Consider the following 71,032-nt stretch of genomic DNA (forward strand, 5'->3'; position numbering starts at 1 on the left):
TTAATGATGGGTCATCATGCTCCTCTGACTCTGCAGGACCTGGAATACCAGTGCCTGGCTTTATAACCTTGGTGGTAACTGCTCTCTGGTATCCATTCAACTCTGAGAGCCTGCAAGCCTGGAAAAAAGTCCATCGGCATAGAAAAAGTGTGTGAATCCTTTGTTTTTCTGCCAACAAAGAGGCATCTTCAGAGGAAAACAAAAATAAATTGGCTGATTTGGTCAAGTAGATCTGAGCTGAAAAGTTGAGAGACCCATATCCTGCCTGTGAATTTATATTTATGCATAGCACGCATTCAGATCCCTTCTCTAAGCAGCAGGCTCAAGGGGCTATGGAGCTGCGGTACTGCACCACCAGGAAGGTGTTTTGCAGCCCGAGGAGTCTTGTTCTTGAAATTTCTTGAGTCCCAGGAGGGACTGCAGCGTCCATAGGGTATGGCCATGTTTTATAGCACATCCACCCGACTGCTGTTAAACTGTGGCACCGTGAAACCCTTGGGTACATGTTATACCCTCTATTGGTGGTGGCATTTCAGCAAAACCTCTCTTCCCCCGCGCTGCAAGGGTTATGTATAATTCTCTTGGAAAAGAAAATCCTCTTTCTGCACCCTGGCAGGGTGTGAGCTGCATGCAGGTTGGAGGGTAGTCGCTGAAAGTATTCACTTCTTTTTTTTTATGCTGTGCCACCTTTCCAGTGTAATTACCACCTCTGTGTCAGTTTTGATCTCTAAATGGTTAAAGCTCATGAATCACCTTTTGTTTCCCTTTTCCATAGCTTGATAACCAATGTTTTTCCCTTAAAGTGTTTCCTGTACTGCAAACGTCTGACCATGACTGATCAACTCCAGTCATCACCATCGTGAACGATTGCAAATTGTGCAACATTGTCCCTTGATGAAGACGAGTGAGCTCATCGTTGGGACCGGAATGTGACTCTTCTCCCAGGCATTTTTTTCATTAGCAGGGGAATAAAGTCAAAGAGGAGCAGGAAGGCTCCCGTAATGGGATAGATCAAACCAAAAGATTAGGGAATGGCTCACTGAAACCGCCTGAGATTATCACAGCCCTTTTCACTCAGCTAACTAGCACGTAAATTGGGGAAGTTAGGTCACCAAATTTTTATGGTGCTTCTCGCGGTGCGGGAGTATCCCAGAAAAATTAGGAGGCAGTGAATGTGTGAGGAGTAATAACACTGTTTTACACAAGGCATAATTAACACGTGGAAATTCCTTTCAGAGAGAGTCTCGAGGTCAAGAGGCAAGTGGGATTAAGAGAGTGAATGAAACACTTACAGGGCTAATGAGGATGCTCCTAACAACTCTGTTAGAAGGAATCAAAAGCACTAACGAGTCTCGACTTTAGGAGCATTTGCCAAGGCTTGGATATTGTAGCTGTTCCTTGGTTGTCCACTGAGGGGTTCATTCAATCTTTTCCTGAATCTCTTTGCTCTCAGAGGCTCAGTATCAGAGTAGGTGGGTCACTGGGATTGCCTGCAATGCCAATTTGTTTCTATAGCATGGAGGGAATCACCAAAAGCATTTTCTGTGTGTAAATATACCTATGCACGCTATGTAAATTGAAACTATTTAATATGCATAGTTGTTCCGACCTCACTAAGTTTTATGGCTGCAAAGTCTGAAGGCATGACATTATCAAGGAGAAAAGTTGCGTTTATCTCCTTTTTGCTTGCAGACTCCATTTTATATACCAACCTCAGCAAATGTAGCAATGAAGACAGCAATATCAAGTAAAAAAATCAAAACAAAGCCTCCCAGCTGCTTACCCATGCATGTTCCCAAATCCTACACTGAGCTAGGTTTGAATTTTGCAAAACCTTTTCTTTATAATGGGCTGAACAAGCAATCAGGTTAAAACAACCTCCTTTTCCCTTCCTCTCCCCGCTCTCTCCCCAAATCTGCACTGTGTAAGATCCTCACACCAAAGTTTGCAGTTTAAACTAAAATTTCTGAGCTCTTCCTGATATCCGTGTTTCTTTGGAATACCTTAGTGGAACGTGCATGTCCCAGTCCTCTGAGCAGTGGCTTGAGGTCCCTGCTGTTCCCCGGTGGGCCAGGCTGCAGGACATCGATCCAGCCAGGATGACAGAATGCTTGGAAGCCCCCACCACTCTCCTGAGCCCAAGCTGAAGTTTTATTTACGCAAAGTTTGCCAGAAAAATGTTAGTCATGAATGAAATATCCATAAGATCACACAACCGTCCTCCTAAGCTTTTATTTCATCTGTTTTGAAAGGATGTATAATTTTATAATACAATGCAGTCTTTTAAGAAATGCTGTGGATGAGAGATGACATATTTGCAGTGACGAATGGAACAGATGAAGAGACCTGTTGGTTATTGTCCACCAGTTGCATACATCCTTTGCCTGATGAAGCAATTCCTTATTTGTGTAGTGAGCGCTAATTGTTTATGTTTGCTCTGTGTTTAACACAGAGGACATTGCTCACTCCCATGGCATTTACAATTAGTGCTAATCACAGGCAGTGTAGTCAGATGTAGGTGGTACCTAAATCAAAAGCCAAAGGGGTGCTGATTTTGTTAAACCTCTAGGTGGGAACATCACTATTTCCTTCACCAGGAGCAGAGTTTATCCCTGCCACGGGCGCCCTGCATTATCTCAGCCCCTCCTGGGAATGAAGGTGTGATCCAAGAGTCAGGAGGGGGCCAGTCAGTGGACAGGACAAAAAACGGGATGCCTGGGAACTGCAGGACCCCTCTTCTCTTCTGGTCTTGATGCCCTGACGAGAGAGCGGTGGGAGGATGAGGGCAGAGGAAAAGCAGTGCTCAGGCTGTGCTTGGGATTAGAAATGTGTTCCCTGGCAGGGAAAGCTTTGGTGATTCATTATCAGAGCCTCCATGGGTCTGAAACAATTTTGCTGCACATTTCTCAATCCCTGTTCTGCTCGTCCTGCAGATAACTAGGCGACAGGCAAAGACTCTTTTGAGAAAAAAAAAAATGTTAGAAGTGAGAAACAGCATCACAGCAGCAGCTGGCAGAGCTGCTGCAGATAAGGGCTTGTGACGATTTCCATTACCCTGTTGTTTAAGTGCTTACGGTTCAGCCATTAAAATTAGTTTGGAGCTAAAAACTGACTTTGAGTTGCTCATCTCTAACACTGAACACACACAAGGTATGGTTTTTATAGCGTAGGTTCCCCATTCTTGGCAAAATTTATAGTAAATGGATTTGCCCCCATCTGTTAGCTGCAGGCACAGACTTACGCATGCAGTTTGCAGGTATGGGGCACAGAGCTACAAGGGAAATTATCCAGGTGTGGACCCAGAGCTTGTTCTCTGTCCTCAAAATCAGCAGGCTGCCGTATCAATGAGCGTATAACACACCCCAGAGCTTCTCCGTGTATGCCAGTGAGAACAGCACACAACCACACTGGCGTACTCAGCTGTGCCTACTGCTGCTTGTGGACACGCGGCTGGGCTGAGTTGTGACATTTGCTGGCCCCTGTTTGGCCATGATGCCAGAAAGAATTTTTTTTTTTTTTTTTTAAAGAGAATGCAAACCAGTTTCAATCCTTTACATTTTTATTTTTGGAACCTGTTTAGTCGATGATCTGTGCCCTTAAAAGGGTAATGAAACTCCAGTTCCCATCCCTTTCTGTCCTCCAACAGCCCCTGGGCAGTGCTGCTACTGCTAATAGTTGCTGAATTGTGATGTAAGGCTGCCCATGTGGGCAGGGAAGTACATCTTCAGTAATACAACGGGAAAAGTCCCTTTGGAGTGCTTATTTCTGAAGAGGTCATTCTGCACTGTAGGAAGTAAAGAAATAGAGAAGATAAATCTTCCTGAACATGTGTCGCGCCTGTACAGACACACGGGGATCTGGTAGCCGCTGTTGTCAACGCGTATGTCTACTGCAATGCCTCTGGAAATACCTCTTGGAAAAATTGTTCTTCCTTAGTGATTTTCTGTGGTGTTTCCAAAACACCACACGTGCCTGACCACTGCTTATTGGGTGGATTTTCCCTGGCCAAGCAGCAAAGCGGAATGGGGCCAGGATGTGGAGGGAAACTGGGATATCTTACACCAGATGAAGTGTGTAATCCCCTCTTTGGGAAGGGGAAGAGCCAAAAGGGATCAGGGAGATGGTGAGAGAGAGTTTTCTCTCGCAGGATGAGTGCAGAGATGGTAACTGCCCCTTGCTGAACGTTAATCCCATAACGGCCATAGGCTCAGCAGACCCATGTCTGTTGCCCCACCTGAAGACCATAATCTACTTACAGCTCCCACAGGGGCTGCGTGACCATGACTTAATTAACGCTCATCAAGAAAGAATCTTTCACTTCATTGTATCATCACTTTTTATTTTTACACTCCTTCGATTAAAACCATGAGTAATTACTCGCACTGTTGACTTTGGCATCTCCTCTTAGATCTCGTGCGATAAGCAGTGGACAGGCGGGTGACTCAGAGCACTGGAGTGATCTGGGGGCGGTGTCTAATTTAGGCAGCGATGGTCGGGTGCCTCATCCAGGTGGTTTGGGTGCCTCAGCTGGGTGGCATGGCTGCCTAGAAAGGAAGAGGACTAAAATCCTGAATGAAAGTCCCTTGACAGGATTCAGAGCAGACCCACGTAATAACTGGAGTGTTTACCATAGTATCACTGCATCTGACTTTCTTGCTGGCCGGATGGGATTACTCATATTTGAAAACTACTTTCATCAGACTAATAGTAAATGCACTCGCTCGGCTAGGAAAAATCCTTTACATTTTTGAGGAAATCCGCTTCATTTGCCTGATGCAGCACGAATGATTGGCACAGCACAGAAATAGTTGCACAATGCTGTGTCCTGGTGTACAGGTGATTGTTTTACTTGCCTTTGCTATTGAAACCTTTCTCTTCTGCTAGGTTACAGCCACTTACACTGGCTTCCGCAGCATTTTAAGGCTGAGTCACTACCTCATAAATAACATAAAGTCCTGCAATTTTACTGTATCTTTATTATTAGATCTCTGTAATTAATGGCCTTATTTTGGAGAAGAGGGAGGGAAAGCAGTGTTCTTTGAGTGTGTTTGTAAAAGCAAAACTGAGCAGGGCTTTAGGAAGAAGAGCAGAATTTGGAAACAATGGTGAAAAACACCCAGGCATTGTTTATGCCATTAGCCCGTCTTAGTGTGTTGCTGCTGATGCAGGATTCACGTAGAACTCAAATTCTTATGCGTGTCCTGGCATGTTCTTACTGGTTCGATCTTGGGGCTGAGAGACATCTGCCCTGGATTCTTCCTTCTGGGTCTGCTCCTCACCCTTTTATGTCCTAATCAGTCTGTTTTTAAGTCACTTGGAATCTCTAAGTCACCAATGACCCCCCTTTGGACGGGATCTTATCCCTTAGATGGTCACTCTTGGAGTCTGTAGGGCCACTTCTGGAGTATGACACCATCTGACTGGCTTGCAAAGTGCCAGATCCTCTTTTCCTCGTCTCATGCAGGTGGCATGGAGAACTGGTCAATGTGCTGACAATGCTCTGAGGACATACAAGGTCCATTACTATGAGCTCACTGTAAACTGTCCTCCAGCAGTGAGGAAGGAGGCCAGTGTTGGGGTTGGTGTGGTTGTTGCCATGTAGCTGGCGTGGGCAACACTGACTCAGCTGTGAAGGACTGGCACTACCGCTGTTTTCATCTGTAGTGACTCTTTCCAGCCCAAGCTCAAAGGATGATGACCCATGAGTTACAGAGATCACCTGCAAAAGGCCACCATTGTGAAGTGACGGAGCAATACAGTGTTGCATGTTAATGACCCTTATAGTAGTGACAGCCTGTCCCACACCTTCCTGAATAACACATTCACCCGTTCAAGTTCTGCTTTGAGAAAGCAAAGGGGGCTGTAATTAAAGCTTGCCCATCCAGTTCCCAGTATCTGCAGTTTGCTGCTGAACAGAGAAACAAGGGCTGAGCTGACCAAAACCACCAGCAGACACTGAAGTGAAGCTACAGCTGTGCTCCTGGAGAGACTACCATAGGCAGAGCAGAGCCACGTAACCCAAAACTGTGGCATGAACGTCTCACTAAGAGATGTCTTTCCAATACATTGCACCTGCTGCAGGGCAAAGTGCTTCTGGGATCTGAAGCTACGACCACTGCTTGCTGGTAGAGATTTTATAGCCAGCTCAGGAGCAGCCATGTGGCTGCCTAGTGAGAAAGGGATACTTATAAAGGCTGAAGGAACTCATTAGAGGTCAGGAGAACTACAGGAATTGGACTGGAGTAAGAAAAAGGACTGGTCAGCTGTTGGTTGCATGCCAAATTCCTTTCAGCGGGTAGCAGGAGGAAAAATGATTATTGGTCCAACCAACAAATTAATCTCTCAAGGAGGTATCTAAGTAGATGGTAGGTGTGGCGATAATCACACGGGCTGGGGAAGCAAGCCCGTAGTGTGTCATCTCCACTGCTGACATCTCTTGTGTGAGTCCCTGCACTGTGGTTTCACAATCCATCAGCTGCAGGATCATCAGCGTGGGAAAACAGAAGTTGTAAGAATTGCCTGGGACATTAATATTAACCCTAAATAAACTTGGTTTTATTTTTTGTACCTTGCTATATAAGAGAAGGGCACTGCAATTTCCTGTTAGGAGCAGTCAGCCTAACCCGAGCGTGGGTAATCTACCTTCTAAGCTAGAATAAGCATTTTGCACAAGATCTATATTTACGGGCAAATATTGCTTGCTGTACTCTCACAAGTGGGCATGAGGGAGCCAGCTTCCTCTTCTCCCTCGAATACATCACGTTGTTTTCCTTCTATCAAGAGTGGTAGAAGTCCCTTAGGAAGTCTCTCAATCCCATGAGTCAATTGAGCAGGATTTGCCTTAAAATATTTTATCAGTTGCAAGCATTGATTATACTGATTAGCTGATTGTACTGTCCCACTGCCCTGTTACTGATTTATGTGGTAAGAGTGTAGTCTGCCTGCTTGAAGTTTGGTGACAGGCATGACCCACAGAGACAGGCTCACCCAGTAAGAGCCAAATTGATCTGTAGTTTTCTCCTACCATCTTTAACCCTCAATGTCCTTCCCTCATCTCCTGCTGGCTTTAATATATTTACGTCTCAAAGGAAGAGGGGACACCTGAACCATGGTGAGAGAACGTGCTGTTCCCCTTGGAACAACATCCTTTTCAGAGGCTTGGCAAGGCCAACGCATCACACTAAGCTGAAAGTGACCTCCCGAGGAAAGAACTTAGCACCATAACCTGCGAGCTGGTGTCCCCCATCGCCTCGCCTCACCTGCAGGGATTAGCAGGGGCTTGGCCTCCTGCACCCACTCTGGGAAGTCCTGGCAGCCCCCAGCGTCATGGTCGATGAGCCACCATTAAGGGGGTTCCCAGGCGTGTTGTGGGACCCAGCTGGCAGCTGTGAGCTGAGCGCAGAAGGAAGTGAGGAGTGGTTTTCTGGTGGGAGGGAGGCTCTGGGGAGGCAGGAGATGGTTTTGATTAAACTGTCATCCCTTTCAAAGCGAAAATCTCTTCAATGAAAGCTGCATAAACCTGTGTGGGGCTCATTGGCCTTTCATACAATAGACTGGCAAGGGAAGCACCCTCTGTAGTTAAACTGGTTTGTCGTATCAGCGTAAGGAAGATGGTGAGCATAATTATTGCTCACCGCCTCGGGGAGGTGGAGGAGGAGGGAGACAAGCTCGTCCTGTGACCCAGAGCACTTTGCTCGTTTACTAATGAGATGAAAATTTGGAGCCCATTAATACAAATTCCACTTTCCCTGTTGCCTGACTTTGGCTGCACAGGGGTGACGGCTGGTTGCTCGACCATGGCGGGAAGCATGGGATTTGTGGAACAGGCGGAGGGTGCCAAGGAGCCTCTGCTGTACCTGCTCGCCCTGCGCTGGTGATAAAGCAAGCTGTGGCTCGCACTGTGGTAGTCATAAGTAGAACAAGGTCAACTGCCTATTTCAGTCAACATGACAGAAATAGAGTTGATCTCAATAAGATCCCAACTCTTTCTTCCTGTTAACTTCTCAGTTCCAATTTTAGGATTGCTGTAATCAAGCTGAGGAAGAGGCCATTTATCCCATGGAGGGGAAGTTGCTTGAAGCTCAGGCAGGAGGAGAGGAGTCGCTTGAAAATGTACTTTGAGAAATGAGTCTCTGGCCCACAGGGAGGGTCTGTGTGATTCAGGAGTTGTTCCCATCCAGTCATCGGTGTGGTCACACAGAAGGTACCTGGTCAGAAGAGGACCTGTTCTCCTTCCCTTCTCGTGGCAGCCGCACCGAAGGAGGGAGGTGGTTGGGCTGTACGATCTAGACCGGCCGAGCGAAAGTTTCCAGGTTCGCAAGTCTGCACATCCATTAAACTGTTAAAATTCTGGCTTTGCGCAGAGCCTCCCTTGCCTGCTGCCAAGGAATACTGATGCTCTTTTCGTTGGAGGCAAGATGCTGACAGCTCTGTCTAATACAGGCGGAAATGGGGTGGGGTGGAAACTGGCCCTGAATGCTAATCTAAATGAGCAGCAACTTACAATACGAAGCCTCCGCCATAAACAAATTAGTTAGGATGTTCTCTTAGGACAAACATTCGGAGTGGTTTTATGATAGTTCAATTAGTTTCCTCTGAAACACTTGTGAATGCCACAGCGCTGCGCTGCTGACGGCCGAGTGATGCGCTTTACCTTGCAGCCTGCCTGTGCTCGTCCTCCATCCCCTGGTCTCCCCTGGGCTGGAGGGAGGGCTGGGAGCCTGAGGTCCTTCTCCAGGCCTGGTGCAGGCTCAGGCGGTCTTCGAGCAAAGGAGCGGAGCTGGCGGTTTCCCCACATGGGTGGTGCTTTGCCGGTGAAGCTCTTCTGCTCTGTGCCCCTGGGCAGGGGCAGAGGTGCCCACACCGGTGGCTGCTCGCTGCTGCCCCTCTGCTGTTTTGGCACGAGTGCTGGTGCAAATTCAAGAACTGACCTGGTGTGAGGAGAGGTAGGGGAAGGGGGATATGTGCCTCTTCTGCTGGTTCCTGTCTCGGTGGGATGAGCTCCCCATGCCACATGTCTGCACACATGCGCAGGCCAGCGCAGAGCAGGCAGCAAGGCAGGAGCAGCAGCTGGAGGTGACGCACGCACAAAATGCTGGGTTAAAAAGTTGCTTGCAAACCAGGACTGCTAGTGCGGGTTATCTGGGCTGCGATTTGACCCCCAGTAGTCACGTCGCTCATGGTAGTGAGTGGGGCTGGTAAGAGCTCAGCTCTGCTATAGACAGACACACATCTGCTGTCTAGCAGGGCTTCATCTGGCTGTGCAGCATTGCACTTTTTCACACCCCTGACCTTCAGAGCCTTGCTGGTGTTTGCAGCTGAGCAGGACCAAAACTGCGGTCTGAGTGGAAGGTCTGATGTGGAAGCTTGCTCCGGAAGATGAGAACCTTCTCACGTAAGACAGGAGCTGCCCTTCCCAAAGGGGAGCTGTACGGGGGCTGCTGCTGAAGCAGCTACAGCGGCAGTTGAAACAAGTGTCTCTGAAGATCTGTTCTGGTACACTTCCAAGCACGGGTAAGCCATAAAGGTCATATTCCCGTCCTGCTTCCCATTTTGTTTATGGGGGTGGAGGCAGAAATATGCAAGACAGAGTATTCTCATTCTTGTGGTTCAGGAGGGAGGAGCCGCATCAACCCATGAAAGAAAAACCAGGAAGGAAAGCACCCAAAAGGTAAGAGCTGTCACTTCTGGCAGGCAGGCAGCCGTCCTTCCCGGCACGAGGAGGAAAGGGCTTGGCCTTACCTGGCTTTGCAAAGGGGCACCAGGGCTCAGGTTTACCTGGGAGCACACCTGCAGCATCTCTCAGCCAGGGGCCTGGAAGGACACTCAAAAGCCCCCTGTGCCACAGTGTCAGCTGTGGCGTGCCCTCGGCTACCCTGTGCACGTCCGTCTGCAGTTCCCAGGCTGCCGGGACAGGACAATCAGATATTTGCCTCTGGGAAGGAGTCCTTGTGCCAGCGCACCAAAAGGCAGCGTTTGCTCTCACTGAATCGATAGGGTGGTTTGGGTGTAATGGAGAGCGGTATTTGGCCCAGCTGGCTGTCAATAGCGCTGCAGCTTTCTCAGCTCACAGTTATTGTCAGGGCAGCAACTATTCATGCACTTATTTTCCAATAGAGCTGATTTGAATAATTCACCTTCCCTGATCTCTTTTTGAAGCCAGGAGGGACTAGCCTTTATGACCCCAAACTGCTGAACAGAGCTGTAGGAGTGACTCCAGCTGGACTTTCTCCAGTCCTCTTGCTCTGCTCCCCATCACCAGTGTCTTCCCCTTTGGCTCTCCTAAGGAGAGACAGAGCAAGGGATCTCACCCAATCTCTAAGAAAAGGAAGTAAGAATGTGTCTGGCCTGAATGCAATTTATAAATAAAGACCTTCAGAAAGCAGTTCCCTTTTTCTTTTCACACTCTCTTGCTCCTTCCCTCCCTGGCCCTCATGTCCCCTCCTGCACGGCACAGATGTGCCGCCTGTCCCTTCCTGTTGACGTGCTCCTGGTGTTGCTTTGTCCTGGTGGTGTGGGGGGCTCCAAGAGAACATCCGAAGACTTCGTGGGACCGGAGTCTGTTCTGCTGCCTATGGTACAGGTACCGTGGGGAGGTCAGTAACTGCGTGCTCACCCAAACAGCTGCTACTTAAACAGAGAAATCATAATGATAAAAGGACTGTAAAAAAAAAAATCTGTGTCTGTCCTGCTGAGGTTCCTGGCCAGGCTGCAGAGATGGTTGGAGAAGCTTAAATACAAGTGAGCAAGTTGGACCCAGGCAGGTTTGAAAAACTAGCTGACTTTACTGAAGTAAACTCCTATTTAATCATTCCTCTGTTGCTTTAAAGGTGGCATATACTGCCAGGTAAGTGGAAATATGTTTGTTTTGAAGCCGTGGGTAAATGTCCTGTAGGGAATTAAAATGTCAATCTGTAGCTGCATTTGTTTAATTAAATTGTATACACAAGGCTGTGAGCGCAGATGATCTTCTCACTTGAGCGCCACGTCTTAAAGGTGTTGAACCCCTTCCCACTCCTCCCAGCGCACAGCTGTCCCCACGCTCTGCTGGCAGAAGGGTCATGGGGGTGCTTATGGGGCTGCTGGAGGCAAATTCCTCCGGATTAGCTTGTCCCCTACTTCAGCTGCTGTTCAACCTAACCCATCCCACCTGCAGCAGCTCAAGGTGCTTGCAGGGTGGTCTAGAGCCGAGATCTGCCACCAAGCACCATGAAGGCAAGGATGTCTGCAAGGGCTGCTGGATGAGCATCCGACCACAGTCCCACGGCAGTGGCCAAGAGCTAAACTGGAGCAGGCAGTGGAGGTCAGCAGATATGGGTTGACTTCACCTGTCTGACCGTCTGCATTATTGCTTTAAGTGATGCTGCTCACTGCTGTGACCTCCTTGCCCGAATGGTCCCGTGGCGTGCCCCAGGGAAGGGACACCTGGCATCGCCCATGGCTTACCAAACCCACGCAGGCTGCTTACTGTGCAGCAAAAGCATCCATGTGGAGTTACAGTGCCATAGCTATTGCATTTTAATTTCTCACCTAGGTCATTTTATAGCAGCTTCCCCATTGGGGATATAAGCCATAAAAAGCAAGCAGGAGTACAAGGATACATCTTTATGTTTACTACTGGATCTCATTTTCCTTATAAACTCATTTTGTGCCCAGTTTTAAACCCACCCCCTTCCTTAGAAGATGTGCTGTTTGTCTAAAAGGGGTTATGTTTCCTCTTGTACTAGAGGATCAGTTAAGAGGGAAGTTCATATTTTACTGGGAAAGGTGCCTTGAAAACAGGCTTCAAAAAAAAAAAAAAAAAAGAAAAAGGGGGTATCCTTTTCTTGCCAAACGCTAACAGAAACTAAATCAAGTGGTTTCTCAGCTTTGCCTGTGTAGTGAACTGACATTCCTAATGAGGACAAAAACGAAGGCACGATGCGATGCATTAAAACCTATCAAAAATAAAAGGGTGCTTAAAAAAACCAAATGGGCAAACTTACATAGTTGTCGTGGTTTAACCCCAGCCAGCAACTAAGCACCACGCAGCCGCTCACTCCTCCCCGCTCCCAGTGGGATGGGGAGGAGGATCAGGAAGAAAAGTAAAACTCATGGGTTGAGATAAGAACAGTTTAATAACTGAAGTAAAATAAAATATAATGCTAACTAATAATAATAAAAATATTATAATAATAATAATTGTAACGAAAAGGAATATAACAAAAAAAAAAGAGAAATAAAACCCAAGAAAAGACAAGTGATGCACAATGCAACTGCTCACCACCCGCTGACCGATGCCCGAGCAGCGATCCGCCCCTCCCGGCCAACTCCCCCCAGTTTATATACTGGGCATGACATTCCATGGTATGGAATATCCCTTTGGCTAGTTCAGGTCAGCTGCCCTGGCCATGCTCCCTCCCGGCTTCTTGCACACCTGCTTGCTGGCAGAGCATGGGAAACTGAAAAATCCTTAACTTAGGATAAGCGCTACTTAGCAACAACTAAAACATCAGAGTGTTATCAACATTATTCTCACACTAAATCCAAAACACAGCACTGTACCAGCTACTAAGAAGAGAATTAACTCTATCCCAGCCAAAACCAGGACAGTAGTGAACACACAGAAGTTCAGTCTGGCCCCAGGGAGATCTGCTTTTAGCCAGTTCATGCGATACCTGCTGAAGTGCAAGATACTGGTTTGCAATTTAAATACTGTGCTGGTGAGCACCTTTGCTTTCCCCAGGTTTCCCAACTTTCTGCTCCACAGTGTAAGCTGTTGTGTAGCTTTGGGCGAATCATTCAACCTCTTGCTTCCCTTTTCTGCCGGTAAAATTGGGAACTTTCTTTGCTCTGTTTAAATCCCAGTCTCAGGAGGGACAGGTGACTGTCCTTTACTGTCTTTATACAGCCTGTTACGGCGAACGCCTAAATTTGGTTGTTACTCTGCTCCTAAAACCAAAATAATGCTACCACTGAGAGGGCAGCGCTGACAGCAGCGGACACAGGAGTGCCCGGTCCTGCAGTCATACGGACCACAAAGCATGCGGTGCTCGCGGCGGAGGGATGTACCGTCTCGTACATCAGGTCAAATCCTTTCTTCACACATCCCTTCAGAGGAGATTTGAATGTTCGGGGGGACAGGACAGCAGACCTTCCTCTCTGCTTAGACGCAGGGTGGGTGCTGTACATGGCTCTGTTGGTGAAGGTAATTATATATTTTTTTTTAATCCTAAACAAGAGAAAAGGTCCCTGATTGTACAGCGGAAGATAAGAATGGTTGATGTGGAAGAAATCTTTCAGTAACAAGGGACTCTTTAGTTTGAGAGCACTTAAGGGATGTCTGTGTTATTGGCGAGAATTTTGATGGCTTCTTTTTCACATCTGTTAAATATTCAGCGTGTGGTTTTAGCAATCTTTACGCTCTTTGTGAGGTTGAACGGGTTTGATTGGATTTTATGCAATTAGTATATTGTGAGAGTTTGTAAGGATTTGCTTCAATTCTGAGATGATTTCTCTTTGTCTGCTTGTGGTTTTCTACAAATATGTGAGCAAGTGCACCATGATGGCAAAAGCATTTGAGGAAAATGAATGTCAAAATCCCGTGTGCTGCTACTGCTGGAAGTGGGAATGTAACTAAGATCTGCCAGCTTTCGTAGTAAGAATTCTTGTATGCTTTTCAGAAAATAGAAGTTTAGTTGTTAGGGGATAGATAAGTCGTGTCTCTTATGGGTGTTAAATTACAGAAAGAAAAGCATTTAGAAAGCTGTTCATTGAATATGCTCAGAAAAAAAATCACAGCGGGTTGTGGTTTCTGAGAGCAGGAAAAAGGCCAATCTTATGTCATAGGCTAATAAAATATATTAAGGATGAAGTCAGTAAAAGTTCTATAGGAAATCCTCTGAAACCGGGGACGAATAGCAACTTATAGTCAACGTTCTTAGAAAAATATAAAGTTAAGTCAAATATGAGACAAAATTACATTTGGCCTCCCTTTGTATTGTAAGAAAACTTGGCAAAGGCTGCGTATCCTTCAGAAGGGAGCACTGCTTGCCGCGGGTAAGCTCTGCACGGCTCTTCTGTGAGGTGAGCTCCTCCACAAACAAGTCACAAAACATTTCCTCGGCACACGTTGTTAGTGCTGAGAAATTTGGTCAGAAAGTAAAAGACAGCTAAATCAATGATTCCAAGTATTTTCTAGCAAATGTTTGCTGTAGGACATGTCTAGCTTTGGGAGGATGCCCAAACACAGAAACATGTTTTCCAGCTCCCCTGGTTGGAAAGACCATTTCAGGCGGTGAATCGAACACAAGCCCACGGAGAGCTCCTTCCCCAAGCCCGAGCGTGGCTTGAAAGGACAGTTTTGAGGGAAGCATGAGCTAACCCTCCTCTCTGCCGTGAGCCCAGTGCCAACCTCAGCAAGCCACGGACAAAGAGGAATAGAGAGCATGAAAATGCTACAGTGGTGTCTCACGCTGGCACCTGCGGGGAACTGAACCATGTTTGTGGAGAGAGTTGGAGACCAGTGCATTTCTCCATCGATCTGTTTGGTGTCTCGCTGGCGAGGGCAGCAACTGCACACCAGTATTAGAAGCCTGATTTGCCTTTATGCTGGGTATCGTGGTGACTTACATTTTGTAAGCCTTCAGAAGATAACACCTCCAGACTATGGTCTTCGCTGGTGTGAAGATGAAGCCACTCCATGACTTACTTGCTCAAAGTCTTTGCCCACGTGTTTGCTCTCAGTGAGAGCAGATTGCTGGAGGTGAAGCTGTTGCATGCGAGAGCCTCCCCACGGCTCCCCTTTCCTCTCCAGCGTGCAGGAGAACTGGTGCCCTGCTGTGGCATCACAACACTGGAAACCAAAAGCCTGAGTTTGTGCTGGATGAGTCACTGTCCTGCGAGGAACATTTAGAGGAAAGCAACTGATTGTTTAAGGGATGGCTGTGAGAACAACTCGACTTGCTGTTTATGTTAGAACTATTAATCAAAAAAATCAAGTACTCAGTGCTTCTGAAATCTTGCTACCTGTTTTCGTGAGTTTTTTTACTCTGAATTGCTGAATGCTGATATCACTGCATTTTACACTGTTTTTTGTAATAGTCCCGGTTGGATTGGTAGTCACAGCTTGAAAATCCCAGTTAAAAAATGAATTCTCCATGTACACCCCAGAACCAAAATCTTTGGGGGCTAATTTAGATTCAATGTTATCATACTGACAACATCTTATCTGCTCTAACTTCACCCTTCCTCCTCTAGCTCAAAGGGGTTGCATTCCCGGCTGTAGGTGAAACTCTCCGGCACGCCCTCCATCAGAGAGGACATGGTGGGATGCATCGTTCTGGCAACGCTGCTTTCCCTGTCTCTGACTTGGTGGATTGATAGGTGATGGATTGATACGTGATGAGATGTGGTTGCTGAACCAGGAAATGCTAAAATGGATTGCACAGTGCAAAAATCCCGTGCTGCTGCCAGGTACCCTCCTCGTGTTTGATGTGTTGATCCATACGGCTCGAAAATCAATTTTCACCTTTTGCCTTGTAGTGCACCCGTAGCAAGGGTGAGAGCTCATTATTCCACCCATGTCAAGGTCTGACAGAAAGGATGAAAGGGATTTACACTTGTCCTCGTAACTGGTCCCTAAAATCTTGTCCTCAAGCCTGTGTTGCTTTCCTTTTTACACTGGGGGAGTCCAGTCTAATCCGAACGCCCACGATCTTCGCCGGACAAGGATGGACTGGCAGTATGCCACAAGCTGGATTTGATCTGAATTTGCATAACATGGAGCAACTGGATCCACCTTTAACATGGAGGTCAGGCAGGCGGAGACCTACAGGCCTAGCCGGCTCCGAGCTGCGTGCGGGGGACATCTTCTGCCCTCCCCCTGATTTATAGCTGCCATGCAGGGAAGTTACTGTTTTTCTACTCGAAGTATCTTGTGCGGGCTTATTTTTGTTCAGAGGAGGATTGCTTGGAAAAGCGTCTAAAAAGCAGCCTCCTTGATTTGACGCCACTTGTACATCATCGAACTGCTTGTGGCGGGGGCTGGGGAGGGCATGCAGTACTGCCCCGCTGCCCCGAAACTCCAGGAGCCGGGGGGCTTTGCTCTCCCTGCCCTGCTTCGAAGACGGTCGGTGCTCTCGCTGCCCCTTTCCCGTAGGTTGCGTAAATAGCTCTGCCTATGGAAACGATGCGCCTGGGCTATAGGCGCCTGCAATCGCTCTCCGTCAGCTTGCTTGCTTTGAAAGGCAGTGGGGGGGAGATGGACGGTGATGGGGAGGTGGCGCACCCCCCCGAGGCGCAGCTCCCTGACGCGGTGGCATGGCCCTGGAGGCAGCAGGCCAGGCGTCACTGGGATGTTTGTGGCTTTTCCTGACGAAGCGACCGATTTGGGACGTTTAGGGCTTGTTTTGTTGTTGTTGTTGTTGTTGTTGTCGTCGTCGCAGTTTCCCTCAGCCGGTGCGCAGGTGGGTAGCACCGGCACGGCCAGCTCGTTACTCCAGGCCCCTCCGGCAGCGCTCCTACCGCCGCCGCCGCCCGCGCGCGGCCCGTCCTGCGGGGGGCGCTGCCGCGGGGGGCGCGCGCGCGCGCGCGCGGCCCGGCCGCCTCCGCCCGTCAACGGGGAGCAGCTGCTGCTGCCCCGCGGCGCGGGCCGGCGCCGCGCCCTCCCGATTGGCTGCCGATGACATCACCGCCCCGGCGCCCGGCGGGCCGGCCGCGCCTCCGTCCCCGCCCCGCCGCCCTCCGCCGAGCGGTCATTGGCCAGCGGGGCCGCCCGTCGCCGCCCGCCCCGCCCCCGCCGAGCCGTACATTTACGCGGTAGCAAAAGAGAAAGTAACGAGGATGGTGCGGGCGGCGCGCGGGGCGGGCGGCGCGCGGGGCAGCGGGCGCGAGACGCAGCGGCGGCGGCCGCGACGCACCGGGCCGGAGCGCGCCGCGCCGGTGAGTGCGGGGAGCGGAGCGGAGCGGTGCGGGGCGCGGCGCCTCCCCGGGACGCGGGGGCCGGGGGCTGCGGGAGTCCGGGCAGGGCTGCCGCGGCGGGGAGCACCGGCCCGGCCCGGCCCGGCCCGGCCCGCCGCGCCGGTGGTGGCGGCGGCCGCCACGGGTCCCTGCGCTCGGGGGTAAAACTTCAGTTTCCCACTTCTCTTGCGCTTTTTTTCTTGTTTCCCTCGTTCATAGCTAGAGGAGCTGGGTTATCTCCCTCATTGATTTAAATTTTTTTTTTAATTGCATCAGGCGAAGGCGCTCAGGGGCTGTTTATCCTTTTTTCTAAACAGCGAAAAGGGCGAGGGGAGGTTTGGGAAAACAAGAATAGGCTGGAAGACCTCCCCGGTGAGCCGCTGCTGCCGCCGCCGGGGCCGCTCCGCCCGGCCCCGGGACCTCCGCCGTCCCTCAGACGGGTGGGTCGCGGCATCTTTCCTTGCTCCAGAGGTGCCCGCGGGTTTGCTCCGTAAAGCGGTGGCTGCTGCGGGGTGGCAGTGTCCTCCGAGCCGCCCCGGGAGGAGGTCTTGCTATTCGGGATGGGGCACCTCCGTGCCCCTTTATCAACGGGCCCGGTGCAGAGCTGGATGGGGAGGCGAACCGGCGTTGCAAGCACTCGCCCGCTTTTGGGTATTTGGTGGAGTTCGTGAAGTTGCTGCGAGGATGTGTTTTCCAGCGACAGGCACAGCTGCCCCGAAAGTCGCTGGGGAAGAGGAGGCACTGTCTGGGCTTTCTTAGGTTGTTTTGCTCTTGTTGTCTTCCCTCACTCCTGAGTGGAAAGGGGGGTTTTCTCATCCTGTGTGCTGTCTCTTAGCAAATGGCAAGGCAAAGGCTGGGCAGGCTGTGACCTTGGCTGAGGCGGAGGGGACCCCTCTTTCTAGAAATTGTGAAATGTGCTGGGGAGGAGGGAACTTCTGCCTCTGGGACTGCTGGAGAACAGCAGCCTTCCCGGGCCCTGGAGCTGGGGACTTAACTGAGGCTGGAGTAACCTCTCTAACGCGGGGACAGAAGTGCAAGGCACGCGCTTACTTTCTGTGAAGATCTCCAGAACCTAATTTTCCTGGGTTTTTTTCTTGGGTGTTTTTTGTTTGGCTTTATGTGTTCAAGTTTGTAACCATCTCGGAGAATTTATTCACAAGCTAATTTTATTCCAGCTTGCTGGAAAAGTTGCATATCACCGGTGACACATTCAGCTCCTGTGCGTTCCTCCCAGTAGTAGAGTCAGCCCAGTAGTTGCTTCCCTTGCAGTAAGCAATGGGAACAAGAGAACATGCCTCTCTGTCATTATCAGTTGCATGCCTTGCAGCCTGGGGTTTCAGAATAGCTCAGCACCATCTGCGTATAGACAAATGCCTCCTCCTGGGTGTAGCTGCACAGTCCAGGCTAGTCGCATGTATTCTGCGTGCCATGTGCACACATGCAGATAGCTGAAGTATTTGCTGCAGGATTGGAAAAGGATTTTTAGCAACTACTGTGAGCTGATAACTGTTCGAAGGGGTGTTAGGTTGTTACCCGTGGATAATGGGTGTTGGCAAAGTAAGTTGCTGTATCTGTAGGCTTATGTGATTTCATGATCTGTTTTCATCACCTTTTTCTTCTTCCCATTCCCCCTCCCTTTCTTCTTTTGCAGGGTGATCTTGAGTTCTTCTTAACTTGCTAGTGCTCAGCCTCCTCATGCCTCCATCTCCTTTAGACGACAGGGTAGTAGTGGCACTTTCGAGGCCAGTGAGACCTCAGGATCTCAACCTTTGTTTAGACTCTAGCTATCTTGAATCTGCCTCTTCTGCCAGTGAGAGCCACTCCAGTCTGCTCGGCACAGCTGTCGTGTCCCTAAAGACTGCTAATCTCACGTATATGCCCTCATCTAACGGCTCTGCACGCTCCCTGAGTTGTGGATGCAGCAGTGCCAGTTGCTGCACTGTGGCAACGTACGACAAGGACACTCAGGCCCAAACTCAAGCGAGCACCAGCAGCGCCAACGCCGGAGCCTCCACCGCCTGCCCTGCCAACCAAATGGTCAACAGCAATGAGAACGCCGGCAGCTTGAGCCCTCTGGGCGGAGTGGGGAGCCCGGTCTCAGGCACCACCAAGCAACTTGCTAGCATCAAAATCATTTACCCCAACGATCTGGCGAAGAAGATGACCAAATGCAGCAAGAGCCACCAACAGAACCAAGGGCCTGTCATCATTGACTGCAGGCCGTTCATGGAGTATAATAAGAGCCACATTCAAGGGGCTGTCCACATTAACTGTTCTGACAAGATCAGCCGGAGAAGGCTCCAGCAGGGCAAGATCACAGTCTTGGACTTGATCTCCTGCCGGGAAGGCAAGGACTCCTTCAAGAGGATCTTTTCCAAAGAAATCATAGTTTATGATGAGAATACCAATGAGCCAAGCAGAGTAATGCCTTCCCAGCCACTCCACATAGTGCTGGAGTCACTCAAGCGAGAAGGCAAGGAACCCCTAGTCCTAAAAGGTAATCCTCCTCTTTGCCCACACGTAGTTTCATGGTTTGCTTTGCAGTGCGTGTACTCTGGTGTCGGCCTTGCTGATGGTTGAACTTTGAAAGCATCTGTCTATTTCTAGGAAGGCCTGCGTGCCTCGAGTCACCAGTGGCAAAGCAAATGCCTTCCGTGGACAAATCATGGAGCCGGTAGCAGGGAGATGCTTGCTTTTCTCTGACTGTTGTCCTTGAGTAGTGGAGGGGGTGGGAACTGGAAGGAGGAGGAAATGTGCTTCCTGGTGTCTGTCTGTCTGTGCAGACAAAGAATTTCCCCCAGTGCTTGCTCTGAGTATTTATAGCCCAAGGGGCAGAGGTCCAGGAGGGTATACTTCTCTCTCTTAGCTCGTCAGACTGACCTTTACTTAGCAGCCTTATTTTGGTCCTTATAAAACTGAACTCAGGTGCTGGGGATGGGCAGTGGGAGAGTAGAAGGGAGGAGCAAAGATGAGGGAGGCCACTTGGTCTGAGGTGTTGCATCGTGGACCAGTTAGCAAAACTTGAGGAGCAATCAAGCCTTGTTTTGGTGGTATGGGGTCAGAATAATGGACAGAGGGAGATACTTTGTCTAAAAAGTGATCTGAAAGTGTTGTGTTTACATGTATGCATGCTTATATATGTATATGGTTTTTCTGTAACGGCTGCTGTTTTAATGTGGTGTTTGGTCTATCCCTTAATGCTTTGGGTGAAATGAGCGCCACCAATTAAGGCAGCATCCAAGGACACTTCCCTTTCTTCTCTTTATTCTGTAGCTCCTATTTATAACAATGCTGCCCTCTAGATTGAATCTCCTTTCCCCTGGGTGTTTATGCCATTCAGAGACATGGCTGGCAGAGACTGGCTGTGGAAACTATGGAAGGATTTGTTGCTTAGCTCATAATGTATGTATTCACTTAGTTTTTCTGTACAGCTTACTACTTCCAACCTGCACAACGTGGCAGGAGAATGGATTGGGCTGATAGTTTATCCCCTTTCCTCTGTTTAGTTTCATGGCTTTATAGGAGCTAAGGGTCCTGTGAGATACTCCTCTGTGGGTCTATCTTGTGGAAGCTTAAAATTGCACTGAACCTTCTCCTTGCTCCCAGCAAGCGTATGGTCATGCTGAGCTTGGTTTGATGCTTGCTACAGGTTCCCAGTATGCTTTTCTTGAGTCTCTCAGGCCATGATGGTGCCCTTCATCTGTAAAAGAGGGAGAGGAGGTGCTTTGCAGAGTGGGGTTATCACTGAAGTCCTGCATCTCTGGTGGTAATCATTCTGTTGTACAGCCCTTGCAACTAGATATATGGTTGTGGTCTGCAAGCTTTCCTATCCTTAGAAAAGTGGGACGCTGAAGGTGTTTTTCCTCTGTGTTTCTCTGAAAACACTGAAGCTTCTGTGGACCTCAAACTGGCAGTTTTTCAGTACCTGAAGTAAGATCCTGGCTGAGATGGTGCTGCAGAGCCATAGTTGGGCAGCACCGAGTTGTTGGGCCCTGTGGGTAGGTTGTGGGCAGCCCCTTCTCCCACCTTCCAATGCTGGGTGCTGCCCCTGGGTGCTGCGCTGGGTTTAACCGAGTGCTTGCAGGATTGCTTGGGCCATTCTTGGTTTTCAACCACTGAGAAATGTTAGCGTCTGCCTCGACGACCTGCTTAGCAGAAATCCCCTCCCCAAACTGTTCTGCCAACAGATCTGGAAGCATGCTAGGAGACAGAGGAAGCCCAAATCCTTTGCTTTTTGGACGTAGTGATTGGCTGGGCCAGAGCAGACCTCACCTGGGGAAGTGTGTAGCGAGGAGCTGCCCCCATCACCTTAACTCCCATCCCCCCCTTTGAAGTGGGGCTCAAACTAGGGTCAAATGGAGTCAGGCGTAGGATAAAGCAGGATTTAGGAAGGCTGTGGTTAAGTTTCCAAGCTGGAGAAGTGCTGCTGGAAGCGCTCGTTATTTGGTTTCACTTGTCAGATAGCGTTTTTTCCATCATGCTTCGGCAGCCTGGGAGCTGGCGCATGCACACCCCTGGGTTCAGGCACAGAAATGAAACCGGGGGTAGCTGGGGAGCCCTCTTTGCCTCCGTTTGTTATTTTGAGCGATTTCTCTTGCTCACTGCAATCTGGTCCTAATTTATTGCCGGCCCATCTGATCCCCTGTGTTGTGTTTGCAAACACTGGTTGCTAGCCTGGCTGTCCAAGTTTGTCCCCCTGATCCGGTGCCACCTTCTCCATGTTTGGTGCTGCCTGTCGGCCCGCGGCCCCGTTGCCGTTTTCGTGGTGCGGTGTCACGTTGTGGGGAGAATCCGATCGGCAAAGCCGAGGGTTGAGTTACAGCTTTGACTTACAGCACGCTGGGGTATCGACGTGGCCCTGCGTGCATTTAGGTTTTAGGTGCCTGAGTCTCTTTAAGCAGCAGAGAAACTCTGTGCTGTTTCCAAAGGCCAGGCTGTGATCTATAGATAAATGTATGTATGGGGCACCTTATTAGGCTCAAGTTAAAAAGAGGTGGCCTGATTTATTTTTAATGTAGCAGACCAATATACAAAGTAGCACTGTGACAAGAGAGCATTGGGGTTTTATGTATGTTGTGGTATGGGGGGGGTTTTAAGACCTCTGTTCCTCCCTTCCTATCTATGCCTCTCTTTACTGCTTCCTTTAGTATGGGGCATTTTTTTTGTCATAAATATAACATCTGCATAATTTTGATTTAAGCTCTTTAGAAGCAAAGATTTTCTTTTTTCTGTGTTCACAAGGCACAACAGCACTTGAGACAGGCACAAACCCTTTTTTTTAAAAAAAAAAAAAAAAACAAACAAAAAACCACCAACCCCCATATACTTCACAGTGCTGCTACATGGGCTCTAGCAGCCTAAGCTGTCAGGGCTGAAGCTGCTGCTCAGTCTGTTTGTATACAAAATAGGAAGAAGTCATGTTTTCCCCCCATACTCACACACCTTTGTACTAGACCATGGTATTGCATGCTTACTGAAACCTAAAGGCCTCCCTTTTTGTGGATGCTTTTTTTTTTTTTTTTTTTTTTTTGCTTAACATTGGGAAGGAGAAGAGGGAAAAACCAGTGATGTGAGCCCAGTGTCGCTTCTGCTTGAGGCCAATGGCAAAGCTGTTGCTGAATGTGGGGAGGGAGAGCATGGCAGTGTGGCCCCAGGCTGGCTCAGCAGCCCTGGCCCTCCTTGGCGCGGTTGTGCCCCTTTCCCTCCTGCAAACCCAACAGCAAGGCATCTCTGCCTTCCCTGAGCACCTCAGCTCATTGCAAAAGTGGCCTGGAGTCTTGGGGGTTTGTGTGCTTGAGTTTGCTACTGGGACGTAAAAATAGGAAGTGGGAAATTCATTTGCATTCAGATGAAAAGTATTCTTTTACCCAGAATGAAATGTTTAGGTTTGGAGTTGGGTGTCTCTTTTCCAAGTTAAACTGAATCTACAAATGAAGCAAAAATGAAAAATTGAAGCATCTGTGCCAACACATTTCAACAGCTTTTAACGCAAGAGGAGTTGCCTTTGTCTCCCTGGCCGGTGTCTAGAGGTATTGTCTTCATCCTGCCGTTCCTCCTCTGCCTTTGAGCCCCAGCAGTGGGAGCCTTGTGAACCTGCTGAAGTCTTGTGTTTAGTTTTTAAAGGCTTCTGTGTTTGACTGCAGGGAAACACCAAATTCAAAAGCAGAGGTGCAAAACGTAATTTGGCAAATAATCCTTCCCCCCCACCCCGTGTGCTGTAAACTGATGGCTAGACTGCTGCACGGGGGATGGGGAGGAACTGGCTGGTGGTGATAGCAACTAGTTGCTTCTCTGTTCTTGTTCCTGGTCTGAGGAGCTTATTTACGCTCTGGCTTTCAGTCTTCTCATTGCTCATCTAACAGGGAAATAAATGAAGTGACTCGCTCTCATTATAGTGGGGAGTATTAAGACCTGCCAGCAAACCACTTCATGCTTTCTGCCACGGTCTAAGAATAGCTTCAGATCTCTTACCACACTGAAGTCACATATCAGCGAAGTTGAAACAACTACTGAGGGACCGAGACACCTATAAAAGGAATAAGTGCCTGTTTTATGTTGTCCCATGTTCGTGTAAAATACTATGATCAACTGCCTTTGGAATACCTGACCTGGTCATAATCTGTGGCAAATATAATTAATAATAATAATAATTAATAATGTATAATAGTGTTGGTGTTACTTTAAACCCTAATTGGATTACACTGCACAAGTGTATTTGAGAGTAAAACTTGATGCAATGGTCAACAAATCCAACTGACCAACAAAACACGTGGCTGGCACTTATTTCCACCAGAGATCTCCACTGAATAATTATTAGGTCATGGTTGTAATAGGGAAATGTGTATTTGTAAGTGTTAAGTAATGTGTGTGAAGCACCCAATGTGTTTAAAACTAAAGTGTTTAATGCATCTGTGCTGCAGAGGAGCTCTGGCCCATCAGTCACTGGGGAAGAAAAACTTCTGGCTCTATTAGGGCTGAGATTTCACCTTCAGTTTTCAGACTCTGTTTGCTGGAGCTTAATAAAGTGTTTCTTTCTCCCTGGAATAGATAATCTTATTGGCCATAACACTTGAAAGTTGGTTGTGTGTGTCTGTACCTTCTGCATATAGATAAATTGGGGCAATAGTGTGGTTGGACACCAGAGTCTTTTCTGTACTTTGAGGGGTTGCTTCTGCAGAGGAGTGTACCGCTAAACTTTTCCTATTCAACAGTAATGGAAAGTGTAGTATTTCCTCCCAGATGATGGCATCTGAGAGTTTGGAGTGCTGGCTTGCACAGTGCCTGTCACATTTTAACTGTCCTTGGGGGGAAGAGAGCAATGACACTGCCTTGGAAAGAGAGGAACAGGAAGGAGATTATTTTTTTTAGCTCTTCAGCTTCTCATACTCTTGGAAACTAAACTAAGAGTCAAGAAGCAAACTGTTACATTAGGCACATATTTCTGATGCTTGTAAAGAAAAATCTGGCTCCAGTTCTGTTTAAACTGAGGGGACATCCCCTGCAATGTCCCTGGCAGGTAGACTTGGGGTTATAATTAGCTGAATGCCTCGTGCTGCCCTTACCCTGTTGGAGGTGAGACACTCTACTAACAAAATCTTTATAGAGTTGCTTGCTGGTGTATCTTCTGGCTTTTTATTCTCAAGGTGAGCGCAGCCTTTTTGAGAGGCTCAGGGTGGAAGAGTAGCTGTATTTGAGGTTTGAGTGGTGTCTCGATGTTAACTAATACAGATGGACCTTTTTTTAGACCTGTGTATGGGTGGTTTGCCTTCCAAAGCAGCAGCCAGTGTTTTTACTGCGCTTAGGAGCACAAAAGTTTTTAGTGACATTACCTTGGTTTTATGATGCATTTGAAGTGGGGGATTAGCCACTTGTCTTTAGGCTATGGCTCTTTCTTTACTCTGTGAAAAGCCACATTATAATTAGCTTTTTATTTATGCAAGCAACTCTGAAGTGAAGAAATGCCATAAATAGGAGCAGTATGCACACAGTCTTAACATTTGTCTGTTTTGCATGTTTACCAGCCAACCAGGAGGGAAGTATTTCTCAAATATTCAGCATGGGCTTGCACGGCTGTAGAAGTCACGCTGTTTAAAGAAATAGACTATGGTAATCTGTGAAGATGACCTAATGCATTGTCCCTTTGCGCATAAGATAAGATTATGCATGGTGGCTTGGCCTTGTTGGGAAGTCTCTGGTGGGCCTGGGAGAGCGCTGGCTACAGAAATCACAAGGCTGACCTGAATTATCATGAGCAGTTGTTTGCCTGGAGCTGTGTTTCTAGGTACTCACCTGAATCTGTCTTCAGCATTTTTTAAACACCTCTGTACTGTAGAAGTTAAACTTTTTTTGAGGTTCTTGCTATCACAAAGGTGTTTGGTAAGCTGGGGCTTAAAGAAGAGCGGCGGATATCATGGATGTCGCCTTCCCCTCCTCACCTAAAAGTCAGAGCTGGCAAAGAGTCCTGTTGAGAGGAGGCTGGATAAAGGTGCTGTCTGGAGCATCCTGCTTGCTTCAGCTTCAGCTGGCAGGCCTTTCACCTGGTCTTGATCCAATGAATGTTGATGGTTATGGTGGTAAAGCTCACACGTGCACCAGTGCCTTTGGGTTCGGCCACCAGTCCTGGCTGTGCCTCTCAACGCACCCTGTGTGGAGGCAGAATGGGGGGCTGCTGTGAGCAGGAGGCGTCGAGGAGTTCAGCAGAGTTATTTCTGCAGCTGGAAAGTCCCGGGGTGCTTGTGGTCTCTGTGCGGGGTGGCCAGTCAATGCTCCGTGCTCCAGTAGCTTCCGTAGTGAAGCTGCGGTGGTTTGGTTTTTTTTTTTTTAATGCCTTGTGACTTTTTAGTACAGGAAACTCTTTGCTTCAACTAATATCTATGATCAAGGCAACCTCATGTCCAGAAGCATCTTGGCCCACTGGAGGTTGGTTTTGGTGTGTCCTCCCCTGCTCTGAAAGATGTCGGTTCCCCAGGAGCATATGTCCCTCCAGAAGGTGGTCTCTGACCTGGTTCTGGAACTGTACAGCAGCATTTTAGGGCTTGAAGGAGAGAGGGGGAGATGGGAGAAGTAAGTCTCTCTCCTATGTGGTGCAGAAAGGAAGTAATCTGGCTAGAGGGATAACTCTGTGCCTAGATAGCAGGGCAGTCTTGGGGCCAGGGGACCTCTGGCCAAGGTCGTGCAATGGTTATTGTCTTGCTCTGTGACTAAGCACACACAACATACTTGCTGTGAGGCCTCGGACAAGTAATTTTAATCTGTCTGGGTTTTCTTCTTCTGTCCTTTGCACCGTTGGTTAACACTGAGCTCATCTCTCTTGTTGCCATCAGTGTTAAGTGTGGTTGACCCAGGTTCATCCACCGTCAGGGTGGTGCCCTGGAACACCACAGCTGCCTGTTGCAGAAAGTGGGAGATGGACTTAGGAGCACCCCCTTCCCCTCTTCTCTTAACAGTGTGTTTTTGCTGAAGTGATAAACTGTAGGCTCTGATTTGCCTCTAGGTGGTTTTTGTTCTTTTAAAAATTCAAGGTTCGTTTTCATGTTTTTCTCTGCTTGGGTGAGCAGGTTACCTCCTTTCTAAAGGAAAGCTCCATGCCCAGCAAAGAGACCAAGATCCAGAAGGGGCACAAACTTACGATCTCCTGGCACTTGTTTTTAGTGGTGCCCCTAAGAGCATGTCCCAGGAGAGTGCGTGCAGAGAGACCTGAGCCAGCGAGTCTGTGGGGTGCAACTGGGACCTTGTAGGTCTGGGTGCCACGTAGTCCCTCTTGTCCTGAAGGAATGAGCCTCCGATCGCTGCTGCTTGGGGCAACACTAGCCTTGTCTAGCTCAACTACATCCACAGCTCCCTTGGCTGGGGTCCAGCCAGCCCATGTGTCCCTGCACTGGGCTGTCCCCACCAGAGGGATCTGGGGTTAGCGCAGTCAGTGTGACTGTAAATCTGTCATCACCTGCTGCTGGGGGGACATGAATGTGCTCAGTGGGTGGGAGGGCTTGGGAGCCACTGCTTCCACTATGGTTAGATGCTGCTTTGCACGTATGCATCACTCTGTTTCCAAGATAATGGCTTTGAAGGAGGAAATTGGAAAAAATAAATTAAGAGAATAATAATAAAGTGATGTGAACACGTTGGTTCCAACTCTTTTACTATGCTCTAGCTTTAAAAAGTCTACAGCATGCCTGGGTTAATTCCTATTTGATTCTCTGCAACAGAGAAGAACTACTTCTAATTAAAGGTAATAAAAAGAAGAACAAATGTTACTCCTTGTCCACACATGAATTATCATAAATATATATTATTTTTTTTTACAATGGCTTAAAGAGATTTGGAAAATAGAAGATAACTTGCGAGCTTCTGTCATATCAGTTGGATTGGTTGTCTCAAGTTTATTATGCCAAAGTGTGATATTAAGCCTTATGTAAGCAGTTGACCAATAATTTTTTAAAGCAAAAGCTGTTGTTAGGGCAGTTGACCTGTACTGCATTGGTGATGGGCTCTAATTCTTCTTGGTCTCTGCTAACATAATGGGAGTCTGTCTGTTCAGTTGATGGAAACTAAGAATAAGGCTTTTGCTGCTACTCAGAATTTGCTGGCATATTTTAGGTACAAAACCACTTAATGTGATCATTTAACATGAGGTTAATCTTAGGTTCTTAGGTGTTTGTGTTAGTCCTGCAAGGCAGCGTGACATCTCTCTTGAGGGATAACACAGTGCTTATGCTTCCTGGGAGCGTTACCTGTGGAGACAAGGATACCCAGGTCGGTTTTGATCTGGCTGAAGAGATTCCTTGTTTGATTGCTATTTAGCTCTGGATTCTGTAAATATGTCTCTCTTGCTTTTGTCTTTTTTTTTTTTTTTTTTTTCCTTCTTCCCTTGACTCTGGAGTATATGGATGCAAACAGGGTCAACTTTCTCTTGCCCTTTGGGGCTTTTAGGGTCTGGCCTTGCCTCCCTGACCATCAGCATTGGGATTTAAGTGCTGGCAGGGCTGGCTCTGAAGTTTGTGTCAGAGTGGGGGCTGGCTTGCACTGTGCTAGTTCCAGTAGTTTGCTGCTTTTATTTTTGGATTGTGTGGCACTGGGATATGTCAAGGCAGCATCCTTTATTTTCTCTGGATTTTCTTCATGTGTTTTGAAATACCTTGCTGGAAGGTGTCAAATCACAGCCAGATACTATTATTTCTAGCTAAAAGGATAGCAATTCTTCACTTTAAAAAGTTTAGATCCAGCAGGAATGGATGGCACTCCCAAACACTGGTATGGTATATCAGCACCCTGTTTTCCTTTCATATTAATGCAAATGTTGCTGGTGTTTCTGATGTGGAGGAGCAGTGATTTGGACTGGAAAAGAGCCTGTGTTCATCCTTGGGAGAAACAAAGCAGCCTGCTCTCTTGTTAGAAAGAAGCTGTCCTGAAGAGGTTGCCCTTAAAAGGGTAAAGTGAATAAATGGATGGCTGAACCATGAAAATGTCAGTGTTCTCTAAAACATGTGAATTAAACAGAAATGTCCACTCCTACACATCCAGGATTACTGATGTCTGACACAGTGCCAGGACCCTTCTCCTTCTTCAGACGTGCTGAGCCAAAGCCCTCTGCATTGCGCTCGTGTGCAATCACACCGGCTGCTGCCTGTCTCCAGGCCAAGCAGGCCAGTTGCTGGAGGGATGCACATGGTGATGGGCAGGGAGAGAATTGGTAATAGGTTAAAAACCAAACCAAACCTGGTGTTTTGGGCATATCTGGTCTGCTCTACCTCTGTCTGTGAAAACAGACTTGTAGCTCTTTGTCAATATAAAACCATTTGTGGTATCTTTATTGCATTAAAATAGTTTCTGTTCCCTCCCCCCTCACTTCCCCTGCCTCCTTTGTACATAGCTTTAGCATTTCTTGATGACCTTTTCGTTAATATGATTTCCAGTGGGAGCATTTCACAGTAGAAGTATGTATTCCTTCAGGGTTTACACTGACATTTCCAGTGATTATTTAATTGGACTTCATGTTAGCCTACAGCCCCATGGGAATGCATACTTTTGCTATGAGAAGTTGTAATGTGTCTAATTTTGAGTTTCTGCTATAAACGCTTGCCCTCCAGGGAGGGTAAGTCCAATCCTTGTCTGTGGCTGTGGAATTGTCCCCATAGTGTGTTTGGGATGTGGGGTTTCTTGTCTTGTTCCTAATTACATTCTTGTATAGCTTAATCCTTGTAGCAAAATTGAGAGCAGGCCTTCTCTTTCACCTTCCTGACTGCTCCACAAGGATAATGCAGCGCTTTGAAGGATGCTGTCATGTGGTTTATTTTCCTGTGAATACTCTGCCCCCCCTGCCCCCTTCCAAATGGGCAGACTCTGCACTCACACAGCATAGGGGGGTTTCCAGTTACAAGCTGGAACCACTGTCTTGAATCCAGAGATGTGGTCCAGAAGTATTCACAGCGGCTTCTGAACAGGCTGGTAAGTACTCCAGAAGTTAGTGGCATCTCTTGGAAAAGCTGGCGAGTAAGGTAGGGAAGGAATGTGTAGGATTTGCATGGGTGGCCTGGGCCCAAAACTTTGGGTCTGAGGGAAAAATAAGTTTAAGACCAAAAAAAAAAAAAACCAAACTGAAATACCAAGAAAGGTTCCCTAGCGGCAGGCTAAAAAAAAAAAAATAAAAAAAAAAATTGTTTGTTTCTAATTGGAACTAATTTGGATGATCTAGTGGTCCTGAGAAGAAGAAAAGTGAAGAGGTGAGCGCTGATGGTGGGAAGAAGCAAGTCATGTGTTGAGGTGTGGGAGGCATTGGGGGTGACAATGTGGTTGAGAGTAGGTGGTGGTGGGGCAGGAGGAGCTGAGAGTGGAGCTGGGCAGAGCCAGCATCTCTGGCACAGCCTGGCAGGGGCAGCGGCTTTCAGTGACACCTCCTGCCTCCCTGGGACGTGTCCTTAGGACAGCCAGCTGCGCTATGCCTGGTGTCAAAGTACAAAATAAAAGTAGATGAGACCAGGGACTGCAAAGGCCACTGGGAGAGGATGTGCTGTGGCAAGGGGAGTGAGCCGTAGCAAGACGAAATTAGAAATAACATGCAAACGTGCGCACACGTGCCTCGATGCTGAGGGGAAACCTTTCCTCTTTATCTGGCGTCACACTTGACTTCTAAAGGGACCTCAAAGCGGTTGTGTCAAGGAATTTGTGTACAAACTGACCTCTTGGGATAGTTCCCACATGGAAAAAAACTGACCTTGCAAGTTCCCCGGAATGCAGGGTTTTGCCTTTTTTTGAAGTGCCGTTGGCAGCTCAGTTAGAGGGAGAGACTAGATTAGATTGAGTGTATCGAGGTGGAAGCTGTTCTTTGAACTATGTTTACTTTTACTTTTTATGTTTGTTTAAAGCTTAATCTTTTGCGGCGAGGCTGATGCTGAATGCCGTGTGGGTGACAGGGAAAGAAACCCTGCGATGGGTCTTTTGAACCTCCTGCAGACAGGTGAGAAATACGCTCGCAGGACCAGAAAGTCAGACGTATTCTACTTGCTAGTAGCAATAGAAGTAGAAAAACTTTCAGTTATGCCTTTGATTTTGGAAAACAGGGGCAATGTGGGTTGTTGAGGTAAATGTGGATACTTTATGTTGCAAAAGGATGGATTTTTTTATTGCCCCCCCTTTCTTTAACAGCATGAATGGTAATGTATAAAGCAGTCCTGGTGTCACTGTGGTCTCCTTGTACTGCAGAAGGATGAGGTGAAGCCCACAACAGAGGGGAGCCCACATAAATCTCCCTCCAGTGTTTTAAAAACAAACAAAAAAACCAAACCACAATTTCCTTGAAATCAAAGGAGCACCTCCTAATGTCACCTGGGTGAGTGTGGTCTGATGGGTCCCCACCCCTTTTGACAGAAGGGAGTTGCCCTTCTCATCTCAGCTTCCCGCTGTGTGGGCCAAATACAATATTTTCAACCATGTCGAGCTTTCTACAGCAGTGAGGGCAAGCCCTGAGCGCTGCTCAGCAGCAGCTGTGGTGAGGAGAAGGACATCTGTCTTTGAGAGTAGGCATACTCCTACAATGACCTGCTTGGATTAGCCCCGTTGCTCTAGAAGAGGTGTGGGAAGCACAGTTCTCTGCCTCAGCGAGCGGAGCCCTGCTTGGACAAGGAAAGTGGCTGTCTTCTGTTGTTCAGGAAATGTGAGCATCCCTTCTTTCAGTACCTCAGGATGAACAGAGAACGATCCCCAGTATGCACCGTGAACCATCTTTGCTATGGTTAAAATGGTGCCAGCAGCAGCTGTAGGAAAGTGTGATGGCTAGATCTTCCACTGCAAGGTGGTCTGTGCTCTGTGAGTGCACTCCCAGTGCCTCCATGCCCTCCCTGCTAGTGCCTTTGCTACCCAATAGACTTACTCCTGCTTGAGGCTAAGGGAGTACCGCAGAAGAAATATGGAGGGTTAGGTGCTTTTCTCCTGCTTTTACTCTTTCAATATCATCTGGTGATGTTGGAGGTAAGGTAGTGGGCCTTTGGTTTGGTTATGGCCCAGATACAAGATCCTTTGTGCACAGCCATAAACTTCTGCAGACATGGCTGTGTTGGTCGGTGGTATGAAGAGATGGTCTGGGTGGTTGTCCACATCCTGAGAGTGGATTTGGCCTATACTGGCTGAACTCTGCTTCAACCTGTACAGCTCCTTTTTCCTTGGTGGAAGGAAGCACGCTGTGATGGATTTGCTGCTAAAAGCATACCTGTGTCAGACGGGAGCGGTGTCCCTTGGGGCGCCTCTGTGCTGGAGCTCGCTGGTTCACCTCACATGGGAAAGCACTCCTACCATAGACATGTGATCTGGGGACAAGACATTGCCTCCAAATCAGCTCAGCCAGCCTCAGCCCTCTGTAAACCTGTTGTGTGAAGGTCAGCACAAGGAAAGCAGTGCTACCTACCTGCTGAAGCCGGTGGGGACTGTAGCCTGAGCCGAAGGGGAGGAATATGTGACAGTAAGGAAAAAAGATAAGCAAGCACAGTGCTCAAAGGTAGGTGTGTCTCACTCGAGCAGTCCATAGCATGCCCTGCCCATGGTACAGGAGCAGCCCGAATGCTGGCATTAAAAGCGGTGATGGCTCAGCACCAGCATGCCACCCTGCAGCAGAACCTCTGGGCACTGATGGTGGCATGGCAGGGGCGTGGCTGTGGGGCCTGGAACCTCCTGCCAGGCTGAGGAAGGGCACAGCACCGGGTGGGTGAAGCATCTGGGCAGTACCTGGCCTCTATTTTTACATGCTGGAGTCATGTTTGCTTAACCTTGAGGCATCCTGCACTTTGAATCAACTTGACACAAAGTCATCTGTTCATTAATAACACAGGAGCAGTTTAATTGTTGTCTTAGTGGAAAAATACATGAGACTGTCATCAGCTGTTGCTTCTGGCAGTGCTTTTCTGCAGTAATGTAAATAAATGAGGTCACAGGTTTAAAGGAACAGGCTGTACTTGCACAAATTCAAAGCGTCATCTTAAACAGATATGCACCAATTGTCCAAATATCTCTGTCCTGCGCCCCAAATGCTCACTGTAACATTTTGACCTTAAACACTCTCAAACGTAGCTGCAGGGGCTTGGTTTGCTGTGTCGGTACTGACAGGGCGCATGCTGAGTGGGTGTTTTAAAACTTGGCTTCATTCCTGAGCGAGTGAAGCTTTTGGTGGCCAGAACCCCGGTATTGCCAAATTCTCTGCTGCTCCCCCCGCGAGAGCCCAGCAACTCAAGAGGAGGGGAAGTTACAGACTGAACATCTTTTCTGCTGATACTTCACAGCGTCCTGGGATTTCTGCTCTTGTTGCGCGTGTGCATGTGTATTTTGGTTTTATTTTTTTTGAGATGGCTTTGTGGTATTGTAATTGAGGATGAGCGGATCCAGAAATCTGCCTGGACAGCTTTGAAAGCTGTATAAAAGGTCTGTTTGTCTCCCGGGACCACGTGTTCTGTCTAAATGTGGATCCCGCATCTGCAGTCTGTCATGTATAAAAATATCTTCCTGTTTGTAATCGTAGCGGGAACACCCAGTACCTGCCACGCTCAGAACAAAGTATGGCCACACCAATGAGGTAATACAAAGGTGTTGCTTTATGGTGAGGGTATTTCATGGTAACTGCCTCTCTGTAAGCTCTCTCACTATAGAAGGAACAAGGTCACTTACTCCCTTTACTGTGGGGTAAGAGCCTGTTTCCAGATAGGAAGCATATTGCAAATCTAACAAAACATATTGTAAACCCACATCCTAGTTTGCATATAGTCACACAGCCACAGAGCAGCAGTGATGGTTGAAAGAGGTGCCAAAGAAGACACAGAGAAGGAGGGCAGGTGTTACTGTACTCTTTGTACTTTAATTCTCAATCTTCTCTTAAAAAAAAAAAAAAAACCCAAAACCCCCCAAAACACCCCAACTTGTATAAAACATGTGCAGGTAAGGTTTGTTTTTCTTGCTTTCTTTGAAAATGATTGTTTCTATTGCAAGGTCATGGTCCCTTGTAAAAGCTGGTTGCCTAGTTCCTGCCATGCCTTTTGTGCCTGTTTTGCATTGTATTTGCCCTCTTCTGATGGCAAATGACAGACGCCATGTTTGGTATGATTTTTATGCAAGCACCATGCTGCTTGTTGTTTTTTTTTTTTGTTGTTGTTGAGAGCTGCTCTGGCTCCTGTCCAGCTTCTCACCTGGCCTTGTAGCACTGGTGCAAGCCTTGGGCTCCTGGGTGGCTTCGGAGCTGGGAAATCTGTGTGCAGCTGCTACCCGGGTGCTGCTCGGTGGGGGATTTTGAGGAGCATTGAGCGAGATGTTTATGGGCAGGTGGCTGCAAAGAACTTGAACAAACAAGTGTGAATAGCTGGAGCATGTACAGTGCTGACTTAAAAGTTTTAGGAAGTTTCGAGGTCTTGGACAATCCAAAGTCTGTTGTTACTCTAACTGTTCTGGCAGGGCAGGATGCTGGAAGATGTCATGCAGAGATAACTGCAAAAGTATCTGACTCTTGCATCAGTGGTGAGCAAGAGCCTTCGGTCTTCTGTTTTGTTCCACTAGATAGCAGGCAAGGCCATCTGCTGTGAAGGGTCCTGCTTCATTGATTCATTTCCTTATGGAAGAAATACCTTGGGTTCCCCAGTGTGCTGGGCATCCTTACATGTCCATCTTTTATTTGGATTTGGGTCGGTTCAGCCCCCCCGAAAGCCTGCCAGGCAGCAGCCGTTTTGGAGCAGAGTATGCACAAAAGCACTTGGGATCTTCCCTGCATCCATGTGTGGGCTGTGTCAAACTGGCTGGGCAGTTCAGGCTTTTCACCATACTTTGGTTATTAAAGCTATGTGGTATGTTTAAAGCTAGAAGAGACAGGTTACAAGCATGACACTTCTGTAGAAGTGAACATTGGTGGCTGATCTAGCTGCTGGCATTTTGGTTTGTTGCTGAAGGTGGCTACACAGCTGAGTCTAGCCTTCATGGCTGTTGTTCAAACTGCACTGCTATGCATGCTAATGGTCTTTCCTGGTGGATATACTATATTGCCTCTCTGCTTAGGCTGCCTGTATATGATGAAGGCTTTTTGCATATTGCAAATAGCAGCTGAAAAGCTGCTTTTAAAATGCAGCTTACTTTTGTGCTAGCGAGAGGCTTCTGCCAGCTTGTGCTTCTCCTCCACACTGCCTGTTACTGCCCTCTGCAATGCTTCCTTCATGCCCCAGGTTTGGGAAGGCTTGAGCAGCTTCAACCACAAAACAGCTACTGTTACAACCACGAGTGGAGTCACTGCATCCATGCCTTGAGCTTCCTTGTGATCTGGAGTTGCTGTCAGTAGCAGCGATATGTTTTGGTCCTTGCTGAGTTTAATGAATCAACTCTCAGACCAGGCTTGCAGTAGGTATGTGTTGGCCTCCTCTCTGGGTACAGCCTCTTCTCTCCCACCTCCTCTCACCCACTGCATGAAGACTTTAAATGCTGAAATAGCACCTGCTTGGCAAAGAAATACAGATGCACTTGAATACCCCATACATTGTATTTACCTTCATGTGGGAAGTCCATCCCTCTGACTCTGACTGGTCATAATGAACTTTGCTTGGACCTTTTTTGGGAAGTAGTCTCAAACTTTAGAAAAACCTAAGCATTATGCATGCATGAGCTCCACTTAAACTACACTAGTGCCTCATAAATCAGCTAGGAGCAAGGATCATGTGTGGTGAGCGTGGCGAGAGTAGATTAAGGGAACAGCACTCATGAGGTGTCTGGATCCTGTTTTGGGACCTGCATAACTCATATAGCAGTGCAGATCCAAGGTAAGCTCCTACTGTTGGCTTTAGAGTTCACCTTCTCTCCGTGACTGCATCTTGCCGCATCCTTTCTGGTTGCCAGTGTTCTTGTCCAGTCCTCCCTTGCTCATGTGTCTGAGCCAGTTCAGGTTAGTAATCCTCTCCTGAGTAACGTGTTGTTTCGGGGACGTTTGGCCTGAGGGTTGCTTGGGTAGGGTACTTTAAATATTGCTTGAACTGACTTTTTAACTCCCTACCCACATGAGGGTGGAAAACAAGGAGAGGAGGGATGTGGACTGACATTAGGAAAGGTGACCTCTTCACTGGCGAGTGTCAGGAAAGAAATTGTGGGTGAAGCTATTGTATGTTTGGCTACCCCACTTGTTTGGGCATCTTCCACGTGGCATATTTGGGGTTGCCTTCCCATCCTTTGGCCTGATGCTCCTGCTGGAGTGGTGGGGATTGCGCTGCACCTCTTGACCTCTTCTGGGTACAGTGATAACAGAGGAGCTCTGCAGAACGTAATGGTCTCTTGTCCTCTCCTCCCTGTTCTCATCTGCTGGACCAAAGCTCACACTGAGGAAGAGTTGGTAACAGGAGTAATAGTGTCTTCTGGCCAACAGGGCAGGCAGAGGCCCCGAAAGGAGGACATAGGTGGTGAGGAAAGAGCTTGCTCTACACTCTCCAGCTCTGCTGTATCTTACAAGGCGGCTGGTGAAGCAGGATGGTGTCTGCCACACCATCAGTGTCTCTGCACCTGAGTGATGAAGCAATGGGATTCTACCTCCGTCTATGGCAGCTTACTCCCAGAAGGCTGCAGGAAAGGTGGAAAATGAGTGTTGGCTCTGGAGTCACTAAAGCAACTTATTTTTCAGGGGTTTTCTTGGGCATCCCAGCATGTTCTGGTTATTGTTTAAACAGCAATATTTAAGCTGAATGGATTACTTGCCTATGCAGAAGAACGGGAATGTGGGTTAGGGCTTAGCCTTTAGCCCAGACTCTAGGCTGGGGCTGTCAGTTTGGATGAGACTTCAGACATCTTCAGCTTGGGGACCATAGTCGTCTTTGTTTTCTTGAGTGGACTGAGAAGACTTTTCAGACCCTGTCAAGGCCAGGTGTTGCAGTTGGCAGTCGAGCTCAGATTTTCATCCTTGCTCTTCTTTCCATCCTGGTCCCCTGTTATAACAACTTTGCAAGTAGAGATCTTTAAGGCAGATCTATTTGCTCTGTGTCCTGTAAACAGCAGAAACAGCTGAAGACAAGCATGCTTCTGAGGTGGGGGAATTACTCTGTGTTTTGTGGGCAATTCAAGGATTTCTGGGAAAATGACTTACTAGCAGCATGTGAAGGACAGAAGTCTGGACATGAAAAAAGGCACTTGTATTAGAGGGGCTCAGATGGTGGTAACCTAGTCTGGGTGCCTTGTGCCCATCGAGTGCTGTGCAGGGCACCAAGATGGTCCCTGGGTGGGTCCCACCCTATGGGCAGGCGCGTAGACATTTGGAGTTGCAGCACTCAAGACGTAGGCATCAAAGCCTTTGCTGTGTCTGATCCAGAGCCTGTGTGACAGCATGTTTTGCTCTGTTTTAAAATATTCCTTCGCTAGATCACTGTGAAAGAGCATGGAAAAGACAAATAACCTCTTTTTTCTTTTTTTTAAAAATAACATTATTGGGATGGTCACATTCAGTATTTATTTTGGCTAGCGTAGCTCTTTCTAGTAACTTCAGCGTAGCTCTCCCCCCTCCTGTTTGGGTTTTTTTTTTGGCTTGCATTTAACAAAGTGCAATTGAGTCTGAACACTTGGCCTGTCTCGATGCAGTGCATGACTCCAAGTATCCTGGTACAACATAAACGTGCGCTTTTGGGGGCGAGGCGGGGGGGGATATATCATTGCATTTCTCCTCTTTCCGCCTTTTTCTTTTGGAGGAGCCACCTGTTAGCATTACATCAGCGGCTCCCAGGAACGCTGCCTCCTACCAAAGGCCTTACACAAAGTAGTTCTTCTTGTATTGTTTGCACTCAAAGAGCTGATGTCATGCCAGCTGATGTCATTGTGTGCTTTGTGTAATCGCTATGGAAACTGGGCAGGTGGGGAGCCTGGGGCTGATGTAATTGCCGAATGAGGTGTAGAAAGAAGGTCTGCTTTTCTTGCTCCAGTTCTGCGGAGCCGCCCTCCTGAAAAAAAAAAGGGGGCGGGGGGGGGGAATGCTGCTTGAAAAAGCAGCAAGATGTGCAATAGAGCCAGGGAAGGCAGGAGCCAAAAAAGTGACTTCTCCCTCATGCCTCGGATCCATTTCCCAATCCATATTAATGTCCTAAAAATAACTCTTGCTAGATATTTTCAGGCAACTGGGGCAGAAAAAGGAGAGCTGTTTGTCACATGTTAAGTGAGCACCTCAGTTGGTGTTAGGTTACAAGGAGCGGTTTTCTTTTGTTTGGCTGCACAAACACATACGTACCCTTCCCTGGAGCGATGCCGGTGTGAGCTGCGCTCGCCCCCCCTCAGGGGTGTTGGATGGGAGGATGCCCTGCAGGGCTGCTCCTGGCAGGCAAATCTGCTGTGGACAGGTAAAGCTAAAAGACTGTCCCAGCTGGCTTGCTGCTCTGCTTTGGTGTACTGCTAGCCCATTTGCTTGTAGTTTTGGTGATGTTTTCCTTCTTGGAAAAATGCCTTTTGTCTTCCCCCCCCCCGCCCTTTGCCTCCTCCCATGGGCTCGTAGGTGAGGCAGCCCCAGCACCCTGATGTTGCACAGAGGCGTGTTTGTCTGTGAGCCTGTTCCTTGGCACCGTCGGCCTCGTGGAGGGGAGGACAATGCGTGCCACTGATTTATGCCGCCCTTGCCATTGGCGGCCATGCCCAGCATCGGTCACCGTGACAGTGGTGGTGGGGACAATAGAGCCAGCTCCAGTCCTGGTGGCCCCAGCGTGTGCTCTGAAGAAAGGTGGGTCCAAAGCGTTGCCAACCTCAGGGTGTCTAACCAAAATATCTGCTTGGTCTCTCTTTCCAGGAGGACTCAGCGGTTTCAAGCAGAACCATGAAAACCTCTGCGATAACTCCCTCCAGCTGCAAGAGTGCCCAGAGGGGGGAGGAGGGGGCGGCGCATCTGCCGTGCCCCCCACGCTACCTCAGTCCATCCCCACCACGCCAGACATCGAGAACGCTGAGCTCACCCCTATCCTGCCCTTCCTCTTCCTCGGAAACGAGCACGATGCTCAGGACTTGGAGAAAATGCAGAGGATGAACATAGGCTACGTAATCAATGTGACCACCCACCTGCCCCTGTACCATTACGAGAAAGGCATGTTCAACTACAAGCGGCTCCCAGCCACTGACAGCAACAAGCAGAATCTCAGGCAGTATTTTGAAGAGGCTTTTGAGTTCATTGGTAATTATCTTGGACTGGAAATACTCCTGTGCTTTTTTTTACCTGTTGTAAGAATCTAGAGTGAATTTTATGCTTTGCTAACTACCCTGAAGGCTGTGTACGGTCATATTTACTTTTGTTTAGGTTGTCAGAAATGCTGAACACCTCCATGTTTCTACTCGTTCTCGTCTCTGGCATATCCAGTTAAGTAGCCTGGGGTACAATTTTTATCCATTGATAGTGATGCCTACCTCCAGGCTTCCAAATTCAGGAAACCCCAGAAAACTGAGACTTTTGTCATTCCCTCTTCTTGATTCCTTTGCGTTCCTAGTTACCACAGTGGCTTCCAGCCAATTTTTCATAGTAACTATTCTTAATGATGGCTGAGTCTTTCTTAACTTAATTTCATGAGAAAACTGGCAAACTTTCACACTTCACTTGTTCTACCATTAGATTTATAACTTCAGAGTGTATGTGTAGATGAGTGGATTGTGATGAAAACTTGTATTTATAAGCCTTTAAACCCTGTAGGCTGTGTGAGAGAGTTCACCACAGACATGCAGCTTGTTGGGGAGGTTGCTGAAGAAATGACCCAGCAGCATTAACCATGTTGCTCTGAACCTCACTATGATCCATGCAGCACAATCCTCAGCCAAGTTTAGGGGTGCATTCAGCTCTGGTTGGTCATCTAGGCTAAAGCCAGATGGCCTCTTTAAGCAAGGCTGGTCAGTTGAGGACATCAGCACATGATACTGAAAGCTTTTGAGGACCTTCCCTTGCCCCTCTATATGTCTTTGTGGGCACAGCTTTTGCAGCATAGTGAATGTCCACTAGTGCTTCCCCAGCACAAGAACATGTCCTCAGAGGTTTTCTGAAATAGGCTGTGGGGACCACTGACACATAATTTCATTTTCTTCCACTGTGGCTGGGCTAATCTCTTTACCAATACTTCAGGCTTGATGGTGGAGTACTAGACAAAGGAAGTGTGCTTCTGTGCTGCCTCACAGCTTAGGTCCTTAGCTGACCCCATGCTGAAGTCGGTGCAGAGCCATCTTCCTCCCTGCGCTCAAACCATCAATGTTTATGGCCCTTGAGTCAGGGTGTGGGTACACAGCTCCTGAAACTCAAGCCTGCTTGTGCTGGCTCTGTGGAGGTGCCCTTGGGCTCAGCAAGGATTAGGCCCCAGTTGTGAGAGCGGGTCCCAGGGCAGGAGGTCCAAGCTCAGCATATTCTTCTGAGCTCATCTGCCCCTGCCATATGCCTGGGCAGGGGCTTGATGCTCTGAAGCAGACAGCTCGTCAGCCTAGTCCGGCTGTGCTTTGGTTGGCAGGGGGTCATTGTGCGCTGATGCATGCAGTCTGTAGCCACGCTACTCTAGTGAAGGTGAATAGGCAAATCGCTGCTTACACTGCAGTTCAGATGGAGTGCAGCATTAAAGCTTGAGTCTTACCACTGAGAGCTTCTACCAGGAGCCCTTGGGCTTGTCCTCTACGGTGTACAGGACCAAAGGATCTCTGCTTAAACCCAAATTTTCCCTAGTGTTCCTAACCCGACCCTGGCTCTACCAGTAGTGCTGTCAGCTCCCCAAACTGCTGATTACTATGTGCATGGGAAGGTGAACGCCACTTTTTGGATGAAGGGAAGCCCTCTCTGAGGGTAGGGGAGAAGGAACCTTGCTTTGATCCTTTGGGAAGAAAAGCTGGGTCAAGACATCCAGTAAAACCCTAAACTTTGAATTGAACAAGATGGGGAGATGCAATAGGCTAAGCTTACATAAAGAAACTGCAAAGCTCTGTTGAGGTCCTCTGGAGGTGGGAGGGAGATTTCTGCACCCAGCATCCCTATGAACTGCAAGATTAGAGCTCTCAAAACCACTAAAAGACAGTGTTTGCCTTATGACCTTACCAAGGGCAGAGAAAGCAGCCTTGCCCTGAAGAGGTTTAGAAAGTGTTTCAAAACCCATTTTACTTTCCTTTTTAATAATTACAGCTTGAGGGTCTGTCTTTTTTTAATAAACAAATATTTCTCCATTGAGAGTTTTTCTCCATAGCAGATTTAGCCAGCTGGGGAAGTAACTAGTCAAAGCTTTCCCTTCCTCAGGGTAAACTTTAAATTGCATTTGAGAAGATTTGGAAATGTTTAAACAGCAGATCATTGGCCTCTGTTTCTTTAAATATGTCTTGAAAAAACCACAACCAATCCCAGGTTTAGCTAAGACTGAAGCCATAGGAAGTGAAATCATCAAAAACTCTCTGGGAAAGTGTGTCAAAATGCGTTAGAGTTTCAGCTTTCTGAAATACTAACTGGCAAAAATGTCTAGAAGGAAGTTGACTTCACTTATGCTTTCACAATACAGGTTGAACATGGGGTAGGATGAACCATACTCTTGGTGGGGTTGGATTCATGCCAAAACTTGCAAACTAAATTCCTGCAGGTTAAAACAACAGAAATAGATTGAAGTGTCACGTCTTGAAAGTTTTATCTCCTGTTTTAAAAGTAAGCTGTGGGAGACGAGGATGGTACGGTAGTGACTCTCCTCTCTCGTGTCCTATTAGCATGTGGTTCCAGGGGCTCTGTCCTCCCTAAATCCTGCCCAGTTTGCATCCCCCTAAGTGATGTATCTTGGTGGAGAGATTGTGTGTGATTGTTGTCATTTCCCTCCCTCCCCACCTCATCCTTTCCCCACCGCTCCCAGTGAGAAGCTCTGGAGGAATAGCATTCAGCAGAATGCAATGCTGTGCTCAAATTGCAAAGAGACAGGGACGGCAAATCCCTTTTTCACACCGCTGAAGGTGACCAAGTCAAAACACACAGAGCTTGATAATGCAGGAAGTGAGGAGTCAGAATTTGAGGTCTCTTACCGCTGAAGTCTTGCTGAGGTATAAACCAGATCCAGCTCCAGTTTTTGCAGAGACACCACAGCAGAGCACCCTGTTGAAGCTCATTTCAGGAGTGGCTTTGTAAAAGCCTCAAAGAATAGGGCTTTGAAACAGATGTATTGTTATGAATTGAATCTGAAAATACCTGTTACTTGAAAAAATGGTGTCCTGCTTTGAAAGACAGGGAGGTTGAGATGGCGATGTAACACAGCAGTGTTGCGACAGAGGTGGAGATAAAGCCTGAGCTGCCTCGTCATGGGCCTTGACCTCCTAAATAAATGCTCCCTGGCCGCGCACGTGAGCAGCGCAGCAATGTCTCTCAATGTGCAGTTCGTCTAATAAAGAGATAAAAGTGAATGTGAGGATTTTCAGTTTTAGACTGGCTTGTGTGTTTCACATTCAGTAACTCTGAAACCCTGAAGGAAGATGGATTGTAGGGGAAGGGGAGGAGACGCTGGTGTGCTTGTAATCAAATAAAGGGACTTTTACCATTAAGTTACTCTTAATTGCACTGAGCTTTTTCTAATTTACAAACTGGCAAAAATCTTACTTTCTTCTTTCTTGTTTCCAGAGGAAGCTCATCAGTGTGGAAAAGGTCTCCTCATCCACTGCCAGGCTGGTGTCTCCCGGTCTGCCACCATAGTTATTGCGTACTTAATGAAGCACACGCGCATGACCATGACGGATGCCTATAAATTTGTAAAAGGCAAACGACCAATCATTTCCCCTAACCTTAACTTCATGGGGCAGTTACTGGAGTTTGAAGAAGATCTAAACAACGGTGTTACACCGCGAATCCTCACACCAAAGTTGATCGGCGTAGAGACTGTTGTGTGACGGCAAAGCTGCGAGGAGGCGGTCAATGAAGGGGTTAACCTATTCTTCACCTGATTTGGGGCAGTGATGGGTGGGTTGTGGGTTTTTCTTTTTAGCTTTCAAGGGGGGTTTTGTGGCAAACTTTTTGTGAATAAAAACCTTTTTTTGTAAGGAAAGGTTTTTAAAAGATCCAAGAACTTTGCCGTGTTTGGGATGCTGTTGTGATTTCCTTCCCAGATGCTGGCAGAGCAGGGAGGCTTTGGAGCAAGAGGAGTACTTTTTAAAATCAAAACAAGAAGAAGAAATACTGGGGTTTTTTTCTTTTTATTTTTCCCTCCTCTCTAGCTACTTGTAGAGTTTATGGCTAAGTAGTCTGTGCAGGTTCATAGACTGAAGAAACCTAAGTTGAAGACGAAACACAAACAGCCAAAACAAAGCAGGAAAAAACCTCCCTGAAACATAAGGGCCTTTGTTCTGCAAAGGCTTTGCTAAAGATAACCTAGCAAAATGCTCACCGATGCAAAGGAAATCGGAGCAGCTTAAAAAGTCTGCAAGGCACTTTTCACACTCCTGACTCAAACTAAAGAAGAAAAGTTTATTTGGCGTGTTTCATGTTCCAGTTCTATTTTTCTATTTTGGGGTGTAAGGTTTTAACAGTAAGGGACTTTGATCATTCTATGCCATATGCCTTCACTGGCTTCTTGTGCAATAATAATTTGGGGTTTGTTTTGAGTGTTCAAACCAATTAGAGTTGGCTGCCCACTAATTAGAAGATAATAATTTTTAATGTGTAATAGTGCAACAGCAGCCGGCTTGGTTCAGAAAGGATAAATGAGAGCAATTATTTCGTTCCTTTATATGATTTTGATCCTGGTTACAGTGCCATAAACCTTGTTACATATGTATATCAGAATGTACAAAAATTGAGAATGAGCAAAGTTTATTTAAAAATATTTTTCGCACAAAATATTGGTGTGTTTCAGTTGTCTATGTAAAAAAAAATTTGATTATAAAACAAAAAAATCTTTTGGAAAATGTGTCCTTTTATTTCTTTAGCAATTTTCCATTTTCTTTCTATGGGATGGGTTTTTGTTCTGTTCTTTTTGTTTTGTTTTTTGTTGCAGTGTACATGTCCCTTTGACAAAACTGATCTCTCTTGTTTGACATCTCCTCTTCAGTGTTTCGTTCCTGTCCTCTGCTGGTGGAACATGTTTTCTTTATTTTCTACTGTACTCTTGCATCCTTCAGTTTCTGTAACCGGATTTTTCTCTCCTGGAAGTGCATCAGTTTTGGAGCTGTTCAGCTGAATTAGTACTATTGGTGAGGGCGCTTTGGGACAGACCTGTTATTTCTACAGCTCAGTACCCATTTGGAAAAATAAGAAATAAACATTCTCCACTGATTCCTTTTCATCTTCCTGCAATTAGCTTACTATGTTACAAAATTGTCCGGTTTCTAGAAATACATTGGTCTTGTGTGTGCTTTTCCCTGGCCTCTCTATAGCCCCCTCCTTTAGCAGTTCCATGAATCCTGGGAATCCTCCTCCTGGGATTTTCCCCTCTCTTGCCCATCTTTCCTTCATCCCCCCTCCTTTTCCAGCTGTGTCAGTGTTAAGTGTGGTGCATATCGTAGGGCTCATGTTTCTGCCTGACAGTGTCCCTTAGGCGGCTGACTTTTGCTTTCTTTGTTTGTATTTACCTTTTTTTTTTTAATAATATGATATAACCTGATCTCTTCTGGACTGTTACCAATCTAAAGTTTATTTGTATGAGCCTAAAATGAGTTAGAAAACATTTCTCATGATTCTGTTGTGCAAACTGATATATCCCAGGAAGTCTGGTAGCAGTGAAGGTTTTTCCTAGATGAAAACCTAGATGGACTTGAACCAAGTTTAAAACAGAACCTGTTGGAAAACTTCTGTATAATCACATTAGACATGTATATTTTTGTGGACATTTTACTTAAAATGTTGTTACTATATACAGATATTTTCTTGAAATTTATCCCTTTATTAAATTATTTTTCTACTGGAATTGATTTTTTTTTTTTTTATTCTTTTCTATAATCAATATTAGTCCTTTCGCTGAGATGCCCTTGGCAGCGAGCATTGCCCAGGCGGCAGAACCTCTTGGACTGTGACCGCTTCTGGGGCTAAGGAGAGAGTGGCTGGACAGAGAAGTTACCATTTGCTGGTTAGGAGCCTTCGTGCTCCAGGAGGAAGGAGGTCCCTTAGCAAAGATGGTCTCCCTCTGTCCCTCCCTACTTTCCTTGCATTTGGGTCAAACCTCTTCCAGCTGTTCTCCATGAACTGCAGGTGCAGGTCGTTTGATAGCAGGGAGGAGGTTAGAAAACCTCTTTGTTTCTTGCTAGAGAAGCAAAAGCTGGCAGGCTGGCTGAAAAGTTGGTCCTCGCAGCCTGTGTTCGTGGCCATAAGCGCTGCGTAACAGTACTGATGCTCTGCGAGGGGAAACAGGTTATTCAGCAAGGGGAGCGCGTGAGCTGCCTACCTGGGACACAGCCCTCCTAAGTGTGAGGGGAAGGAGGACTAGATTCAAAATCAGTCTTCCCTGTTACTTCTGTTTTCTTGTTCCCATGCTAAATGACCTGATGCGAAAGTCTCCAGCAGGAGGAAGGGCCTGCCACGCTGATGTGATTCACGGCATCCTCTCTAGTTCAGCCTCAGCCACCACATGCTGCCTTGGATCAGGATCAACTTTGCAGCCACGTAAGTCCTTGTGTTTGGTTCTTATTTAAGCCAAAGAATAGTCCTTGCAGCCCTGAATTAAGTTACTGGCAGCAGAGGATCCGATGTATTTGCCTTGGTAAGGCTGAGCAGCGCTGCTGCTGTGTGCACGAACGTGGAGTTTGGAGGGCTTGCTCCCCGCTGCAGAAACCCCGTCAGCCTTTGTGCTTGTCCTGGTGAGAAGTAGTGCCTGATTTTGCTCTGCAGTGTGATGAACTTGGAAATGACGGGGCAGGGCGACGCGAAGTTGTGAGTGAGCGGAGTTTGCTGTGGGTCTGTCGGTAGCGGAGGTGGGCTGGATCAAACCCCTCCTTTGTGCAGACCCGTTCCCTTGGAGGGGGCTGGAGCTGGGCTGGAGGAGAGGAGCTCAGGAGGGTTACGTCCCAGTGAAGGCAGTGCTGGAATAGCAGCCTGGGAATCACTTCACTGGGGGGCAGGCTGGGGAGAAATGCTGGTTTTTTTCAGGCAGAATTTATTGAAGCTAGTGAATGATCACGTGACATCTTTATGCCTGAGGGCAGGAGGAATTCAGTTAGAGTTTGTATGAGTGTTAGACTACCTGGAAGCCCTGCCTGTGTGCACGTGTGTTGGAGATGCCTCCTTTTCTGGTACCCAATATGATGCACTGCGAGTATGTGCCTACGTATCAGTAGAAAGCCCCTGTCTGAGCATCACACGCTCCTAGCCAGGAAAAAAAAAAAAAAGGATTTGCCCTCAATTCTAGGAGGAAGCAAGGCTGAAAGGGTGGGGGCCACAGTTGCGAAGGAGTTTAAGCAGACATCAGTGTTGCTTTGCCTCAGAAGCCTCCAGAAAGGTTATTTTTGACTTTAAGGTCAGAATTGAGGCTTGATCACCGATCTTCTGCTATTACTGCTGGCTGCAACACACTTTCCGCTTCCCCAAGATGGGGCACAGTTAAAACAAAACATAGATCGGGAAGATCATTCGATAGCCTTTAATTCACATGTGGGTGTCAGCAAGGACAGGACCTGCTTTTCCCTGCTCAGCATCAGCATTGCATGCTTGTGTGTGAGGTATGCTAAAATAGTTATGGTCCTGGAAAATTGATTACCTCGTAACTTATTTTCCATTTTTCCCCTCCGGGAGCTTGGGGTAGGCCCCTGAGTGCTTGTTTCTGAGAGCATTGCCCTCGAGACCCGGGTCTTGTGAGCCAGTCCCTGAGATCCAACTTGCAAAGCAAGGCAGGGTGTTCGGAGCAAGTGCTGCTTCTGGTTGTGAATTTACTTTCTCTTTACAAACTGGGAACTCTACCGAATAGTGAACTATTAGTGCGTGAGAGTATTAAGAGCTGCTGTAAATCTCTCTTAAAGCTAAAACTGTTCAAGTCATTGATCTTGCAAGCTATCCCGATTTTAAGGTTGGACTTTCAGAGCCAAGAGATTGTTTAACTTTCTGTGCTAAGTATCTCGTATGCTTTATTCTTCTGGGTCACACCGGGGACCAAACTGAATCCCCCTTTTTGTCTTGGCAGTCGATTTTCTGAGGCTTCCTGTGACTTTGCCTTTCACAAATGTGCTAACATCCTTTGGAGAAAGATGAATCAAAGGTCCCCCTCCTACCCGCTTGACAGATACAGGCTAGGAGTGTTTCAAGATGAAGCAATCGTGTAGGAAGTGCGTTGTTACCTTATGGTCACAAGATCTGCCAACGACTTGCTGTAGGGAGGTGTGTTCAAAAGCGCACGCAGGAGCTGATGAGACTGAGATAGGAGACACAAGGGGTGTGGGAAAGTGCTGAACAGACTGGGAGTGTTTTGGCCTCGGGTCCCACTCGGCTGTGGTGGAGCTAGCTCCCGGCGTGTGCAGTACCAGCAGCAGGAAAGCCTCCCGGGAACTGAAGATGCTGTTTCAGTAGGGAGGGCAAAAATAAAGCATGCTGTCTCTTGACTGAGTTAAGGAGGTAATCAAAGAGAGATAACAAGTGGTTGATGCCTGTCTCATTAGCAGGTATCTGCTTTCCTGTGGCATGTTTGCCTGCTGCTCCTGTAGGTACCACAGAGGAGGTTATTGATGAGCAGGTTTCAAATCGTTTGAGCACAGCCTGACATCAGTAGCTGATAGTTAGAGCCCTTGGTTTTCCCCCTGAGCATGCTGCTGCTGGCAGCAAAGGGAGGTGATTCAAGCCGTGCCGTGTTCCCAGGAGTGGTCCTGGGTGCTGCCAGCCCCCAGCATCCTCCCAGTGCTGGGTGCAATCTTAATCTCTCCACTCAATCAGGCGCTCCTTTTGCTGAGGGGTTGCTTTCTTCTGCTATCTCCTCTCCCTCTGTTGGACTCTTGTCCCAGTGGAGCACGAGATGGAGGAGCAGGCTCCTTTCTTGTCTTGCTTTAGCTGTCTTCTGCATCTTTTCCAACCATGTCATTCCTCAGACTAGAGGAAAGCAATTTAAAGCCAGTCATTTTGAAGGTGTACTGCAGCGGGATGAAAGTTTTCAGCCACCCTGATGGGCTCCTGGTTTGATTTGGGTATTATCCAGGCAGCACCTCTCCTGGGGAGCCCAGAGCCTGAGACCTTCTGTTGCAGCAATTCCTGCTTGCAAGCTTGCAACCGCCTCATTACTAGAAACAAGGGACGCTGTTGGGATGACAAAATTACATATTGCAATCGCCTGCCGAGTAGCACGCCGGTGTCTAGTTGGTGCTGCCCAGGGTGGGGAGGCCTGTCAGGTGTGCAATGAGCTGTAGCAGGACTTACCCAGTGTGCAGCCAGAAATCTCGCTGGTGACTCAGTGCCTGAGTCTTCTCTTTGCATCTTTATGGAGCCAGTATCCTGGAGTATGGAGAGATATGGTCCCTTGCCTCAGAAGCTGTCTGAGCTCCTGTCGAATTCGGCTGGATCCAGTCTGGTTTAAATCCTCCACTGTGAGATGCCCGTCTGTTCGGCACGTTCCTGGGCTGTGACCTGAGTTTGTCAGAGTGAGCACAGAGCCCATGAGCTCCTGCCTCGGGGCTGGTTTCATTTCAGTGACAAGGAAAAATAATCTAAAGTTTTATTCTTGGGGATAAGAATTGCTGTATATGGGAGAGGGAGAGTTTAGCACAGTACAGAAACACTTAAAAAACCTATCATGAATCAGGGAGTAAAGTTAAAACATGTAACAAACTATTTTCCATAGATAAAAGCACTAAACCAGAGGTTAAATGTAATTTGACTCATATGCCTTGTCTTCACACTTCTACTTGCTGTACCTTAGCTTCTTTGATTGTCTATATATAAGAGGTGACATTGGAGAGCATGGATTTATCATGAAGATTTATTTGTCATGGAGAGATGAAGGAGCTGTCTGGCACTTGGGAGTTTTGTATCAAGTTGCGCTTCTGGCAGACGCCAGTGGAGCGTTTAAAGAAGATCACATTGTAGAGCAGAGTAGTAAGTTGCTATAAGGATGGACAGAGGTTTGTCTGTGATGCAGGGACTCTGAATAGAGAGCCACTGGATTTGTAAGATCTCTCTCTGGTCCAGGACTCAGGCAGAATCCAAATGTCTAGTCAGAGGTATAGGCAGCGTCTTTCCCGAGAATATGTTCTGATCATTTGTTAAAATCCATTGAGGTGATGGAAGAGGATTGCTAGCGTGAAAAACTGAGATATTGGCAGCTGGGCTGAGGAGCTTGCCTGGAGCCTTTTACATTTTCAAAGGTCCGTCCGACAGTCCTGAACAAAGCTTTGCCCCGCTAGCATCCATTTGAAAGCTCTTTTTCAAGGCGTCCAGTTTTGATGCAGTGCTGTGCGTCTGCCTCGCATTGCTTTGCTCTGTCTTGTAATACTCCAACACCTGAGACCAAACTTTCGCAGTTACTGATAGTAGTTTGTAGGGATTCGTTTCCAGTGGGAGGCAAACAGGTGCTGAGGAGCACTCTGATAGTTTGTGCTCCTTCTCCAAACCCTCCTCGGTTTTCAGCTGCGCTCCCTTGAGTGGCAAGGGCTGCAGTGACCATCAGATCATGGCGTGGAGTCCAGCTGTGTTTCAGCTGTTGATCCCGCTGGAGGGTGACCTATGGAGAAACCCCTCTGGGCTTGGCTCTTCTGGGCTGGGGTCTATGAAAGTGCCTGAAAGGGAAGCTCAAGTGTACTGGGTGGACTGTTGCTGCCAGCTGACTTGGCTGAATTCTTGCCCATGTAGCATCAGTAAAAATCTCAGAAAGCCTGAAATGAGAGCTCAGTTCCTACTCTGAATTTTTGATGCGTATTGAGGATTTGGTGCACAGTCGTGAATACGTAATCTTTGTCACGGAATCTAGGCAGATAAAATGGTTACAGCTCTATGGGATCTGTATGAAACATAGTATGTTGGCTACAAGATAGGATTGGGTTTCTTTGGGAGTCCTCTCTGCCCCTAAATATCACCCACACTTGTAAATAACACTGTGGAAGCAGGAGGCAAGACCTCATCCTTTAGATGGGTGTTGTCCCTCCCATTTTGCAGGTGGGGCTGATGAGAGGGATGTCCATGGTCACAAAGCAGAGTGAGGAACAGAGCCCAGGAGCTAGAACTCCTCTTGCTTTACTGATGTCACAAAATCATTTCTTAAACTTCAGCTGGTTGCTGATAAATGTGGTGATTAGCTACAGCTTCAGATGCTGAGGCCCTTCTCCTTGAAGCCAGAGCAAATTAGGTCCTCATTGTGTCCGGCTGTCCTATATGCACTGAAAATGCCAGAACAATTTTAGCTTCCACGAAGTGACACTGAATTCTTATTAGTGCTATTCACCAAACCCCTTTCTACTGCTGTATGAGCATTAGCAAATGGTCCTCTGCACCTTAGCTCTAAATGAAGAGTAATGCATATGTATGGAAGTTTACCGTCCTATATTTAACAAAGCCACAATTACATGGAGATATAGAAGGGGCTGATAAGCCATTTGAGTACTCTGCAGAGAAACGGCACCAAAATAGTTGTAGCGTTGTTTCTAATTGCAATGGATGAGCAGCCTGGCTCATTAATCCTCCCTATCAGCAGCACATAGCCTCTCTGCACCAGAATAGCCCTGATCTCAGCAAACCTGCATCCAGCTCTGGCCTTCTGTTTTCGACGTATTTGGAAAAGACAGGCTTCCAGCACAGCCCCAAAGGGACTTCCACTTGGCTGGGCTGCCTTTCCACAGCAGAGATGACCAAGGGCATGAGGGGTTTTGCAGCGTTTCGGGAGACTACCAGGGTGCACGCAGATGTCTGTGCAACCCCGACTTTAGGCTGAGCAAGAGCGCTGGTTTTTGGCAGGTCCTGCAGCGTAGGCGGTCGTGCTGGTGAGCGGTGAACCATCACACCACCATCCCTCATCGCTCAGGGGGTGGTGGGGCTGCTGCCTGTGCCGGCGACCATCAGCTGTGCAGCACAAGCACCTGTGTGGTGGGAATCGCGCTCCCTTGGCCCACCAGCCCTGGACACGGTTGGCATGGCTTTACACTGCTACAGCCTCGGCTTTAAAGCCAGAGGACGTAATTCAGAGACAGCTGTTGGGCAAAGGGCCTGTGCTATTGTGCTTCTCCCTCCTCTTTTCCCCCTTTCTTCTTGGACACCTGCATAAAGCTTTTCCAGGGGCTATAACAAGCGCTGTTAACAAGCCAAGTCTGTGTTTTCTTGCTGTCCTCAGTGACTTCAGTCTAAGCTGTGTTTGCAGAAATTTTTTCTCAGGAGACAGTGCGAGCTACTCTTGAAAACTGAACCTGAGTCTTTAATAGCAGTCAGTACTGTTGCAATCATCCTGAAATCCTCACGGTAGGAGCCTGGAGTCAGGGACTACACGAACAAGAAAGCCAGAGCTGGGGTCTGACAGTGACTTGGGAAATGTTCCTGCTTAGGGCAGAGGCTGCGCAGTGCAGCATGAGATGCAGAGTGCTGCCTACCTGGTGTTACAGGTTGGAGGAAAGTCATGCAAAGACAGGGACCATAGCAACAGGGCAAGCACAGGTGAGATTGTACCACTGTTTTGGCTGCTAAATGGGGACTTAGTCTTCTGCACCTATATGGTATGCAGGTCACCAAGTATTGTGCAGGCAGCAGATTTGGTTTTGGGACAGGCTAATGCCTGTTGAAAGCTAGGAATGTTTTCCTCATCTATTTTCTTCATTTTAATTGTGCGTATCCTATTGGCTTTGAAGACTCAACAGCTAGACAGCAGCAACTTACTGCACACCCCGACGTAGTGGGAATGTGTCAGCTGAATGCCGGCAGCCAGCTGCAGCCGCTTGATCGGACCAGCCCCGTTCAAGACAGGCTTCTGCAGAGCTGAGCCCTTTCCCGCTCACCACCTTGCAAAAAGCTGCTTCTTGCAAGCTGTCGGATCCAGGGTATGCTGGACCTAATGTCCCTCCCAGCTGAATTCCTGGGATGACTGGGCTGGATATGGCTAGATAAACCACTGGGGAATTAAGTAAATAAACTCCTGCTACCTTTGCCTTGCTTTCGCTAGGATGACCGCACATTGTACATGAGGAAGCAGAGGAACCATGACTTAGTGCAATCTGTCAGAGTAAGGGTCATGTATGGAGAAACTGGGCAAAAGGATTTCTGGATCATCCTAAGGTCCCAAGGAAATATACTATAGTATTTTTGCTTCTTTAATCTCTCCTATTCTATGTTTCTGTCTGCCAGATGCCTTCAGTAGCGCTCCAGGCACGTGGTCTGCACCCACAGAAAAATGATGTTTTGCCTATTAAAATTCTCCTTTCTGTTTCAGCTAGAGATGGTATTTATCTTTGCTTCCTTTTTCACCTTTAAGGTGAAAAAATTTCAGGCTTTTAATGAATGGAGGGTGGAAAAGGCATAACTACCTTGTTGAAAAGTACCATGCATGGGAGATGCTAGGAAGCAGAGGATGGCACACACAGGGAGAACTGGGTGCAGAAGTGAGAGTCCCTCCTCACCTGGGTTTGAGGGACAATGCCACATCTCTGCTGAGCGATGGGGAATCAGGAACACCACCTCTGGTAGTCGGTAGCTGGACCTCTTGAGATGAGCTGCTGACCAGGGAAAGAAATGGGTCCTGGGAGCTGGGCTGGAGCAACACAATAATTTTGCTTCATGCATTTTTTTATGATATCATTGGCCTGGTTCAGAGAGATGGAAGCAGTGACCCAGATAGAAAGGGAGTTTCTACATGGCCAAAAGTTTACCTTAGTCCCTGCTCTGGGCAGCAGGGAGAGCTGGGTTGAGATAGGATACCTGCAGAAGGCAATGGAGACGTGTGCCCATCCAAGGGTTTGAGATCCTCCTGGAGTCTTCAGCTTCCCAGGGAGGGCCTGGGACTAGCCCCATCCTGGTGACTGAAAACCGGTTGGATCCAACTGGCATCCTAATGCTGGGAGACAAGGCTGGATGTCCAGCCCGTTGGCAGCTTTGCCTACGTGGGAACCATCTTGGCTTCCTTGCAACCTTTTTGCCATGAAGGTTAAATTCTCTTGCCTCACAGAGGGGACTTGGGCACTTTGTCACCACCCTGCTGGCTTTGTTAGTCTCATTGCGGTTTCCTTGCACTTATCATGAGAAATCTCAGGTTTCAGTTCCTTATAACTTTGCTGAACTTGAGCTATTTGGGGCTAAAATTTTCCATGTTGGGTGGGTGTCAAGGCTAAGCACCCCTTTGCACTCATCTGAAGCTGATTTACTCTATTTCCATTGTGTTCTTAGGTAATTCTCTTTTAACTTGAACTGACGAGAATTTTTGGAATAAGGTGTTTTGATTTTATTCATTAGGAAAATGAAACTAATTTAATTTTTGTTAGGAAAATGATTAGTTTCATTAACAGCGTTATTCTAATAAGGTTTTTGTTTAGAAAATAGTTGGAAAGAAACCCTTTTGATAAGGTCAGAGTGTGTCACTTTGACCTTTTTAGCAATGAAACCGTTCAATTGCTCACCCCAAAAAAGGACTTCGTCTTCTGAATGCATATCTAAAATGAAATAAAGTTGCTGTTGGAAAGAAGTGCTTTGAATTCTGTCAAACCTTTTTGGTCATCTGTAAATGAACCATTTTTTAAATGGCTCGGTGCAGCCAGGTTTTGAAATGATGGTGTTTCTTCCTATAAGGAATGTCAATATTTCCTGGTGGATAATAATCCCAAATAGTAAATGTGAGCAGAGAGAGGAGCTTTGCCTCACTGCCTCATTTATTTTACAGACTTTGAAGCACCCTGAGGCTGTGGAGCTGCCTCCCCAGGGGCTGGTGCAGGGTCTGTGTGGGTCACCGGTGGGACCGCTGGTGCACAGTGCCTGCCTCCACTGCCTGCGTCATGAGTGTGACCCAGATCTGTTAATGATGTCAGAGCGGTGTGCTGACATCCTGAAACGTGGCTGCTGCTCTTCCAGGTGAGTCCAAGAGTTCACTCGTGGTTGGAGCCAGGTAGAAGAAGGGTCCAGCCTGGCCTTGGTGGGAGAGAGAAAACAGAAGGAGACTCCTGTGTCCTGTTTGTATTGTCTTCAGGCAGTTTGTTCTGCAGCATGGACTCCTAGTCATGTTACTGCTAAACCAGACTTTATGGGGCTATGGTTGAGAAAGGAAAACGTCCATGTCAACAGCTGACAGCACTTGCAAGTCTGCTTTGTCTTGCCTGGATGGTCAGTGTTGACAATGTATTTGTTCTACCAAGACTACGTGGTTGCAAAGGGGGGCCAAATAGACATGTATCCCTGAATTGGGTCTTAATGTGAAGATGAAATTCTTTCTGGAAAATAACAATGTATTCTTACATTCATGAGAGATCTTGAAAAATATTGACTTACAGAGGCTCCTCAGAGTTTCCAGCTTTCCCAAACTACTACTTCAGTCTCTTCAGCCTGCCAGACTTAGAGGGAAGTTTCCTTCTAGATGACAGTTTCTAACAACATACTTTATGCCAGTATTTCTTTTCTTCCTTGCCTGATCCCCTTTGGAGCACTCAGACTAGAAGCACTTAGCTATGTTTACTGGGAAAAGCCTTCACTTGATATCCTGAAAGTAGTAGGAGAAGGTCTTACAGGAGTTCTAAGTTTGCAGTCTTGGGAAGTGCAACTCCTCCTTTGCTATGACTCTGGGCATGTGTTTGAGCTGGGCGTTCAGTGTTGGATCTCCATGTTAGGGTCCAGCCCAGCTGGGACTCCTGGAAACTGTCAACTCCAAGCCAACATCAAGAACAAACCATGCTGCCGAGGGCGGTGCTGTGGCTGGAGCAATGCTGTGTTCCCACTCTGAGGCATGCGAGCTCCTTCAGCCCTTTCCTGGAGCACATCCTGACCCAAGACTGGCCATCAGCCAGTGCAGGGGTTACAGCAGGGGCTGATGTCCCTGATCTGGGATCTCACCTGACAGCTATGTCAGGCGAGGTTTCCTTGTGTCTGGTCCTCTTTCCGGGCAGGCAGACATTTATGTGCTGAAGTGTGGTCTTAATTCTTATCCTCAACATTCTCATCTGTAAAATGAGGGGAGGGAATTGCTTATGTCTCAGGGCTCAGTGCTCCTCGCAGAAAGTGTGAATGGAAGAAGTTAAGTTGGAGGTCCTCAAAGAGGAGCTGCGGCCTAAGGAGCAAATGCCAGTGCACTTCTCTGTATTCACCCTGAAAGCACTTGAAGAACACTTGATGCTGCATGTGGTAATGCGATAGGAATGCTTATTAACAAGAACAGGAACATTAATATGTTTGTGAAACAATATTATGCAACTGAAGTCAATATAGTCCTTCGAATTGCCAAAGAGCAATTCAAGAAGTAGGGAGTATCAAAGTTCGTACGCTTGAAAGCCAAGGGCCTCACGTTGCCCATGACTGACTTGTTCAGCTCTGCTCTCCTGGTGCTCGGCCGTGCCAACAGCCTTGTGCCTGAAGTGCCGCGCTTGTTCTGAGCTTGAGTGAAGCCATATTTTCCCTATTGCAAGAGACTAGTAAGAAATCAAGGTATGCCTAAATACCAGGCTAGAGATGAAGGCAACACATGGTTTTTATAATTCAGAGTATTTAACTCCCCTTGGGGAAAAACGTTCCTGTTGTCTTTTCAGCTATGTGACCCCCATGCCTTTGTGCATAATTATCCTGGGTCATTCAGAGATGCAGCAAAAGGGTTTAGGTGTTCACTAGGGATGATTAGTGCTAAATTAAAGGAGGCTTGATATTTTAATGTAGTCAAGAAAATCAGGAAAGGAAGAAAGCAACATGTTGAAGTTGGTTTCTCTGTGATAAAAGAGAACAAGCAGTAAAAGCTGGTACAAAGAAAAGACCTGCAATACAATATAAGAAAATCAGCTGAAAATGTGCGGAAAAGAACAAAATGGTTCATAATTATGATGAAAACAGTCCTGTGGAGAAGCTGCCATCTAAGGTCGAGTTAGAAGCAAGCAAAGTATGCCAAAAAGGGATTTTAATATATTGATAATTCAGATACATATTCTTTAGTTGGTAATTTATCTCTTATTTCTTTAAAAAGTATCTGCATGTTGTTTGCAGGACAGCTGCCAGGGGCATTTGTTTCATTTCATACAGATAATTCCACTGATGAGGTAAAAGGTATCATTTAAAATAATTTTCCAGCAACATTTCTCTATTAAAATGTAAATTTTAGAATTTTGTGTCTTGTTGGCACAGTTTGGGGTTTGTGTGGATGAAACTAGGATTGCCGCCTCTGTATTATTTCATAGAAGTTTATAGCATTTTTTTGAAAGTTGCTAGCAAAATTTTTACTGACCTGTGATCACAACATTAGCAATCTAATTTCCTCAAAAGCATCCTTGCAATTAGCAGTTTGAGTAAATTTTTAAGAAAGTGAGAGACACACAGTCTTTGTGCCATGGCATTTTCTGCATCTGAACATTGAACAGTGGCCTCAGGAAAGATGTGTGTGGTTTCTTGGAAGACCCCAGTTAGAACTTGTCCAAATATTCAGCATGGCATAGCTGAGCAAACACAAGTTCAGAAAGCAGGAAAATGGAGGATACGGCTGATGTGTCCCACCTGTTGGGCTGGTGACCCAGCGAAGGGAGCACGGGCATCCTCAGCTCTCCAAGAGAGATGATTTCTCACCCCAGTGAGACTCAGTGGTGGGAAGTGATGTAGCTAGAGAGACATTCTGGTGCTTCCACATTTACAGCTCCATGTCCTCTACCAAAGTCCAGGTGACTGATGAGTTTGTAAACCTCCTTTTAAGCATTTTATTTTCCTTTTTACTGCCTTGGGGCTGAAGTCCCCAAAGCTTCTGAGCTCCTGCAAAGTGAAACCCTCTCAAACCGCTGATCTTGAAAGCCCCATGAACACTGCCTGAAGCTGAAGCTCTCAGGGAGTCGGAGGCTTTGATGCTCCTTCCACACACCTGGTTCCTGTTGTTCCTCTCCCCAGGTTGTGGTTGTGTTCTGTAAATGGAAACTTAGAGATAATTTGTAAAGAAAAATATCTATCTCCCCCCCCGCCCCCGATCCCCCTCTTCTTATTATGTTTTGACCACTCAATTACCCTGTTCCAGACAGAATGCAATATTTCTCAGAAAAGGTGGTCCTTTTTTCTTCCTTATCAGCCCCACTCTAATCCAGAAAATAAAACAGTGTAAGTTCAAATTCCAGTCTGGTTATCAAAACCACAGTGTTGGAGTGATTACAAGATAAGTCTGCCTCTCTGTACCCATGCTTTTAAAATTACTCACTAATTTGGGCAGTTCAAGCCAAAATCTGTGTACTTAATTTGAAAGTGGCTACTTATAAATCCAGATTTTTAAGCCTTGTCATGTTTAGCACCAGCTTTTTATCACTCGCTTACTTAGTCCCTGACTCCATGGATGGTGGTGACCATCGGTCATGCTTACAATTTGACTCACCTCAACCCACTGACAGCATATTTTTCCCACTACTGGTAGTTCACGCTGTTTATTTTGCTCTTGCTCAGCTTTGGTCCTTCATCATCTTCTCCTTAACTGACCCTGAGGTTGAATGCCACAGAAATAGCCCTCCACAAACAATTAGCTAGCCTGCTTTCTGTCGTCCTAACCACATACAAGCTGGCTAATTGACTAATTTTATTTCAAGCTTATTCAGTAATCCTTTAAAGGATTTCTTTTTGAATGCAAATAAGGGGATAATTATTTAATGTAATTATTTTATTAATGTACTTTACAACATTTTTTACCTTAATTGTGTTGAGGTTTTTATATCCTTACTGCATTACAATCCTGATAGCAACACTGGGTTTTGAAATTTCAATGAATAACTGAAATTAACTTCTAAGTCAGAAAGAAGTAAACCTCATTCCTTGCTTCTAAGCTACTCCAACCTGACAAATTCAATTTCTGAAGCACAATGTTCATGTGATCTCCTGCCTTCCTAGTGGACAGCATGGTCTTTAAGTTTCTACTTGAGAAACTCATTTGGCTTTGAGTTTGAGTGTTAACTGTAGCTTCTGGTGATCAGGTGGCTCAGCAGAAGGGTGACGGGGTAAGTAAGTCCATCTGTATTGTCAGGTCAGTTAACAAATCCAGTCCAGCCAGGTCATTTCCAAAACGACATATGTGAAATGCATCAGTCAGTTGTGAATGGATTTCAGCATCAGTAAAACCCAACTGTAGGTTTGAACCTGCAGTCCTCCATTAAAATATGCTTTGTTTTTTTAATATGTAAGCAATTTAATGAGAGGCAGATCAGTCTGCCTAGTTTTAATTTAAAGGCATTGTTGTTCTTGGTCTGTGTGCATGGGCAGGGAAACTGAGCTACCTTTCCTTTTATTTATTTTAAAGTAATATTGTGCTACTGCCAACCTGGAGGAAGTTCTTTGGCAATAACACTCTCGCCCTCAGTGATCACTTGCAGTCTATGAATGTTACACAAAAATAACAAACAAATCTGCTGCCAAAATCTATAGAAGCCTTTTCATAAATCCTGAAACAGACTCAGGCCATAGTAATTGCTGCCAGGCAGGGCTGAATAGTGTTTCTGAGTGGCATAAAATTTGGGTTGAGAAAGAGTTGAATTAAATATGTTGAATGAAGCAAATTTAAGACATTTTAAAAAGAAGTAGCTTTCTGGATAATAAGCAGAACCACAGTCCTCTCTCCACATGTGTCCCTGGTTGATCATGAAGGGGGTACTTGGTTAAGAGGACATAGGTTAGGACTGGAATTGCACAAGAAATAGCATTTTCTAACTGATTGGAAAGGGTGGAAATAGGCAGTTGGGAATGAGAATTTGCATCAGAGGGAATGATGTATGCAGTGCTTAAAAAGTGACTTGGAAACAGTCTTGAGTCTGGGACATCTGCACCTTGCCTGAAAATGTCTGCGCCAAATACCGTGATAACTGTTCTAGTTCATCCTAACATAATGGTGAGTTTTCCCAAGGGATCCTGATGTTCCCGATGCTTTCCCTCGGAAAGGGAGGTGCTCAGGGAGGATGAGATACCATTTCATGCACATATGAAGTGCCAATGCTGAGTCTGTGTTGCCATGTGCTCAGCCTCCTATCCCTGTGGCAAGTTTGCAGACACTCCTGACGAATCTCGGTGACACAAGGGTGGTGAGATGTGGCTCCCGCGCTGCCTCTGCTCTCGGGGGGCTGTGTTCCCCCGGGCCTGCAGTCTGGGAGCCCCAAGGGCATATGGGAATCCAGCCTTTCATTATAAATGTGGCATGAACTTGGAGTAAAGCTGAAATTAAATAGGAATCAAAATTCATAAAATGCTGGATGTCACATAAAACTAAATACCCAGTGACTGTTGTGAAGTACAGCCTCATCATAAAATCATGTCTTATCTAATTAGATGTAATAGGATCAAAATATCTCAATTAAAAATCATAAAATGACAATAATTGCAGCAGTGTGTGAATTATAGCATGGCTAAAACTCATGAAACTTGATGTCAGTTTTCATGCATGCATTGCTAGAAGTGGCTAAAGCAGCAGCTGTGGTGAAACACAGCTGTCTTAGAGCTACCTGTCAAAAAGGTGTGGGCTACTCACAAGTGTCTGGGTTTGGGGTATTGATTATACACCAGTGCCCTGTTTTCAGGAAACAATGAGCTGGCTTCCTCAGGAGGGTCTCCAGAATGACTCATTCTCTTCCAAAACATGAGTTTTTGGCTGTGGCTGGGCAGGGCTGTGAGCATTGGTCATGTTCTTGCAAGTTCTCATGATCCTGAATTCACATTTTCTCCAGCTTTGTGGAGACCAAATGGGTAAACATGCAGGCTGAAGCTCCCCTAAGCTTATACTGTGTTTTCCTGGAGGGTTACAACAGAGTATGACCACAGAGTTGTCGTGGGAGTTCTCGTCTTCCTCTTCACCTTTCCTTGGAGGGAGATCTTGCTGTTCATGGCAGCAGAGCAGTGCTGTTGCCAACTGAAATGCCATGGTTGCCTCTGGCTCCACGGCATGAGTATGCCGATGTCTGCATTGTGTGAAAGTGCTGCTCTGAACAGGACCTGTCAGGACTGACGGTACGAGCCATTTCCCACTGCTGAGTAGAGTGAGACAGATGCTGGCGGGAGGGAGCTTCATGTGCGGGAGATCACTAGAGCAAAATTTGGGTGGTTGGCTGCTCTTTGCTGAAGAGGCAGGGAGACTCTCCTACCAAACACAAAGTGATGGGACAGTAAGGTCAGGATGTTATCTTTTTCTTTCCACAAGGTACTTGGTAGCAAATTTTCCAAGGGCAAGAACGTTTAGGAACTTTTTGGTAAATATTTCTATTTACACTTGTTTAGTGGATATGTTTGTTCAGTTCCTTCTTGCTATCTGTAGTCCTAAAGTCTGGTAGGGCCCAATTAAGGAGGAACGAGACAGATTTGTGGGTGCTGGGACTTTTTCATGACATGATGGTGTAATTGTGGGGCAATAACTTTGAACAAAGTGAATGTTACCATTTGGCTTTGACAATTATGTGTCTGTGTATGAAAAAAGCAGCGTACCCAGGGAAAGAGGACCAAGAGAATAGGTAGTTGTTAAGAAGAGCCCCAAAGCCAGCAACCAGCAGATGAGATCATTAAGTCTGAGGGTAATGTGGTTTAGCAACTAATTAATTTTCTTTTTCTGCTTATGCAGACACTCTTTTGGGTACTGCCAATGGGTGATTAAAGCACATCCATTGCTTCATGAAGTGGAAGCTTACCAAGTCCCTGAGTATGACTCAGTTGATCTGACGTGTATTGGGGTATGTGGGGCTCAGTGCATGTGTATTCCTACTGAGCAAGGGACCCTACACTTCGTGTATTCAGGCTCCCTTTCCTCAAAGATGCTCTTTCATTATTTGCTCTTAAAAGTACCCACTCTCACAGTGGGTAAGGAGGCAGCTGTGAGAAAGCAGTGACTGAATTACTCAATGCCTCTGAAGTGTTTGTGGGTAGAGGGAAGGATGGAAAAGCGGAGGAGATAACGACTGTGCTGTCTTTCCAAGAGCAGAGAAGGCACAAGGATGCAGAGAAAGACTGACTTGCCTTTACAATACATTAAGACACTACATGCTGATCTGTAAAATATTTGAGCTTCAACCATACAGGAATTAGAAGGATGATGCCCCCAAATAACAGCCACTGGCATACTTTCATTTCATTATGGCCATTAAAATGTATCATGCTAGAAAAGGCTGTGCCTCTACATCTGCCTACGCATAGACGTCTAGTTATACATAGTAGATATTGAAGAGCAAAGGCAATAAATACCTACAAGGGTCTGTGTGTGGCTTCGTGTATATTAGTAAATACTCTGCTGTTGTCTTGTAGAAAATTAATGAAATCTGAGTAGTGAGAAATCAGTGTTATGTTTTGGCTGGCAAGCAGCGGTGTGCTGATTTTCCTCTCCTGCCCCCACCCCATGCAAATTATGAGGTGCATGGATTAGTGACATAAGAATGAGTAAGGTTTTTCTGCGTTTACTTACGTAAAATCTAGTCCAAGTACATTTACGGAGGGGATACAGTTTTTCCTAGCATTAAATCACAGCCCGTTACGGCAGCAATTCTTGAGCCTTTCCAGTAGGCAAAGCTCCCTTTCCCACCTAGCCATGAAGAAGTGCAGTCTCAGCCCTGTCTGTCCCCAGCCCTGTTAATGAGTCCCAGGAGAAGAACGTATGTATTTTATGTATGATTAGCAAATTCTGTGGAGACACAGTCCTAATATTGTTGCAGGCAGCTCTTATGAAAGTGCTGCTGCAAATAGATACAGATGCCTTTTATTTTTTTTAATGGAAAAACTGTTCATCCATGAGGTATGAAGAGACCCTATCACCACCACCCAGCAAGAAAGGGGCACAGCCCTGCTCCCCAGGCTTTGTTAGTTCGCTAGCTGCATCTCAACAGCCTCTAAAATAGTTTAAGATTTTGTTCTCCTTAAGAAAGACCTAGTCAACCAGACAGTGTTATCTTAGATGCCATTTGCATAAAGGATCCTCATGTATTTCATGCCAGTGAAGCTGCCAGCCAGGTCTCCAAGCCATCTGAGACCTCCTCTGGGGCGAGGCACATCTCAAAAACCTAAAAGGAAGGTTTTCCTCTGACACAGAGGAAAGCTATTGCTTGTGGTCCTCTAGATGAATGGGAAATACCTAAGGAGAGGGACTGGATTTTAAGATTAAACATAACAGCACCCTAGAGAAACATAGGTTGCTGGAGACAGGGGGCTGTAACAGTAGCTTGGCCATGTGGTATATGTCCTGTGACACAGAAAAATGTGCTGCCATTTCTGGATCTGTGCGTGAAATATTAAAAGGGGATGTGAAGTGCAGTGAACAGCATGGCAGTGCCCCACGTCCCCCGGCAGAACCTGTGCTCTTGCAGGGAAGGAGAAAATAACAGGAGGGCTCAGGGTGCTGCCTCCATCCCCCAGTAAGGGAGATGATAAAGGGGGGTGCAATGCTGACCACCAAACAAGAAAAGACAGAAAGGTGTTAATTAACCCCGGAGCTGATTAAAACAAAGCCGTCTCGCTCATTCTGGCCTCGAGCACAGCACGCTGCGATGAAGCAGCTGCCTCCAGCCGCCATTCTCCCAGGGCTGGGATGGGGGGGGGAAGGACAAAAGTTGTGGTACTGCATGGGGGAAACATAGGTAAGAGCGAGCGCTTGAGACTAACTGAACCTGCCACAGGATGTCACACCGATATGCACGCATGCATCCAAGGGAACATTTATCTGGCAGCTTTGGATTCAACTTGTGGAGGCACCTCTGAATGTAAAGTTCAGGTAGTTCAGCACATGGCGTTTCCTGCTCCTCTCGGAGAGGAGATGAAGTGTGTGCATGTTTGTGTCGCTGGCTCTCCAGCATTGTCTGCTTGTTTACAAACTGTGCACACTACGATTTTGTATGTATTAATACTTGACAGCTTACATAAATAGGCTCGCTGCTGAGGCACGAGCAGCAGTGGGCTCCAGCTTTCCTAACTGTGACTGCTCTGCTAACAGAAATAGAAAACAGTTTTTAAGTCCTTCTGACTTTGAACACTGCACCGCGAGCCAATCTTTTATATTAAAAATAGCATTTCCTTACAGAGTCTCTTCTGGAGTGGCTCTGTATCTCCGCTTTCCTTTCCTCTTCTGTGCTTAATTCTGTGCTTAAATAAAGACTGATTAATTCATCAGGCTTTTCTCTGCATAAATGATGAGGATTTCTGGCAAGCGATCTGATATTGCTATCTTCATGCTGTCCATTGAAATTTAGGGAAAGTAAACTACTTGCAAGTAACTATCAGTGGTGCAAGACAGTGCTGCAGGTTTTGAGCAGGGGAAATAATGTGTAAAATATTAGATAGGTGTTTTATTTGAATGAATTTTTTTTTTAACTGAATAATCACGTGATTGCATGACGTAACACAAATTGATCAGACTTTCCTCCTTTTTACACCCATGTACCGTAAGGTCAGTGCATGGCATTATACCTGACCACAGCAATATGAAAAATTTCAGCTGTGAAACTGAATTTTTACATCCCCCCCCACTTTGAGGGCATGCAGGGCCCCGGCGGACCCCGAGCAGTCCCCAAGGGGGGTGCCACAGAGTGCCATAGCTGACTAGCCCAATGGCAGGTTTTTGGTGCCCAAAGGATAGAGCATCATGCAGGCAAGCCCACAGAGGAGCCACTAACTGCTGGGGGAGCTGGGATGGGTGACCCCACAGCTGGGCAGGGCTAAGGCTGTGTGCAGAGCTATTGCCCTCTCTGACTTCTAGTTAACCTCTGTGTGGAAATTGGAGCAGTGGCTACCCTATAATGCCAGATGGCTGGAATGGGGGGCCACCTCCTCTTGGGAGAAGAACATGTGATGAGGGACGGAGATGACCCGTTCAGCAAGAAGGGACACAGTGGTATGTCGTGGAAGGTGTCGTCTGACCAGGGAGCCCACCCCCAGGAGGAGAAAGGAGCCAGGAGAGACCCAAATTGTAGCTCCCATGAACCTTTGCCCAGTTAAATGTAAGGCTCATATGTGAAACTTCACTGCGGACCTGAGCATGATTTTTGAATCATGCAGAGGTCACATGAGGTTTTTACGCGGACTTTGCACTATTTCATTTTTGTTTATGACTTTTGGGGGTGTCTTTTTTTGCTTGGTTGGTTGGGGTTTTTTTAACCTCCATATCGATCGGAATTTGTGTCTGAAGCTTTTGGAGCTCATTCCTTCTAAAAGCTCTGCCTAGGAAGATAAAGAGGAAGGATGGTTTTGATATCTCAGTAACAAACTAGATCCTCTATCAATGTGACTTATTAGATAAGACCCCAGTTTGGTGTCGGGCAGCGTGTGCTATATTCTCATCTCTGTACTGACGTATTAGGCAGCCTTGCTAATCATTTCGTCTCCTCCTGCCTCTTTTTTCTCACTTGTAAATTGAGGCTGATGATGCTTGCCTCCCTTTGTAACACACTTTAAAATCCACAGAAGAAGATTGCTGTGGATGATCAAAAGGAAGTTTGATTGCGCTGTTCAATACATCAAAAATGTGTTTTATTACATGAGTTCTACTACTGGAAAGCTTGAATTTACATTTACAGTGGTATGAGTCTGACTGAAACCTCACTGACGTCAATGCAAGGCTTTACGTTGATTTCAAAGGACATTAAATTAAGCTTATATAAAGATGCATGCTTCATTTTTTTTGCTGACTGCTGTATTTGCCATTTGCTCAAAATGGCACTTAATTCACTTGAACTATCAGAGGATATACAACAGATATAAAATACGGCAGTGGCTGTTCTGGTTTTGCAGCACGAACAGGGAGAGGGACTCCACAAAAACTGGGAGAAGAGTTCTGCTCGTGGTCATCTTTTGTAACATTGGGCCTCAAGGTCTATTAGAAAATAATATAGCTCTTCCTCATCTCCAAAAACGCAGCAGAAGCACTGCTATAAAATGGGGACTGGAATACGAGCTTCTCGTGAGATTCCCCCTCTACAGACTACAGAAATGTCTGCTGTGTCTTTCATGGCAAATCACTCCCAGCGAATGGCAGGCATTAAACATGCTAACAAGAAACAGTATACTTGGGCACATAAAATACATAGGTAAATGCACTTTATTCAGAAAAAACCAACATGACGTATGATCTTGAATTAATAAGGCAAGAAGAGATCAGCGGTTACTTATACACTCTGTCCCTTCCCATTTGTTTGCACTGTCCAAGGAGTCTTTTATGCAGCAGGCTAGGTGTGTACATGAAACCTCTACCCTTGACGTTCAGACTGTCCATACACAACCTACAGTAACAATGAGTCATATACGTATCAGTGAACCTACTTCTCTTAAAAAGGCTGCCTTTAAAGACACTGCTCTCCCTTCAACACATGGAAATAAAGCAATTAGAGTCTTGTTTTCTAGATTATTTTTCCTGCTAGCCAGGCCTTGATTTTTAAGATCTCCAATTATCCCTTTAGAGGCAAGTAATAATCCTGACAATTTTTTTTTTTTTTTTTTTTTTTTTTTTTTACTGATTACGATTATACAGTAGCTTTAGTCTCCTATTTTCTGCAGCAACTTAAAGACAAATGCTCAGCTGAGTCATTTCAGCAGAGAATCAGACCCAAAGAGGTGCAAACTGTGGCTAGGACATGGAGCTGCCATGGACAAAGAGGTATGGACATTCCTTAGAATAACCACAGTTATGGACAGTAGCAATTATGAATAAGGTTTGATAAACATCTACAGCATTTTCTCAAGCTCCAAAATCAAATTGCTCTTTTCATCATCACACTGAGGAGTATGATAGAGACAATAATAAAGGTATTTGCCAGCCTAAGTCCCTTCAGAAGCCAGACTGTAGTCTTATGGGCTGTCCCGGAGCTTTTTTCTTTCTCTCATGCTTGTCCTTCAGAAAACAGCATGATCTTTCTTTCCATCTCTCTGCCAGACCTCTTACCTCTGATTTTTTGCTAGTCTGGTGTTTAAATAGGACAACACTTTCTATGAAAATTTATCTTCCTGTGGTCTTTATCATGCCCTGTTTTGTTGTTGATGTTTTAAAGAGACTGCTGTTTCCAAGATATTTCCATTTGAATATTTCATGCTTAACTTTGAAGGACTTATTGACACTATAGTCATTGAGGCAGTCAGTGATAAAAGAGTTCTGCAATAACTTCGCTCAGAGTCCTTGAGTTGTACATAGCATTGTGTAGACATTTAGGGGCAAACTAGGGGTGTTTTGTACTTACATAACTTGTGCACCAGACAGCCTTAGGCATTTTGATACATGCTTTTCATTATGCCTCACAGCACCTTCTAGTTGTGTTTCAGAGATGACTAAAGCGAGACACAAAGTGTTAATGGCTTATTTGGGGAAATGCTAGGAGTGAGTGATACAGCTGGCAGGAGGCTTCTGGAGTTCTCCCGCAGCTCCTTTAGCCCAGCTCGAGCTTAGTGTGCCCTAATTCCCGCCAACAGGCAGCAGTTCTTCCTTTGCTGTTCACCTCGGGGGGGGGGGGGGGGGGGGCGGGAAATGAACATTGTGCAACAGGATAAGTTCAGCTGGCTGGAGAGCCAAGTGTTTGGCTCATCAGAGCTAAGGAGGTGGCAGAGCATCAATCCCAGCAACCCTGGACTTGCCTTTAGCTCTCAGAAATGCCCTGAGTGTGTTTTAGGTCTCAGGTGAGGTTTAGGGGTCTCCTTCAGGTATCCAAGAAAAGAAAGTATCAAATCTTAGCGATTTATTGAGGGAGCAGTACCTGAGTTTGGCAGACTGGCACAATAAAGCCAGTTTGGGCTTTGGCACGCTGGATTCCCTCTGAAGGAAAGGAGATGTCCCAGCACAAACTGCAGCCTGGCTAGGGGACAGAAAGAAGAAAGTTTTATTGCCAACATTTCCCTGATGTTACCATTTCTGCTGGATTGTAAGTTAAGTGTGACCAGGCTACAACGAACAGGTTAATATATAGCCTGGCTTTCAGGTGCACAGCTTGTTGTTCTTGTGTTCCCCAGTCACCAAAAGGTCTTTGTCCTGAAAAATTACTTTCCTGGGAAAATCCACAATCAAAGAGGGATGTCTCCCCCTTTATGCTTCGTCCATCAACACAGAGCAAAGTGGGAGGGTTTCAGAGCTCAAAATGGGTCTACCAGCTTAAATGCTCTATTACACTCTTACAGGGAGCAATGGGGATGTGGGCAGTGGCCGTTTCGGCAGTTAAAACCTGTGCGAGCAGGGGGAACGGATAGCAGTGCTGCCACAAGCACCCAGCTTCACAGCATGGTGGTGTGGGGAAGCAGGACAGGACAGCTCAGAGGGTGCTGGGACTAACTCTGCTGAAGTTCATGGCACAGTCCAACTGCTGGCTGTGGACCAAAGTCTTGCTCGTGAAGAGCCTTAGACACACAGCTGCCTCTTGTCTTCAGAGGGAGCAGCGCATCGTGCTTTCAAAAATCTACCCCACTTGCTCTCAAAACATATTGAAGACTGGTAGAAAGGCCATTGTTATGATGTGTGTCAGTTCACCTTTTTCTTTTGCCCTGGCCTTTTCAGATATTGTTGCTGAGGTGGAGTTGAGCCAAGTATTGAATTCTAATTCTGATGTCTGCTGCTTCCAAGAGACTACTCTTGCAGCAATCAGCATCACAGATGTACAAAGATATATCCATATGGAGCTACTGTGAGGTCATGGGATAGCACAGAAGCCTCAAAATTGATTGAAAGTATATATTTTGGGGAATTATATTGATTTCCATTTTTAAATTTCAGGGTTACAAGCAGAATTGTTTGGAGAATACATAGGGATGTAAGTGATTAGCTTTTGTGTTGCAAAGGTCATAACAATTACCCAGAATTAACTATAACACAAAGTCCACTTTAGAGTTGATCTGGAGCATAGCTTTCAGATGATGATTTTTTTTTTTCTTGATTTAAGATTCCCAGTGAGGGAAGATCCATCACAAGGTATGGGATACATAATCTCAATGATCAGTTACTCTGCTCTTGTTTTATGTTTTATTTCTAGGATGCATTTGCCTAGGTTCATCTTCCATCAGTTGATTCCTGCTATATTTTTTGGTTGCTGAATGTAAGAGCCATTAGTTACAGCAATTGTGGAAGTTGGTGATTAAACTGTGAGGAAAACATTTGTAATGTTCTTTTCCATAAATTAAATAGACCGAATTGTGTACATCCCTCATTCTTTAACTGTTTTCATTATTCACTGATCCCTTTACAGTTTTTCGGCTGCTTTCTAGGCATGTGGATACCAGAATGGAGCACAGCAGTAGTTGCAACAGAGCCAAATGAGAGGTTGTTTGGCTTCTTGATATTCCCCTGTTTGCATGCTTTAAATATACTGATCACAGTAAGTCACAGTGGGTTAATAATTGCCGTAAACATAAGCCTATTTTAAAAGTTGCTGGTTCCCTGGCGAGCGTGGCCGGGGTTCCTCCCTCAGGGGTACAGAACCACTCAGTCAGCTCTCCTGGAGCGGGAGCTGTTTTCTTGTTCTCGGCTCCCCAGCAATTCAGGCCACCAAGCATCAATGCCTGTCCTCCTTACTTACTAGTCTTTAGATCTCTCTGTCATCTGTAACCCTGGATCAAGAGTGATTTTGCTTGTGCTGCGAGGTCACTGACAAAAAGTGGTAAATAACACCGGGTGAGGACTGGTTCCTACAGAAACCCACAAAAACCCACCTGTGTTTGAAAATGATCCCTTATTTACTACTGCGGCTGAAGATCTGACTGCTGTCCAGGTTGAGAGCTGCTTGGCATGTGCCACATGGATTTGTATTGTCGTTGTTCTTTGGTCCAGAAGGCAAGCTATTGCAGAAGGGTATAAACTATATTACCTCTGTTATGAAGTTCCACACCAGCCATCCTCTTGTCTTGGCCAAAATCGGGCCTTTCTGGTACAGTATACATGTTCTTGTACTCCCCTGGAGCTTCCCCAACATTCAAAGGTCTAAAGATTCAGCTTCAGTGATCTAAACAACCCTTTGGATGACTCTTTAAAACTTGAATCCGCATTAGCTTTCATTAAACCTTCTACTGTTATTTTTATAACACAGGGTATTTCATCACCATATGATACGAGCCGATGCTCTTTTACCTATTTCTGTAGCACAGAAATATCTATCGACTACTACTCTATTTTCTTCATTACTACTGATAACTCCACTGTTTCTGTATCGTTTGCTTTTCTTACCATCCTCAGAAAACCCCAGTCGTCTTTATTTAGTGCTAAATACAGTTTCTTTTTTCAATCGTCTATTATTTTCAATTTAAATTTCTATTATCAGTTAACAACTTCCGCACTTGGCTATGTGCTATAGCTTGAGTTTTTGATGTTGTTTCAAGTGTACAGTTGTTCACTCCTCCTCTTTAAGCCAAGGGCTTTTAAAATTATTGAATACTTTGTTTTGGAATGTGGAATCTTCATTTCTAGATTATTTACTAAAATGCTCTTAAAGAATAACAACTCACTTTTTTTATGTGTCTTTTTTCCATCTCACTGTCAAATATTTTTAGTCGTGTGAAATGGCAGGAAGTAGAGTTAGATCAGTGGTTTGGGCTGTGCATCTGTGATGTTCAAAATGAGTAGCCAAAGCACTTGCATATACCAAAGTGTAACCACTTGGTTTCTGTTTTGGTTTTGTGTTTCCTTGTTATCTGCCAGATCGAGTCAAGATACAGCCTTTTTCAGTCAGGAAATGGTTGAAATTGTTGTCGATAATTTAAAAAATATGGGTGTATTTTAGTTCTGGCAGTTTGACACCTCCAAAACAAGATCCTCGCACTGAAATCCTGGTCGTAATGCTGAATGAGAAAGCTATATTAGAGAGGGATGCTTCAGGAGCTTGTCGCCTTGTTCACTCGCATGATTTGGAGGTCTGTAGGAGATAATGACTCATTAATCTGTCCTGGTTTTTTTCAGAACATTGACTCATATGTTTGTATTTGTTGCTGGGATGTCGATGACAACATAGTGCCGTATTTGACAGAAAAAGCTACTTCTTCCAATTAAAACCTCTCTGTATACACAGTTGTAGCCAAGAACGGATTTTACTGGTTTCCCCAGGCTGTCTCAAATTTTTTTCCATCTTTCTTTATTCCTTAGTTTCTCTCTAATAACCTGTTTCTGTCTTGTGATATGTACATGCCGCTCCCAATAACATCTATAATTTATAAGCCTTACTTCCAGTGCACTGAAAGATCAAAATAATGTCCAAAGAGCATGACGCAATCATCTCAGCTTTGATATTACTTTATTTTTAGTTGTCCTCCCTACACAGAGCAGCATGACATTTTCTGTCAGCTCTTGCTACCAAATTTCTAGCCTGCGTTGCTTGAGGCCCAAATGATTACAGATTTATATTTTTGAGGTGGACTATTCACTGGGGCTTATCTGCTTAAGATTTCACTGAGATGTTAGCAGCAATCACTCCTGAAAGAGCTCTTTTTTCCCACTAAATATTTTAGCGGTCCATTAAGACAACAATTTCACTTCAGCCTTTTTGCATCTTTTTCAAGATGTGTGAGATGAAGTTGCCTTAAAAGCAACACGGCAAATAGTAATGAAAGAAATATTTACTTCTTTCTTTCTTTCTGGTATTAGTTCCAGTTAGCAGCTCGCTAGCTCTCATTGCACACTTTTCTCAGCAGTTCAGGGCTTTTAAGAGAGAAGAGAAATATCACCAGCGGGGAAGTCGAGTCACCAACTTTAGACAGCAGATGAGTGGCAGAACTGGAAATAGGGCCAAGTTTTTGAATTCCAGTGCCTAAAATGCTGCTTGATGCCTTACATTGATTTAGCAGGCTAAAAGGTATTTTTCTAACCTAAGGTATGCCCAACAGTTTCAGTATCTTCAGCTCCTTGTTGCACTACCGAGAGCTGCTCTCCAGTGAGCTATAGGGAGGGAAAGGACCAGCCACTGCAGGATGTGCTCAGCTGCTGCCAGGCAATGCTGCCGGCTGCGGGGAAAGTCAGGACACAAAACTCTATCTGCCCTGTCCTAACCTTTCAAAAAATTGCTTTGTGTGATATTTCCACAATTCCCACTCCCAGATCACCAGCGGTTTTGTTGTATGTGCAGGAATTGAATGAGGAGCTGAGGCTGCTGAAGGACAACATTTATCATGGGACACTGCAGGTGCAGTGGAAAGGGTTGGGGTTTGTTTGTGTATTTCTGTTCTTACATTCTGTATGAAACCTAATCTAAAGCACTTCAGTAACAGCCAGAACTGCCAGAAGATTTCTTTGAAAACTTTCATGAGATCAGGTGTTTTTTATAGATAAAACACCTTCCGACTTTATTGGAAATCAGAAGTCCTAATGATTATGCCATGCACTCTGAATTCCCAGGGTGGGTATTTTTAGGCCTGCCATTAACACTGCAAGCTCTAGCCTGTCAGCTGTCCAGTGGGCATTTAAGCTTTTCTGAAAACCGGTTGTGTGCTGGCTTCACAAGCCTGGTGATGTACTTGGCTTGGTGTGCCCAGCTCCCGGGCTGGTCGGCCAAGCAAGCCCCCAGCATGGCTCCTCCAGGCACCCTCGCTGCGTGCAATGCCACGCTCTGCTCTGTCTCCTCTAACGCAGCCTGCTGGACACAGCCAAAGTTGGTAGGCAACTCAAAATACTCAATAAAAATGTCCTGGCCTTCACTAGACACCTTGCCTCCAGCCGATGTCAGGGGGGTTGGAGAGGGCAGG

General features: G+C 46.5%; 1 protein-coding gene across 1 annotated transcript; it reads left to right on the forward strand.

The window, feature by feature from the left end:
• Nucleotides 1-16,897: 16,897 nt before the first annotated feature.
• Nucleotides 16,898-44,270, forward strand: DUSP10 (dual specificity phosphatase 10). Its single transcript, XM_050894359.1, has 4 exons — nt 16,898-16,920; nt 18,590-19,435; nt 38,192-38,569; nt 41,999-44,270. Exons 2-4 carry the CDS (start codon nt 18,634-18,636, stop codon nt 42,262-42,264), a joined length of 1,446 nt encoding a protein of 481 aa, XP_050750316.1. The 5' UTR covers nt 16,898-16,920; nt 18,590-18,633; the 3' UTR covers nt 42,265-44,270.
• The last annotated feature ends 26,762 nt before the right edge of the window (nt 44,271-71,032 follow it).

The sequence above is a fragment of the Gymnogyps californianus genome, chromosome 3 (assembly GCF_018139145.2).
Source record: "Gymnogyps californianus isolate 813 chromosome 3, ASM1813914v2, whole genome shotgun sequence".
Taxonomy (NCBI): domain Eukaryota; kingdom Metazoa; phylum Chordata; class Aves; order Accipitriformes; family Cathartidae; genus Gymnogyps; species Gymnogyps californianus.

Coding starts and splice junctions, on each gene's coding strand:
- DUSP10 (XM_050894359.1), top strand. CDS start 18,634: ATGCCTCCATCTCCTTTAGACGACAGGGTAGTAGTGGCACTTTCGAGG. Junction 19,436..38,191: donor GGAACCCCTAGTCCTAAAAG/GTAATCCTCCTC, acceptor CTCTCTTTCCAG/GAGGACTCAGCGGTTTCAAG. Junction 38,570..41,998: donor AGAGGCTTTTGAGTTCATTG/GTAATTATCTTG, acceptor TCTTGTTTCCAG/AGGAAGCTCATCAGTGTGGA.